This window comes from Dermacentor albipictus, chromosome 5 (genome assembly GCF_038994185.2).
Source record: "Dermacentor albipictus isolate Rhodes 1998 colony chromosome 5, USDA_Dalb.pri_finalv2, whole genome shotgun sequence".
Taxonomy (NCBI): Eukaryota; Metazoa; Arthropoda; class Arachnida; order Ixodida; family Ixodidae; genus Dermacentor; species Dermacentor albipictus.
The window spans coordinates 78,838,664-78,910,752 of record NC_091825.1 but is presented as its reverse complement, the minus strand read 5'-3'; the positions used below and the strand labels follow the sequence as shown (position 1 = coordinate 78,910,752).

The window sequence follows — 72,089 nt, the reverse complement described above, 5'->3', positions numbered from 1 at the left end:
GAGCCCTATTATATCCCATTTACTGCCCTCTAATTCCTCCAATATCACTGCTAAACTCGCCTCACTAGATAACGTTGTAGCGTTAAACGTTGCCAGGTTCATATTCCAATGGCGGCCTGTCCGGAGCCAGGCATTCTTAGCACCCTCTGCTGCATCGCAGGTCTGACCGCCGCCGTGGTCAGTTGCTTCGCAGCTGCTGGGGACTGATGGCCGGAGTTTGATTGTTGTGTTCATATAGGAGGTTGTGGCCAAGTACTACACCAGGGTGGCCAATCCTTCTTTGGTGAGGGAGTGCGTTACCGGTTCTGGTCACCGGGATCAGGTCACACTCCAGGCCTGTTTATGCAATTTTATCAACACGCGGATTTTTTTTTTAATCTGGTGGAAAATTGCCGGCACCGGGATTCGAACCACAGACTTCTTGCACGCGAGGCGGGTGTTCTACCTCTACGCCACCACTGCACCGCCACCGCTGCATTAACCGAATGCTCTCATACATTCGGTTAAACATGGTTGCGTGACATATTGCAAACTCCAAAAGTTGAACTGCGTGGTGCCGTGAAGTTTTTGACTGCTGAAGGTATTTCGAAAAAAGAAATTAGTCGCCGTAGGCTGCCGTGCACGTTGAACATCGCATATCATTGGCCAATGTGAAGCGTTTGATCAAATGGTACAAGGGAGGACGTGAAGGTTGCAAAGACGATCCAAGACGTGACTAAAGCCATCGTGAAATCACCTTTAACAAAATTGTAAAAATTGATCAGGGGATGAGACGAGAACGGAGGATAAGCATCGATGAACTGGCAGAGCGTGTGAATATCAGTCACGATTCGGTTCACGCCATAATTCTTGAACATCTCTGTCACCGGCTTTTTTGTGCGCAATGGATGCCCAAGATTTTGAACCACCGCCAGAAGACAGAGAAGTGGGGCGCTGCCTTGACTGGTCTGATTCGGTATCACAATGAGGATGACGACTTCCTCTCTGCAATTGTGATCGGGGACGAACCATGGTGCCACTACTGCGAGCCTGAAACACGACGGCAAAGCTTACAGTGGAAACATTCGAATTCACCACGTCCAAAGAAAGCAAAGGCCATCATTTCCATCGGAAAGGTGTTAACTTTTTTTTCGATGGTCAGGGACCAACAAGGATAGAATTTGCTAAGTCTTGAGAGGCTATCAATAATTGCTGATACTGTGAAACGCCGGAACGGCTGCGTGTTGCAATCAAGAAGAAACGATGTGGAAAATTGACGAATGGGGTCATCTTGTTCCACGACAATGCCCGTTCCCACATCACTGATGTATTTAATACAAAACTGGCAATGTCTAAATGGACATGGAGATTTCTTTTAAACAAAGTAAGCCGTTTGTCATATATTTCCATTATCTCACTTTTATTTGACTCAAGCTCGTATATTTTGCAGAACTCCTGCTTTTTATATGTGCTCTCTGTTGCGACTATAATTTCAGTGCAATTACTCACAATACACGACGGGTGACAGCTGCTCATGCACAATCTAAAATCTAGAAGAATACATTGTCTATCTCTAGTGATATATTATATCACATTTTCACACAATCTTTATCAACAGGACATCTTCCACTCGATTGGAAAGTTGGAAAAGTGATTCTAGGGTTTAAAAGCTGTAGGAATACATGGCGGAGAACTACCGCCCTATCTCGGTCATTTGCATATGTCGCAAAATGCTTGAACATGTTAGTGCATCAAATATTTATACCCACCTTGAGTTTAATAACTTCTTTTTTAAAAATTCGCGTGGGTTCCGAAAATCTTTTTCATGTGATAAGCAGTTACGGGAATACACCACTGACTTGCGCTTTAACGTGGATAATAACTTTCAAACTGATTCCATCTTTCTTGACTACTCAAAAGCATTTGATCGCGTTGCTCACTGCCGCCTCACCGCTAATCTATCTTTCTTACACTAGACTCACTTGGCTTCGTAACTTTCTATTTTTTGGCAAGTAGTTCACAGTCGTGAATAATTTCGCTTCTTCTTTTTCTGATGTCACATCCGGGGTTCCGCAGGGCAGCTTGCAAGGCCCTTTGCTTTCTTTAATTTATATTAATAACCTACCTTCTAACATTTCCTCTCATGATGACTATCTGATTCTCCAAAAGGACCTTAACCTTAGCCTTGTGTGATAACTGGCTTATCACGTCGAACAAGAATAAGTGCAAAACAATTTGCTTTACTCGTAAACCGTCAACTTCTGACTTCCCGCATTCTATAAACAACGTTTCACTGCCCGATGCGGTCTCATATAAGTACTTATCTTGCATCTTACATCCGACCTTTCATGGAAATTGCAAATCACCAACATATTTGCTAAAGCGTCACAAACAGTGGGTTACTCACGTCGAAATTTGCGTCATTGCTCAATCATACTTGCAGATCGGCATATTTAAGCTTCGTCCGCCCACAGCTTGAATTTGCTGCGCCCATCTGGTCGCATTATCAAGAGTATCTAATTTCAATGCTGGAAGCCGTGCAAAATAGAGCGGCTTTATTCATCTCGTGGAACTATAACTGCCATTCCAGTGTAAGAAAAATTAGCTAGACATTTCACTCCAGACGTTAAGTAATTGTCGTTCGTTTTCTCTTTTATGCCTAATGCACAAATATATTCACAGCGTAACGCCATCCCCACTGCCACTTGAAAACCCATTAGGCACATCCAGGCGCCTTCATAATCACCTCAGCATCAAATGCATATTTGGTAAAACTAAAGCTTTCAATTCTTCGGCTTTGCCACAAGCCATCACACTTTGGAATGGTCTTCCAGAGGCCATTGCTTCAATCACTAACCACGCACCTTTTCCCGAGCGCTTGTACGCCCATTTTACGATCTGAGACTGTATAATGATGCATTCTTTTGTTCCGCTTGCTCTTACATTTGTTTGTTCTTGTTCATGCTCATCACGTATTTTGTAGTATGATCCCCCATCACTCAATGCTCCAACCGGAGCCTGTGATGTACCTTTAAATAATAAGTAATAACAGAGAAGATTTTTGAGATTATAATTATTGAGATTTTTGCCTGACCGTTGCATTTGTACAAAATTGTAAACAAGGTTTTTGAATGACAAAGTTTCACTAAAATATTTCTCCTCAACTTCTTCATTTCATGGTCTTTACATTTTTCATATCAGCGGCACGCACTTCTTTGATGGTTTCGAACTGATATAGTTTTAAAGTTCGTGTGATATTTTGTTTACCTATTACGTAGGCAAAAAACATGAAAGCATTGATATCAGTTATTCCGGGTACAATTTTCGGGGCCATACGAGTATATTCTTTCACGGAAAAATACACATTTTACTTGTCTTCACAATGCGTAGCGTTCAAATTCGTTCGCGGGATCTTTGGCAGTGGCAATGCAGTTATCATTCATTTCAGTTATCGTTCACTATCAGTATCATTCAGTATCACTATCATTTCAGTATCATTTATTCAGTTATCATTCAGGCCGAGATGCAATGCGATGGCCGAGATGGCTGGTTGCTGCATATAGGCCGTCTTCCCGCGCCTTTATGCCCTGGAGGTGGCGTCATCGCGGGTTTCGGAGACGCGCTAAAGCGAGAGGCAGCAGAAGCGCTCGTTCCCTTCGGTTTGCGCTCTTCATCACGCCATCGTTAAGATAGCGAGCGTTTGCGAACATAGCAGTTATATACGTTCAAGTTTTATGTGTGTGCGGGGCAGCATGATTGTTAAATTAATTCGTAAGAGGTTGGCTACTGCAATTTATATGGTCGATAAGACTACTGAGCTTAATAGGGGCTATTGCCTGATACCATGCTATCGCTATAAATGCTCTGTCTTTCGGCCGAAACTGCAACTTTTATGTGTAATAAGTGCGTACAACCTCCCCTCTTGGAAGTGACCATCTGTTGAGTGAGAGGAGACGAAAGGTTGGCCAAGAATGAGCACGCTCCTACTGGCGCTTACCCACTGGCACATTTCATTCCCATCGGTACATACCCTGTATACCAAGAAAAAGGAAAATGAAAGAATCCGCTGAATATTATGCAATATTACAGAAATATGCGTGGCTTAGAAATACCTATGAGCAGAAATTATATGCATAACCTTTATTGCCTTATTATACATCACGGATATGCGCTCACTGGCACTGCTTTGTCGGTCAGCATTAAATTATTGCAACCTGCTCGACGCACGATAAAACCTGGAAATCAATCTTAATGAGGCTTGTCATTAAAGCTTCCGCCAGTCGAATTTACCATTACGGCGCGTACGACTGTTCGCTACTGCACGACGACTGGATTAGCAACGATGCGGAGCACTCTCAAGATTGGGAACAGAGAAAGCGTGCCCGAGCCGAACTCGAAAAGGGGGTAACCATCGAAACAGAAAGGACGCGCACACACGCTGGCAGCACACGGCTACCCCCTGTTTTCAAGTTCATCATGCACCAACTGGCACAATAGCTTGCGCTAATGCACCGAGCGGAGCGTTAAGCTGGCTCCTACTAGTTCTTGTTGGGCCCGTCAACCTGGCTCCTCTGATTGCTCTTGAATAGCAGCAGCCTGAGACAGCCCAGGTGACCGGAATTCGGTAAGGTCTCCAATGCGCTGCGATTTAAAAGTGAGTGCACCTCCAAGCACTTCGAACTAGTGCGGCGCTCGGTACGAACCAGGATAATGTGCTTCGTGCAGTCGATTCTAGCAGCCGAATGCGTACATCGAGCTAAAATGCGCGAAAGCGACCGTTTGAATGTATACCTTTGTCTCACTGCGTACTTGTTCTTAGTGGCCATGACCTCTGTCGTTTAGCGGCTGAAAGCTGCGACACTGTCAGTTAAAGTGGGTGGAAAACAGCGCGGAAAACAACATTGCTATTTTGGGCGGCTATCATCGTCCACCACCGGACGAGCACTTACGGCAGCTGTTGGATGGCGCTGGCATGTATTGGTTTTTATCTCTCGTTTCCCGGCTACGTGCGCCGGAGTGCGGCTGATCATCAGGGGCCAGACAGTGTCGCAAAACCACGCTGCTCCAGCTCGCGCGAGAAACCATGGCTAAGTGCTTCGCTGACCAGGTTCCTAAGCGAAATGTATTCGCTAGACCCTGTTATCTCATGTTCGACATTTCTTTATACATGAAGGAAAGCGCTATCGACCTTTTCAAACAACAAACGTAAGAGAGCCTACAGATATTTTGTGTACTTTTTAGTGGCTGCGCTTCCTTTTTTTTAGGTATATATATATATATATATATATATATATATATATATATATATATATATATATATATATATATATATATATATATATATATATATATTTACTATATGAGGTCTACACAGTGCCTGAACACAAAAGTCGTTAACAATTATTACTCTCCTATTCGATTTCGTTTATAGAGTTCTGATGAAATTGTCTATATATATATATATATATCGCTCGAGAAAAAGAATGTCCGCCCGAAAGGTGAAGCATCGATTGCTATAGCAAATTAGTTCACAGCTGTACGAAGTCAGGATAGAAGCCTTATCGGTAGTATAAGGTTGTAAGCATTCGCTTACTAGCTGAATTAACAAGCACGGTGTCATGCGCGCAGGTAAACATGAGTACATCTCGCTCGATGACTGCGGAGACTCGCTGTCAAAACGCTGGAGGGAGAAAGCGCGGCAGCAGCAGCAGCGAGAGAATTGACCTCCCCGCTGTCCCTCGCTTCAAGAAGAACTAAATGTCGAAAACACAGTGCATACGAAGCTACCGACCCTCGGCGCATGCACTTTGTCCCCATCACAGATCGCTTTCAACGTGGCATCGGCATATTAAACAAATACCTTGAATACACTCAGAATAATACAGGTTGTTTCAGTTAAATTGGGCCAAATAATAATAATTAAAAAAAACAGGGGCTACGCGTGTCGAATTGGCGCAGTATTGTTCTGAGCCATATGAAGCGCGTCGTGATATTTTTTGCAATCCGCCAAGATCGCTAATTAACAAGGATTGATTAATTACCTTTTTAAATAGTAACAATAGTGAAAAATCTTCAATACAAAAAGTGAGGCGCTTGTTCAGAAACACCGCATTATTTCGTCTATGCTAAGATAACTGCCCTATTCAATTTTTTCCAGCCTTTACTTAAAGTGCGCGACAGACAGATAGGCAGACAACTTTATTTAGATCCTGAGGTACGCTATACCGCTCAAGGCGGTGCAGCGGGAAGCTCCCACGTCGGGATGGGTTGGCCTAACCTCACCGCCGCGTCGCGAGCCCTCTGGATGGCCCTGAGTTGATGTAGAAGGTCTGAGCTCCTGAGCATGAAGCTCCATTCCTCTTCGGTCGTGCGTTGAGGACCCTGTAATGAGGGGCACTGCCAGAACATGTGATCTAACATACAAGCGGTGCCACAATCTGGGCCGCTATTTTGTAGCGATGCCTTATGCCTTATTCTGTGCTATTCTTATCATGCACCACACACGGCCGGCTGATCCGGTTTATAATGTGGGCAGACCGTCGCTCTGACCACTGGCCAAGTGCGAAAAGCCTGAAAAGGCATAGAATCGGAAAAGGCGTCGCTACAAAATACCGGCCCTGGGCATGTTGTATCAAGGCATTCGATGAACTGGCCATGGGAATAAAGAGTAGGGTATGACCACGTGACTGCCGATTAGCGCGCCACGCTTTTGGTGCCATTAAATGTAAGTTGAACGAATTGGCAAAGGCTTCTTCGCGCGCAGTGGTCTATTGAACCGGCCGTCAGTGGCTGCGATGGGCGTTGAGTGACAAAATGGGCGTGACAAAATATTTGACAGGAGGCAGCGTGGTTTTTATCTCCGTCCTGCAATACACTATCAGCCTCGGCCCCTCCGTCATGCTTCTTGATTATCCTGAAAAGAAGAAAAAACAACATATCGCATTCACACATGCAGCCGCTTTTATGTTCCATTTTTTTTTATTAAAACGGTACGCCCCTTTTGTCATTCAGTGTCCATCGCAGTCGACCACAGCCTGTTCAATCGATCGCTGGACATGGAGGAGTTTTTGCTAATTCCTTCAACTTACATTTAAGGGCATAAAAAACGTGGCGCGTTAGCCGGCAGTCAAGTGGTATTTTTTTTTTCAAATTCCGCGCACATTAAAGAAAGGCTGAAAAAAATAAGCAGGACAGTTACTTTAGCAAGATAAAATAATTCGACGTTTCTGAACAAGCGCTACAATTTTTGTATTGAAGATGTGTGGTTCTCCGATGATTCTCTGATATTGTGGGTGGTGTCCGGTATACTTGGTCATTGACGTACCCCCAGAGAAAGAAATCGAGGGGAGTTAAATCTGGTGACCATGCCGTCCAATCCGCTGCTGCGGGAATACTTCATGCAGCCATATTAAAGCTTTGCTGCGGCCGTGCACGGGAGCACCATCATGCTGATACTAAATATCCTTGATCCTAGCCAATAAAACTTCGCAAAGAAAATCCTCAAGCGCCCCATCAAGGATGTCGTTGACGCATCTTACGCCTGTAAGCATGTTATCAAAAAACGTAGGGCCAATGATAATGCCGCCATGAATGCCACACCACACATTAACCGACCACTGATATTGGTGATGTGGCTTCAAAACCAAGTGAGGGTTTTCTTCACACCAATAATGAGCGTTGTGGATGTTCACTTAGGCATTACGTGAAACGGTAGCTTCATCGGTACACAGTATTTCGGTGGCAAAGCCTGGGTTCTCTTCCATCTTGATTATAATCCAGTTTGCAAAGCCCTTTCGATTTTGGAAATCGCGGGGCTCCAACATCTGGTACAGCGGCACGCGGTACGGATGATGTTGCCTCTTTTTAAGTACTCTCCACACTGAAGACTTTGACACTCCAGCTTCAGCACCCACACTACAAACACTTGCATGTGGGTATGAAGAAAAATTTGACAGAATATCTGTCTCCACCTCGTCGCCCAGGATTGAACATTTATGTCGTTTCTCCGTAAAAGTCCCAGTTTGTCTCAGCGTCTCATATGCATGCGCACAATCACCATTGAGCTCGAACGCAAACCTGGATGCCAGCGTTGAAATAGCTCAACTGCGCGCCTTCTATGTGCACTTGACGTAACTAGAGCCAAAACCATATCCGCTCTTTCCTAATTGGAGTACGGCATGGCTGCTGCTTAACGTTGGTCACAGCCAAATAGCGTTACTGTGGAGAACACGCAGGGATACGGGCGCCTGAGGAGCACTGTATTGCAGTTCGGTGGGATTGGTTCAAACGATGCACGTAAGGTAAGATCTACATCTGGTAAACTGGAACAGCCTGCGGTGCACAAATGTGAAGCCCGACGCGGCCACCCGATACTGGGACCCCGAAGCGTTGTGCACATGCCGCGTGCGAAATCAAGAAAGAACGTCTGGTAGACAGTAAGTGTGAGAAGGAGAGCAGACGGGGCCAGTGCGAAAAGAGTCATCGTCTGAAGAAGGCATGCGTAATCTTCCTTGAATATAGCGAAGGTTTTCCTTTTTACCATTAGTTGGGTCCCCGTAGGATTTACCCACTGTTATTCGAGCCCTAAGGTTTAAAGTTGTAGCATCATCGTCCAATTCAAAAACTACTACAAGGTCATTTGTGTACAAAGGCAAAATTGTAGCAGCCGTCGTCGCCTTCCATCGTTCCCACACCCTTCACCCTTCTCTTCTTTCAAGCAGAATCAAATTGCTGCTTTCGTCTTTTCTTTTTCTTGGCCTTAGACGCTTTATCGCTTCGGCAACGCTAGACCAGCAGCACGCATTTGTACCATCATGCGATAAGAGCCGCATGCCCAGATACCTACACCAGACATAACACCTTGTCGCGGGCCAGTCTCGCTGCAGCCGACCCTGTTCATCCGTCGCACGCTTGAGAGCAGCGCAATAACAGTGCGCAAGCGCCCCATCACGTGGCATTTTTTTCATATTTCGCGGGCTTTCTTTGGAATGCGGAAAAATGGGCCACGTGAGATACATCGTGTTGGAAACAATTTATTGAGAAGTTTCTCAATGTGCTCTACAACTTTGCGTATCACACTTGGGGTCTGAAGCCCATACTTGAAACGTTGATAAGTATATATAACTAATCCGTTAGTTAATTGGAAAATGAAAAATAGCATGAGTAACTCTAGGCCAGTGTCAACATTATGCATTTTGTCCAACTCGCTTCCGGAGTGCCTTTCATTTTTAAAACTTTGGCTCAAGTTATGTGACACAACCTGTATATACACATCATTTCAAACCTGAGACGACGGATCAGAAAGCCAATGTCACAGCTAGCGCGAGCAGAGTTGGTAAGCGGACATTGGTGCGAACTTATGGTATCGGTATTGCTCATAAGTGCAACGTTGATAGCTAAAATTGCTGTAATCGAGTATAAGCAGAACATCGGTTTCTGAGGCGTACATCTCCTGTACCAATGCATTCTATATATACAATTGAGGTCGCCCCAAATTAAAGTACAATCGAGGAACCCTGCAAGGAATACGTAGTATCTAGAGAAACCCAGATAACCGTCTGGCTAGCAAGTGGTAGAAAGCCGCTACTATATACGGTAGTAGCGCGGTAGTAGCGGGTTTCCCAGTGTACGTTTTCTCAGCACAAATTTTGATCTTCGAGGTCCCTTTGTATTTTTCGTCGTTGCGTTCTGCTACAGCGAGGTGGGCAATCTTTTTTTCTTTCGTAGTGAGATGCCAGCACTGTGAACCTTACCACAATGCGTGTAGTATATTTAACATGCGATGTACGATTTCTCCGTTTCCTGTAGCACGAACGAGAAAAATGGAAGAAATCTTGCGCGCTTCTTATGCAGGCTCGGTATGCAGAGCCATAGCATCGAGGGCTATTGCCTGTTCTCCTCCGAAGACGGCGGGAATTTCGGGCACGGCCGTCTTTCGCGCTGTATCCCGCAGCCATTGCCACGGACTTCGCCGCTTAGCATGTTAGTTTGAGTAGGAGAAAAAAAAAACACACACGTGCAATTATGGCGAAAGCCAGCCGTCCGGTTGGCTTTCTCACATATTCTAGAACGCTCCACAGCGCAGCCCTCCACCTCGACTGCAGAAAGTGGGTGGCAGCGCCGCAGGGTGATAGAAGTGGTCACTACGCTTCATTCACACCCCACGGTCATTCTTGAGAGGCTTAGCATCTTCTTCAGTGGAGGGGCGGTGGTTAGTTCAAATAGGTGGAAGAAAAGCGGAGAAGAGAGCTACAACCGGAGTCATCGCAAGTGTAGGCAACGATGCAGAATAGTAACAGAGGTTTTAAATACGAAAGTTAAGATGGAGATTACATAGGCAAAGGGCTAGATGACAGCCGATGTAGTAAAACCCAGCTAAATCAAGCAGGCAACGAAAGTAACCTTCGTCTGCTCACCTGCGTTTTTGTGCTTTCAATTGTGCTTTTGTTTGCCATTAACAGGCTGGTGCCAACGTACCGTCGGGCTTTGAAATAAATAGTTGCGCCCTCAATCAAGCTGCTGTTACCTTCATGTTATGTGTCATTTCTCGAAGCTATCGTTCGCTTGCAGATTTATCGAAATGTGCTAGTCATTTAGGCTTCGTGCTCGCTCTATCGCACGCTGTTTTGTACATGTGACTCAGCGCTAGCCGATCAGTTGGCGGTTGTACAGCGGCACTCGTATAGTACTCAGTAATACGCAATAACGCTTGTGCACCCAGCTTTGGGCGCTCACAAAAAGAAAATGCAGATCTAACGCAGAAGTTGAAGTCTATGTGAAGCGAAGCTATAGCGAGGCGGCTAACTGAGTTCTTTACAACTAACAGCGATGCGTACGATTTCGTTCACTTTCACCCTCTTCAATGTGTAATCTTATCCAATGTTTGTGTTTATCCGCCGCAAAGGTCACAACAGTATTATGATGCAATTTTTATGTTGTTTTACGTGACCTCTTGCGTCACAGTGGCACGTACCCACCCTCGAGGATTGGGTAAGTATCGTCGCACACCCAGTGGTACGTCTACCAAATGGCGAAATCAAAGAAAATGCAATAAATCAAAGAAACCCTTTGGGTTAGTATATTTCGGAATATGTTTAGGTTTTATGTGGAAATTCCGTTTTATGTTACGCAGCACGTTTACTACGGCCAGTTTACTCGGACTAGTTTGCGGGTAAGCATACAAGGGTGATCGACCCCGTACGCTGGTTTATTTGCAATCGGCGCATTTATTTATTTACTTGTTTATTTATTTATAAATAAATAAATATTTATTTATAAATATAAACTGGGAGGTAAAACAAAGAAGAACTCAAGGGTCAAACTCATTCTGAATACCTCTGTTATGTCGTCTCTCGTAGCCCCCCTCTGCAGCTGAAACCCCACACTGCTACTGCTACAGTTTAGTGAACTTAGCAGCAGCGAATTTTTTTTAGGCTTGCGAACTGGGCGTAGGGACTGCGCGTGTGTCGAAGATATAGCACTGCGTTTTTTTATGCACAAATCTTCGCACCCGTATTTCTTCTCGATAGACTTTTCGTATCACAAACGCTCATGCGCAACGCTGACAGGAACTTTATTGACTCAGCCAGTATCGTACAAAGCAGACACAATGCGAAAGTCGTGCAGACTGATACGTACTTGCACAGTTTCGTTTAAGCATAAGGACTATTGGGAGCATGAAGGTATCTACATTGCCTTCAAGCATTTATAAAAAATTACAAAAAAGTACTCAGCGCACCTTTGGCTGCGCAAACGGACCTTGACGTCCCTAGCTCCTCCCGTTCTTATCAGTGCCGTGCATAACCGTGAGTGCGATCGACGAAATGCCGTGGATAACACGGCAGCTGATATTCGGCTGCAATGAGTGGGTTTATCTAAAGTACGACTAGAGGGGGCAGTGCCCAAGGGAGACGTCGTTTCTTGTCACTTCTTAGAAGCACCATGGTCCTTCAGCGGCACCACCCGGACTACGACGCCTTTCTTGATCTTCAGCACAATTGGATTCATATCGATGGTTGGTGGATCCTGCAACAGAGAACGCGTTTCGTTTATTCGAAGTAAAATAAATTTTAAATTTCAAGATGTGTCCAACATAGGGAAGGTGTGGTTTAATGGCGTCCGGGTTGGGAGCTGTACGCCCCCGGCTACGCCGATGCACTCACTCACGAAAAAAATATTAGTTTGCTTAAAGAAAAGAATTATTACCGACTCGCCCAGCTAGTTACCGTACCAAAAAAAAATGAATACATGGAACGACATTCTATTGATGATAATAACAAAGAGCGCTTTATTATGCGCAAGGAATAGCACGTAGGTGAGAAAAAGAACGCGAGAGAACAGCGACGAACAGTCACGTCGCTTTTAATCATTCCTGATGTTTTGAACAGGCGTCTTTACTAATGACGTCTACCAACTGGTCACGTTGTTACATTGATAATTATTTTAGAAATATTAATACATGGATATAAGGAGATATTTGGTATTGAGGTGGCTGCCCCCTCGTTCTATTCATTGGCCCGTAATCCGCATAGTAGCGATACACCGGTGTCAGCGTAGCAGTTTTTCAGGACAATTTTAACAGACAAGAGTTTTCATTTTTATTTGTTTATTACATACTTCAGATCCAACAGGCGGATTCAAGCAGGATGGACAAAGAAAAAAAAAACATTGACAACATTGCATTCAAGTCACAGAATGCGAAGATTTGATACTTACATTAAGCAAGGCAGTTGTCTACGTCTTATCTACCAGGTGTTTTTTTTTTCTTTACCGTACGGAATTTCTCAAATTTTCCAGTGACAGGTAGCATAATTCTAATCATTCAGCAGCATTACTCAAAGAGGCAGATATTATTTGAGAGAGAAATCGAAATGACTAATTGACAGGTTAAGAAAATTATCTAATATTGTTTTAATTGCTTTATAGCACGCATTGCCATTTACGAATTGTAGCCAATGAGTTCGCGAGCCGATCCACTTCAAAATTATTTTCAGGATGACACTAGTTTCCCGATATTCATTCACAAAGTGTGTGAGGAACTACAAGGGCGTTCCAGTTACTTTTGTGCTTCAATGCATAAACCGGCGGTTTGAAAAAAACGAGGAAGTAAGCGGAACAATAGCATTTTTACCTCAAGTTTCACGGCGCATATCTCGAGACCCGTGCTATTCTTAAAGGTGGTTCTCCGTGGATATGCCTTGCAAACTCACAGGCTACAAATCGTAAATTGCAATATCCGCCATGAAGTAACTAACTACATAAGTTAACTAGTCAATTTCGCATTTCGATTTCTCGTGCCTGTAATCTCTGCCGCTTCCGGTAATCTCGTTGAAGGAGCCCAGTCACGCTATTTTCTACGAACAATTTCTTAAATTATATGCGGTCTTAAAGAAAACACCCCGTACAGGTGATAAAGTCCTCAATGAGCTCAACCTAGCAGCGTTAGTGAAGCGCTAGGGCTACTCCGGACCAAGGGGCTGCGCTAGCCTCAATTTGGTGGATTCGAGAATGTGCTCCAAAGTTGAAGCGTGTTTGTTAGCACGAAGAAGGATACTTGGACTGCTGGCAGTTTCACTCGAGCTGTTGTTTCTGGGACTGAACCATCATTTCCAGCGGAAAAAAAAGAATGCTTGCGGAAGAAATCAGGTAGACAAGAAATAACGGTGTTCCAACGAAGTATTGCAGCAGTGGGCAGGAAAGAAGGCGAGAGGACCACAAAACCTAGCATGCAACCAATTAGCAAAGGGAAAATCAGACATCCACCCGTTCGTAGCAATTGCTACAAAGGAAACCCATACGGGTTCCTGGAAAGAAAAGCCTCGCATGTCTTTCGAGGAATCCGTGCGGGTTTCCTTTGTAGCAATTGCTACGAACGGGTGGATGTCTGATTTTCCCTTTAATAATTACTTCTCTCCACCTTGCGGGGTTCCCCGGAACTATTACGGCTAGCATGCAACCGTTCAAGCCGAATTAACGACCCACTTTCTTCGAGGTAGCAGCTTTTGGCAGGCTCATGCAATAATCCTTTTCCTTTTGTAAGCTGCAATTAATCTGGATATCTATGGTCCATTTGAGGATTTAGGCCCATTCGAGGAAATGGGTAAGGGGAAGAGCGATATGGCTAGTGTTGGCTCACTATGGAGGTTTCATATGAGAAGCTCCATAGTGACTAAAGTGCCTCTTTCACTTGAGCTCACGGTCGCTTCTGGTTCTCGAAGAACGACACCGCCCCGGGCCGGTATTTTTCCTGGAATGCCTTTAGTGCTGCGATTCCCACAGGAGGGATAAACATTTAGAGTCACCTTCCTTGAACGCTCGTTACATTTCATCTGCGGTGGTGATTGCAGGCTGTTAGGGTCATTGCGTTGTCGCCGCTACTTCCATATAGAAACTATGTTTTGCGCAATGGCGTAATCAGTTGTGATCTTGGTTACGAAATCATGTGCATACCGGAATAACCGCTCGAAAACACGGCGAAATAAATGACCAATCAACTAGTCTGTCTTTCAGCTTTAAAATGCTGTTTGTAGGCTTTTTTTCCGGCCCTCTATGGCCTGCAACTCCCGCGCACTTCTCGCTCTGTCTCCCACAACTTCTAGAGCCACCTCGTGGTGCTCCGATGTGTTTTAAAACTTTTCCTTACGAACCACACTGGGTTTCATGACCGTGGGCAGTGCTGCCTGGCTATTGCTTTGCCGAATAGGCGAACCAATCACAGTGAGCACGCGTACCGCCAGATGCAGCACCAACAGATGGCGCTCGCCTCTTCACATTCGCGGCAGGCGGCGGCGCCGGCCGCGCGGCGGTAACAAAACAAAGGTCGCAGTATCGCGCGAAAGGCGAAGCATCGATTGCGATAGCAAATTAGTGGACAGCTCACTGTACGAAGTAAGGATATTGTAATTTTATCGGCCGTATGAACTTTCAAACATAGGCGTACTAGCTAAATTAACAAGCATAGTGGCACGCACACACAAACAAATATGAACACATTTCACTCGATGACCGCGAAAACTCGCTGTCAAAATGCTGTAGTGAGGAAACGCGGCAGCAGCAGCGAGCGGACTGATCTTCTTGCAGCCGTTCGCGTCAACGCGAACTAAGTCGCGAAAATGTAGCACTGCATGGATTCTGTACCTGTCGCAGGCGGCTCTCAAGTTGCAGCAGCCCGGCCGGGAGTGCACGGCCGCCGGGGCCACCCGGAGTAGGACGCGCCCCCTTCTCTACCCTCCCCCCGAAGCCTTGCGCGCGAAGGAAGGCGCGCGCTTCCTCCCCTTTCCCTCTGTTGCGTGCGCGATATTTAGCTGCGATCGCCGTCTCACCCTCACATGCTTTCACTCGCACATGCAGTATACGGCGCGTGGCAACGATTTTGTCACCCTTGGACTTTATGCGGAACCTTACGGCAACACCGACGCCAGAAATGCGCCTGGAATGTCCATATAGTTGCTATCGCAATAAAAGAACCAGAAAGCTCGGCCTGGCGCGTCAGCGCCTGCACGGTAATGAGGAAGTAAACGCTTCTTGGGGATATAATGAATTCGAACGGGGCTGTGTACGTATGCGCATGCTGCTTCCGGAGCCATAATGCATTCAAAGCGTCCGTCAATCAGCAACTCTGCTTAACAAAAGGCTCGGTATAATTTGTGTGCGCCCACGCTTCTGTGCGCGTGCATGCGTGCGTAGGTGTACTCGCGTTTCGACTCTATATGCACTCACGCAAAGCTTCGCTGTGTATAGACTCCAATTCGTTAGATCTGCTGGATTTTTTTTATACTCGCGTTTTTCGGCGTGTGCTCTCATGCAATATTTGAGCGCAGCAGCGCGTCGCTTCCATGCTCTGAAGCAGTAGTGCATGTGAAAACGCTGAGTTTATCTGTGAGCTATCTCACCTTTTCGCTGTTTTCAGTCTTCTCGAACCGGTACTTCCGCAGTATGTGAGCGAATGTGTAGCGCAACTCCATGTAAGCGAAGCGCATTCCGATGCAGTTGCGGGGGCCGTTTCCGAAGCCCTGCCTGGCCATGGAGTTGATCTTCGACTTGTTTTCTGGCAAGAACCTGGTGGTAAATAAGAATATTTGTACAGCATGCTACAGGGAAGGAACCTTCAGCGCTAAAGGCCCGCATTGGGGTAGAAACCTGGTACCTTATCAAAAATAAATGTTATTTTTCAGTGTTGCATATTTTTGTGGTAAGAGCACGTACACATTCACAACTACGCAATGCAGCGAGCCTATCTGGCCACTTAACGCTGAGGCGAACACGTCCGCATCCATGCTTTACGGCAGAGCTGTAAATGGAAAAACAAAACTTATGTAAATATAGTTATGAGCCGTCTATCTGACGGACGAAGAGCAAGTGACTGCAGAAGGAAAGAACGAGCTGTGTTACGGCCCGCCATCTTTGTTGTTGTGGCGCCACTCGTTGCCGCTGAGTAAATCTTGTACATAATACATTTTTGACATTTGCCGGTATATTTTTAGTGGAATTGCGAGGTATATCCGAAGGACACCACGCGGCTTCCCAGTGGGCATCTCGCGGAGTGTGGATTATTCGACATGTCGACTGACAGGCTCATTGGCTCTGTCTCGGCTACCATAGCATTGGTTGTCCCGACTCAACCTCGAGACGCTGGCACCTTCCCGGGTACTGACGCCATGGATATACAAAACTGGTTAACCGAATACGAGCGAGCCAGTAAATATAACCAGAGGCACTCAACCATCATGCTTGCTATTGTCACCTATGCTTAAAGGAAACGGTCCGTGTTTGATTCCAAACACACATGAAGTAACTGACCATTTGGGACACCAGCAAGCAAAAGCTACAGGCGTTCTTCTGGAAGCTAGTCGGGCGCCAGAGAGCCACCAAGAAAGAACTTTCGTGCCGGGCCCAAACATCAACTGAACGAATGTCGTGTACATTCAGGGCGCATTAGGTGTGTCGGCAGGGCGACGACGAAGTGATAGAAGCTGACAAAGTCAAGCACATTCTTAAAAGCATCGCCGATGACACTTTTAACTTACTGGTATATAAGGATTGCTCGACTGTTGAAGACATCGTTAAATAGTGCCGTCTCTTTGAAGAAGCGAAGAACCGTCATGTAACGCAACAATTCATGCAGCTACATAACATCGCCGTAACATAAACGTGTGAGGATTTCCAACCACCTCTTGCATAGCCACAGTTTGTAACAATCGCGTATAAGTCGTCAGAACAAGAGACCACTGGTTATTCGCCTTTCTCTCATTCAGCCGAAATCCTACGTTGCCTATGAACACGTTGATGCCTTCTTCCGCGTGCTCCCCTACTGAGTATGCCCGAGAAGCTATTGCCAATACCGACCATGCACGTCAAGTTGCCCATGCTCAATTTTGCGCGTCCCAGGTCCTCCAGCAATCTCGGTACAATAGCCATCACAGGACTATCCACTTTGCCCCTGCATACTACCCTTGTCCTCCTCCGTGTCTTGCTTTCAGAAAAGCTGCTGTTCCCGTACGCCGGCTCTTATAGAGTGTGCCTTCGAGCGACAGACGTAATATACGAAATGGCTCCATTGTATTCGTCACCATGGGCTCAACTCCGCACCGGTATTGTGCACGTCGTCCACCTGAAACCCTATCCTGCCCCGGACACTGAGTAACTGAGTGTGCAGTGAACGTTTTCCATGGTATCATTTCTGACTGCACCGAGTCGGTGCTTTCAGCACCGTAGGATAATGGTATGAGCCACCTGTCCAGCAGACGAAGTAGTAGCTGCAGTACAGTATTTTGCCTTCTGTATTGGAATAACTGACAACGCTACCTGTGATAACTGTGGTCTCGAGGAGACAGGGATACATCTTGCGCAACTGCCCTCTATACAATTGCAGAGCACGTGCTGGTGGGCGAGTTGGTTATACATGATTACGTGGTTGCGCTCTGTCGTCTTCCTTCGTCCGTCGTTTTATTTGGTGCCTTCGTCGTAATAATGTGCAGAGACAAACGCTCGCGACTGCGCTAACTCCAGTCGACGACATACCATTGTCAGCACAAATCATTGTAGAATACTGACCTCATAAATCACAGCAGCAGAGGGCTGCGAATGCATTGTTGCAGTTCTTACGGACAACAATCCTACACGGGCGACTCCACCACTGATTAGTGTTAAGTGTTATCCTGTGCTGTGATAGCAGTGATTGTGTGCATATGTTCTGTTTCTTTCTCACTTTCTATTTCATTCTTATCTTTGTATGCCCCCTCCACCACCCCCCAGTGTACGGTAGCAAACAGGATTTTTGTTCTGGTTAACACATCTGCCTTTCGTTAATTTCTATCTCTCTCTCTCTCTCTCTCGCTCTTGAGGCAACTTCATTTATTTTGGCGCTGTCAGGTGGCCAGAGGCGATCATTACGCTGCATTTCCCCGGTGCATTACCTTGGGCAGGTCACCCTGTCAATGATAGCCCCCCCCCCCCCCCCCCACGAGAGCAGCAGTGGGGCTGTCAAATGAGGAACCACATAATTCGACACACACACACACACACACACACACACACACACACACACACACACACACACACACACACACACACACACACACACACACACACACACACACACACACACACACACGCACACGCACGCACACGCACACGCACACGCACACACACACACACACACACACACACACACACACACACACACGCTACGCATGCTGTGCAAAAATTGCATACTATGCGCGCGTTCTATGCAAGCGTGCTTCGCTGTGCGAAAAATCGATGTCGCAGGCCATGCGGCACGAATGCTGTGCGAGTGGCGGCGACGCACTCATGCAGCTGCAGCCCTGTTCACAAATTTCTCGGAACGTTGTCACAAAATTACACAATATGTTGTTAACACCATATGCAGGCAGCCAGATGTTGACACGGGCACTGTGCCGTAGTGTGAGTATGTATAGCTACGCTGCTTCTTTCTGAAGTTAGGCTGTGTGATCAGGATTCTAAGAAGATTTCTTTATCTCTTTTCTATGCATGTACGTACATGCATGCGTGTTTGGAATAATGCGTTTGTATGTGTCCCTATGAGAGAGAAAGTGCTTCGTGTGCAGAGGACTGCAGAGCCCCTAACAAATGACTTATGTGGACTGATGTGAGCTGATGTATGCCGGTATAACGTGCATGTCCTGCCGCGGTCCCTAGAGCTTCTGAGCAGATGCTCACATGGGTTCAAAATGATGCAGAGGGCATCTAGGCGACAGCCCGGCAGCTCTCGATGGAACGGTTCCTACGTGCGAAGAAACCATAACCTTAAAAGTAAGTGTGCAAGCATTTTGAAAAGCCAGGGATGGTTAAAATTAGCCCTCTACTGCGGCATCTCTCGTAGACGAGGTATTCCTTTCGGGCATTAAAGTTTAATAATCAACTGATCGAGACAACATACGCCGCGAGGTCAACTCGTGCTTTAATAACATGGTGTGGATTCTGTGCATCCACTCTTCCGAAAAAAGAAATGAGAGGTAACAAATGCAAGTAATCTTCAACATTTGCGGTTATCCTAGTGCCTGTTCCCTGTCTACTGTTGTACTGAATTCGCTTTCTCTGAGATCAGCAAGGGCATAGACTGCCATGGTCAGCCATATCGACCACCACGAGGGTATTGCAAAGGCAAGCTATTACTCGTAAAACAATTGAAATGCACCACTTTGCCGTAGAAATTGTGAAAAACGCACCTTTCCGCATCGAATTCGTCCGGGTGGTCCCAATGGCGAGGGTCTCTGTGAATGTACTCTGTTGCCGCCATGACAGCAGTGCCAGCGGGAATTCGAAACTTTCCATACTCTTTGTCGACGACAGCCTCACGAGTGACGAACCTAGTCACGACAAAAAGCAGTTACAAATGACGATTTTTCAAAGATGATTGCGGTATTGACGCCGGTGCCACAGTAGTGAATTGAAAAGAGCTATTTATCTCGGTCAGTTTCTATCGCCGTTTTGCTGTAAGCATGTGTGCGCGCTTGTCGCTTCACTCTTAGGATCGATGCCAGACTAAAATGTTTGCTCGCTGCAAGGAACCCTTACATAGCAAATTATTGGATACAACCGCGTTGAGGGCTTTTCATGCTGCCTTTATCAACTGTATATGCTAATTATACAACAGAAGCATAAAAACAAGTGGTGGTGTATCTTACAACATTTGTTGCTTCTTGCATAGCTGCTATGCTGAGTCTACGGGGCGTAAATGTTTGACTCAAAACACTCTTGAGTGGTTGTCACGATGTTGTCACAAAATGTTTAAATGTCTTACACAGATGACTGTTTAGTGTAGATTTTTCACTAACTGCCGATGTTTGGCGAATCTTACAGTCTCAGACACTTTTGGAAGACGCGTTAACAAGTGTATCGACATTTCCGTGCGCCCCTTATCGCAGTGTCATAGACGGAATTGCCTTACTGGTTATTTGCATTGACGCCAAAGCCGCAAATTTTCGCTAGGAATCCTTGAATATTTATTTGTAGTTTCGACAAATAGGTGACAGATTGTGACGTTACATCTTCCAGAAAAAAAATAAACGAAGCAAATTCTGTGCGGGCCACAGGATTCGAGCCTGATGCGAGTGTATAAGAACACTGATGATTTTACGCTAGTCGATCAGACCGCCAACGCATATTGCGCACCGACTGCCAGGCCTTCTTATGGCTTGTAACGAAACTAGTGGCATACGTCTCATTACTTCTCCTTTTTGTGGAGACCAGCAATCTGTTTGCAGGTGAGTAAGGGTTACACTTTACGAGGTGGAATGTAATGATTATTTCTACACATAAAACGGGAAATACGCAGAAAAAGCCACGGTGCTGTCAGAACACTGTAATAAAAATAAAAGAACAAAACAATGATGGTGGGCATTGGTATCGTAGCTCGAAAAGCGCAGAGCTCTCAAATGTTGCTTGCATGAGTATCAGAACATTCAAAGAAAGGCGTGTCGATACCATGCTTCTAGACCCTGGCCGGTAGGTTGTCCCTTATCATTTAGATAGGTAAGACAATACCAACGAATGCGTGGGCATAGCAACACGTAGCGCAAAGGTCGCAGCTTTGTCTAGGCTCTTCTCGATGAACCAGTTTCGGCAATGTACTCATTTTACACACGCGACCTGTAGCACGATTCTTCACTACAGCCATGGACTTTCTTTCAATGTACTCTCGAGCTTGACAACTTGAAGAATAACGCTAAGTAGATGAGTGCCGATCTTTTCGTGTCTGTCTGTTCGCTCGCTCGACCAATGAACACGCTTTCAGGACGATATCACTGAAGTGATCGATTGAGAACATGATGCTATGTTCCCTCCTTTTCTCCCCACCGGCCTTTGTAGCTTGTGTGCTCTATTTTACAGTAATTCAATAGCTGGAGTCGTGTTTGCATCTGTGCAGTTATACAGGTACTATCTGACACAATTAAACAGAGCTGCCTAAACGGACACCTTGGCTGCACTCTAGTAGCCTGCAAGTTGTGCTGCTGCTTCGTGTTCGTTTCTGCGCAGTAAAACAAGTTCAGCAGGTATGCAGGGGAGAGGAGAATCTTTATAAGGAACGTGCGAGTGTCGACATGATGCTTCGAATGCTAAAATAAAGCACGCGCTTCCCCTAGCCTAACAAAAAACGCGGAAGGGTGGCACGTATTAAGTGTCACTTGGTCTGCGGTGGAGACAGCAAAAAAAAAAAAGAAAGATACAACCAGTTTCGCAAGGGACATCGCATGGCGATTTTCTTGGACAATTTCTGCGTGAGCGACGTTCTGAAGAGTTCTTGAATGGCCTGGCTACTGCTGATGATGCGTTTCCAGGATAGGACTGTGCTGAGCACCATTTCATTCAACGCGTCTTCAAAATCTACTCCGTTAGACTGTATTGCCTTTCTGGCCGACATGGAGAGCCCATGAGCGCAGCAGTTTGCATCTGCGTCCTAGGATAGTCACTTGACTTCTCAGAGGTCACTTTGTAGTACATCTCTTTACGTTCAACACTCTACTTTTAGGCAGAAACTGTTCTTCTTCAATGAATCAAATGAAAATACAATACCACATGCAAAATTTCAAAGATCTATCGTGATTTATGCCATGAGATTCACATAACATGTTTTTTGAACTCTGGGTCTCAGGTAGTTAGCAAACAGTATAGTGTGGTATACATAAATCATTAAGAGACTACCTTCAGATTGCGCCTATGCATTTAAAACAGAACGCAGCCGCGCGTCTCAGTGAGCAGATGTTTTTTGCATGGATATCATTTAAAACTCACGCGAATGCCGGGGGGTAAAGCCTGATGGTCTCTTGAATGACACTGTTCATATAAGGTAGGTTCTGAACGGTGTTGTAGGTGATGTCTTCCTGTAAAGAAAGCATTTGCATAAGAAAGAAAAAAGTATAAGCTACATAAAAGTACGAGTTATTTAGTTGTAATATGATTCAGTTACATTTTTAGATTTTTTAATAGTGAGCTTTAGCTCGGGGACTTATATCTAAATACATGGGAAAGCAGAAATCTTTTTTCTGAGCAACAACTGCACCAAATTTGATGAGGTCTGTTGCATTTAAAATAAAATGTTATATTCTAGTGCGTGATGGCAAGAAATATTTCATTTTGCCGTCAATTTTTTTAGTAAATATTGTTCAGAATAGCTTATATCTAGAAAACGAAACTCACAACTCTGTAACTCAACAATGACTAATAATATCACAGTTCTGTACACTGCATATAAGACCACATATAAAGCGGGCAAAATTGATGAACTGATGAAATTGAATTGATTGAAATAAATCACTAATACGTGAATAGGAGTTTTCCAAAACCCTTAAAACAAAGTAAGTTATTCCTGTAAGATATGCATTCATACATCAAGTTTGATCGCTTTGGAAGCTTTAACGAATGCTGTTTACAGAATTGCGATATCAGTTCTCGGTTCCAATTTCCATTTTCCAATTAAAATATTTTTTTAAACATTCAGGCCTTATATAGAAATTTCACTTCTACCGTCATTAGAATGCAACTTTATCTCATATATAAAACAAACTTCATTAAATCGGCTCAGCTGTTATCTAAAAAAAACGTATCAGCGTATCCATGTATTTGAATGGGCGGCATCGGGGCTGGGCCTTAGCTAAAGCTTGCTGTTATGCATACGCTGAACATAGTTAACCATTTGTGTTTCTCTACCCTACACCTCCAACAGGAAGTGTTGCAGAAAAAACAAAAATAGTGAATCTTATACCAAACATATTTAAGGAAAAAAAACATGGGGAATAGCTTCTACAACTTGTGCCTCGTTGTCGTTACTGGCCAAACGTGGTAACGTTCCTCGGTAAAATGGTTCGCTGAATTACTGCGCGACTGAACTCATTTATCCATCTAAATATATATTGATGTCATGAAAACAAGATAAAAACCAAGTTAAGGACTCACTTTCCTAGTTCCCGAGTTTCTATTCAACGCATTATGGCGAGCGCGCGAACCAAAATATACATAGTAGTGTTACGCGAAAACTCAAAAATGTCCATGGCACTGCAGTCGGCAAAAGTATCTTCATAAATGTGAGCCGAGTTGACAAAAAAATTCTATCATTTAGCACCATTTGTCGAAAAATGTTTACTTAGTTTTATTGTAATGTTATCGGTTCAGAATTTTTGTTATGCCGAAGAAAGAATGTTCCTTCTTACTCAGTTCGGTAATTATCAAATTCCCAGTTTTTCACGGTCTAATAATGAGCCACACTGTGGAGTGGGAGTGGGACAAACACACACACACACACACACACACACACACACACACACACACACACACACACACACACACACACACACACACACACACACACACACACACGCACGCGCACACACACACACACACACACACACACACACACATTGATTATCTCGTCACCTGTGGGAAGACACACACACACACACGTGTTTGTGTGTGTGTGTGTCTTCCCACAGTTGACAAGATAATCAACGTAGACGAGATTTCGGTCGTCATCATCATCATCATAATCATAATCATCATCATCATATCAGCGCCTGCGAACATTCAAATGGGATATTTGTTGCCCGCTCTGCAAGTTGCGTCATTCCACAGATTTTCCACCTTACTTCTCCAAGCATGACTTCGCGCCCTATGCCAGCGCCACCAGACAAGCGTGAACGCAGCTCAGCACGTACCTCGGGTCCCACGACTGACAACAGCTCTTCCCGCACTTTCTCCTGCACTTCCGGGTGGTGCACAAGCATGTGCGTCACCAGGGCCATAGTGTTACTCGTCGTCTCGAACCTGAACGGGTAAGTAAACGCCGTCAAAGTGCTATACGCGAAGCACATTGGGACATCTTTTTAAAAATTTTTTCGCGTGTGTATCTCGTCACTTGAGGATGGTTATGCCTGATATATACAAACTGCCATTAAGGGCATTTCACGTGGTTTAGACATTTTTCAGGGAACAACAGCAAACGAATATTTCAAGATCGTGCTGTATTGCGTGGTCCTCTATGCGAATAGGGCATTCCTCCAAAATACGAACATCACATGCTATCGTGTATCACGGTGCTTACCCTCCGACAAGAACGACGAAAGCGTTCTGCGTGATGTCATCATCGTCCAATACAGCTTTGTTGAAGACAGACAGGTCGCGTCTTGCATTCACTGCAAAATAAAAGCAAGTCATAATTGGTGCACAAAAAGATAAACATATGTGCGTTATGGGCGCGTAAGGTAAGACCTAATTGCCATGTGGTAGCCCTGAATAAGCCCGTGAATGCATATATAGCAGATACTCCGGCGGCGGTGTGGGATTTTTTGGAGGTGTCACCGCCATTCGTCTTCCGCTTTTAAGCCTTCTTTCTGGACTAGCAACCTTCAGCTGATGGTGAAACTGTCTTGTTTCGACTCGAGACATTCAGTTTCTGGACTCCAAGTATTTAATAATAAAGACATTCTTCCTCTTTGGCGATTGCCTCATTTAACGTTGAAAGGAAAAGCCTGACCATGCAAGAAATTCTGCGAGTTTCCATCGCCCCGTAGAGCTTGTCTCTTGGCGACTAAGTGTGGCATCAATTCCCTTGAACTCGGGCTCATGACGTTCCACCAACATTGAGCATCAGTGAATCTGGGTGGGCGTAGCTGGCGGTGACCTTCTTTCGGATCACCATTGCAGAGACGTGGTGTATAGTTTTCAGTCTGCACGGCTGTGCCTGTTTTTTTTTTTTTTACATAACGCATCGGAGGTTTCAGTAAGGACATTTAAGCCATTTTGAAGAACGAATCAGGAGAGAAAAAAAGAGCTTGGTCTCTTTTTCAGCGAGACATTATTCAAGTACATGCACATGAAAACTGTGAGATAACTGATCACCTTTTGACTTGATTTTGTCTTCATTTGTAACTCAATCCTAATTTATTCATAAACTCATCACTCGGTAACCTGAGGGCAATATTTCATTGAGTATTAGCAGTCACTGAGTGTTCAAGGCAAGCTAACAATATCTTTGAAATATTCGTCCACAATATCTAGCCCACAATACCATCCACAATTCCACGTTTTAACGTTTGCACTGCATCGCTTGAAGGGCCCCTCACCAAGTTCCATAAGAGATTTTGTTTGATACATTGGAAATTATAAAGTGCCATGTACAAAGCTTTCGCCACAAGAATTTTTCAAAATGGTTCGTTATTACAAGGAATAGGAAGGATTGAAATGTCGCGTCATCATGGTGTCATCAGGCGAGCTTCATTTCCAACATGGACACCCTTCTTTTGCCTCGACCACCATAAGCAAGCATTCACGTCCCGAGACCCACCTCCATTTTTTTTTTAATGGGACGCATATCTTCTCCTAGTCAGAGCCAAGGTCCAACGCCAGGCTGTCCAAAGTTAAAGAGACAATCGAACTTGCCAAAGTCGCGATCTGATTATGAGGCACCCCGTAGCGAGGGACTCCGGAGTAATTTGTACCGCCTGGGGTTTTTTAAACATGCACCTGAATCTAAGAACACGGGTGTCTTCGCATTTCGCGCGAAAGAATTCGTCGCCAATGTTTGCGAAGACAGATAGTCATAGGACTGGGACGCCAGCACATCCACTTGGCAAACCTGCTTTTACATTGTGGAAAAAAGCCAGTCAACTCCCCGTTACGAAGCTGTTAAAACTTGTATTAGTTGCCTCCACTAAACCGAGCTCCAAACAATGTCCCCGAAATAACAATCTTTCCATCTTCACTGCAGTGCTGTAGGGAGTAATTGCATAACCTTCACGAAAACACCAGTCCTGTCGTATAACAAATGCGCGTTCTCAATCTAATTGCCAACTTTTCCGTGAGAAGCAGAGCGGCATTCTTCCGGCATTGCACTGGCCTCCGAACAGCGTGCTAACTTTTACAAAGCGCCTGATTGTGCAAGCGCTATCCGCGACGATCACGCGGTCACTGCGTTCCCGTACCAGTCAACTGGACAAAATAGATCTGGACAACAGTTTGCCAAGTTCGCTGGAGAAACTACCTATGCTGTTTTATTACCTATCTCGCAATTACTATTGCGAAAGCAATTATATGGACACTCTAGCCACATTTTTTCCGTCGCTGTCGGCGTCATCGTCGCCGTGAGGCTAGGTATGAGTGAAAGCGCGTGAAGATGAGCCGGCGAACGCGGCTCGATCTAGCGTGCGCGAGGGAGGAACGCGGACCGTGCCCTTTCCTTTCACGCGCGAGGCGAGGGTGGAGGAGCGTTCGTCTCCGTCGGCTGCTAAGGTGCCTCGATGTCCTCCTCGCTCACCGCTCTGTACAGACTGGAGACAACCGCGGCGTCTACTACAGCGTTGGCCGCGCGATACGTGGACGCCGTAGTAGACATCTTTGACGGACGCTGTAGGGAGGCGTTGCCGGAAGGGAGAGAAGAGAGAGAGTCCTCACTCCAGAATTTTCTTAGCGAGTTTCCGCGCTCATCGAGCGAGAGGTTTTCATGTTTACCTGGGCGCGCTTGACACCGGGCTCGTTAACTTAGTTGAACACGTTGGCGGGCTAGCTTGTTTGAATCGATGATAGAATATGTAAGCACGACTGAACAAGGACGTAGAAATAAGCAGACACGCAAACAGAGCGCTGTATCTGTGCGTCTGTTTCTTTCTACGTTCTCGTTGAGTCACGCTTACACATTATATCATTGCTAATTTAGTTAGGAAGCGAATGTTTACAACTTTATACGGCCGATGAAACTATATCGTTACTTCGTACAGCTATTTACTAATTTGCTATCGCAATCGGTGCTTCGCCTTTCGGGCGGAACTGCGAATTTTTATAGTGTTATAATTATGGTCCGATTTAGAGGCTAGAGGAAAGAAAAGAAGCAGTCGTTCAAAGATAAGGTGAGTTCAGCAGGATACGTCTGGCCTTTGATATACCGAATTTTGAGCTCTGAGCATTCTGTAGAAGCATGTCCGTGATACTGCGCGTAGTGGGTGAGCCTTACCACCAGCGGCCTTGTTTTGCAGCAGCTCTTGGTCGTTGTCTTCTCCGGCTGTTAGCTGTGCCGACGTGACGGTGTCCAGGTCGACGTGCGTGTCCTTCGCGTCTATCATTAGCTGCAGCAGGTCTTTCTGGCGAAGCTGTTCGGAGCACAAAAATAGGGGGGGGGGGGGGGGGGGGGAACGTCGAAAAACTTATGAAGTGACGGTAAAGCACAGCTGAGGAAAGCAACGGCGATGCTGATGGAACTGAAAGTGTGCGAAAAGGTAACTTGTAACAAGTGGGAGCAGAATCCACAACCTCCGCATTACGCGTGCGTCGCACTACCAACTGCGCTACGGCAACGGCTAATTCGTCAGCTAACTTGGTTGTTTATGTTTTCTAGATCTAGCCCTAGGAGAGTTAGCCAGCGTCACTCAGAGCCAGGTTGGGCGGATGCGGAACATCCTTTTTATTTTTGCCCGATGACGTCACATAACACGTGATCCTAGGAGAGCAGGCACGCGGTTAATAAACCCTCATATGCTACCTTATGACATCAAGGCAGCCAGATTCGATACGCTCGCAGTGAATAAACAAGAAAGGGGGAACCGAGGGGCTCGATTTTGTTAATCATGACCACACAAAGCCAAGACAATGAAGCCATGCAAGGCAAGCGTTGAGGAAATTAAACGGGGTCGAAAGTGGGATGTAGGAAATAATGAAGAAAAAGGGAATGAAACTGGACGAAAAAGTAAATTGGAGACCAAGCCACAGTCCACCTAAATTTTGTTATTTAAATAAGCAATTCGAATTACCGCGTGTGTAATGTCCCCCTCTCTGAGCAATCCAGTTCAATTATTTGAATGGGCTATCTGCCACAGTATTATTTTTTTAATCATAGTTTCGGAGTGAGGGATGGTGTGGCTACATACAAATTGCATCATGTGTGTCTCGGTGAACATCCATTATTTATAGGCGCACACGCTGCAATTACTTTTCATGCTAAAAGTAAGTATATAGGCCCCGCTCTCAGCTCTAGGGAACGGGCAGCGCTAAGCAATGCTGGTCGCAGAAAACTGTGCCTTATTCAACGGATTCACGTGTACCCTATAGTTAATGAATAATTAGTATAGCTTAATACACTTGCATATTTTACATAGCAGTGATGCATAAAATTCGTTCTTCACTATGACAACTAATTCTACAGTTATACGTTTACGAGAAACTAATGAAGACAAATCTTACTAAGTGAACAAAAAAGTAATACCACGACGAAGTGCTGTTGCTTCAAAAAGTATCAATCAACTTCCTTGATGCCTGATTATGCCTGCGGAAGCACAAATACAAATGAACTAAGCGAAGTGAACCTTATCAGAACATCGGTGTATTTTAGGTAAGCATTGAATTTCTCCTCTATTTCACATATGTACGCAAGATACTTTTCACTGGCACATACTTCAGCTATCTTCAGGAAATTCTAAAGAAAAATTTATGGCATGCGGGAAATCTAGGCTTTCTTATGATGCTGACGTAATCGTAATCGCGTCATGTTTCCGAAGAAACATGATGCAATTGCTCCTGGAGAACCGGAAGTCGACGACACGACGTGTCATCATGACGTAGAGCTAGTGAAGGCGGAGCTTAGCCCCGATCACTTGGCGAACGAATTGAGGAGAAAATGCATGACTATGGAGGAGGATAACTTCCAATCGTCCGTAGCTCTCTTAATATGAGATGCCTCACACAAATTGTCCTGCAAATGATTAGCTTTAGCTGTACCCTACGCGTCTACAAAATTTGTCCAAGCCGTTTCAGGGACCCTTTAATCGTGATGCATGGGCGCGATTCACAGTAGCCGCCGGCAACAGGCATCTGCTTATGCAGCGTTTTGTTTCCATATAGGCGACGCGCGCTACTCTGGCGCCATCTCGTAGCCATCGTCGCCTTAGAGCCCGTCGGGAGCCTAACTACGTTTTTCTTCTCACTCTTTCGCCATACCCTCCTCCTCCGCTTTTCTCCTCGCGCTCTCTTCGCGGTCGCCGTCTTTCATCCACGCTACATTCACTCTTTCATCCGCTTGCTGTGCTCGTTCGCTCGGTTACGAGGACGCCGAGAGACAACGCCGACGCTCTACAGAAACGGACCAATGAGAGCTTCGCTCTAAAGAAACATCACTTTCGCGTGCTGCTCCCGCTGTTCTGAGAAGGCACTCCCAATCGGCACTTCTGTTTCCTTCGGCGTGACGCCGAAGAAAACAGACGTGCTGTTAGGAGGCGCTGGCCGACCTGAAGGTTAGGGGACGCAAGCCACACACTAGCGTCGGAGGACGCAAACGCCATTGTAGGCCCTTCGCGCTCTTCTGTGCTCGGTTTGGGTTGTTTTGTACGCCCAGCGGTCATAGGACCGGCTATAGTTCCCGACAGAATTTTTACTTCCCTCTGGCTCCAAAACTTCATACCGAGGAGTCCTTTTGTCGCTGCATGACGATGCGCTTGCACTTCTCTTGCACGTCGATGAAAGGGTGGACACCGCCGTTCTGATATCGAAGCCAATGAGAATTGATGAACCTGAGAGGCGATTCCCAGGCTGGAAAGGCATCTGCAATCAATAAAAAACGAAAGTGGGGGTGGGAGAATGCACGTGAATAACGAGCACTAGGATGGGCTATGAGAATGAGAACAGACGGGTTTCGCGGCGAGTTTTACTACGCTATAGGTGCCGCAAAGGATGCCGTTTGTGGTAGTCCTTGGCTTGCTGAGAAGCAGCAATGTTATGAAGCACTGTTTTTAATGCGAAGAACTAGCTGCCAGATATTCTTTCTTGTCATCCAGACTCCAGGTAGGCTTAATCGAACACTCCGCGCCTTAAGAACTCCACGTCTTGAGAAATGGTTGGATTCAATTCGCGAATTTCAATATGTGCCTCTAAGTAAGCAGTTAGACGAATATTGGATAAATTTAGTAATTGACGTGTTCTTTGATGAATTGCAATATGTGCCATTAAGTAATAAATTAAAGGGGTGTTGGATAAAATTGCTTAATTATGCTAATAAGTTAATTACGTAGTTCAATTTTTTTAGCAAGTAGTGTCCAACTCTTCGAGAAGTTCAGCTTGAAGCTTAGAATTGTAGCATCGGCCACAGGCGATTTTTAAAGATTCCTCCTTGAATAAATTAAAGCATCGGGTATGAGTGGAACGGCAGCACTTCTCATGAGGAAATACATGATCTCCGCTAGGACCCCGTTAACCTGCAACTGAGACTAGTTTCGAAGGCCAAGTAACATCTGGCCAAGTAACGTCTAGTCGACTTTAGCGGAAAGAGTTCAACGTCCAGCGGACGCGCTTGGCGCCGAACTCACTAAGAATGACGGCGATGAAGGAGAAGGCGCAGCCGAACAGCATTCTGCAGAACAGCAGAAAGCCGTGACGCGGGTGATCCTGCAGGTTGTAATCGATGCCCAAAGCGCTCTTGCAGATCACGTCCAGGGCCAGGGCAGCGTACATCTCGCCCGCTTCGAACTCCTCTCCCGTCTCTGCTTTTTGGCCGATCTTGCAGACCAGCTTCTCGACGGCGGAAATGATGCCCGGAGACATCTGCAGCACCGAACGGTAAATGAGGGGCATCGTCAAAAGCAGCCGGTATTTTTCACAATAACTGACAGTAAAGAGACGAAATACTGTGAGGTCAACCTAATGCACGCCCGGCTTCCTACCTTTCACGGGTGGTATGGGTACGAAGTGGCAATAATGGAGAAATGATGGATGAGGGAGCACTAGTTGCATGCGCATGTGAACATGCGCTGCAAGTCGAAAACCGGTTGCGTAGAGATGTCGATTTGTGGTACTGCAGTAATGTTCTCGTTTCTATCTTTGTCAGTGACGCTTACGGCCATGATCCAAGGATTTTCGTTTCCGAAGTGTTTCTTGAGCTCAGAACGTTCAATGACGTCCAGAAATAATGTCGTACCGAGGGAAAAGGCACTAAAGGTGTTAAACATGGTTTATTGGCATCCACAAGGGCGCAGCTGAATAACATCAACAGCCATGCCATTCTCAATACATAGTACGGCTATATTGCACGAAGAATTTACTTCGCCTTCATTAGCTCATCACTGGCGGAATCCGTCTTCAATGTACTGGACGTTGTTCCGCCTTCTGATTAGTACAGTATCTAAGCGAAAGGCATAAATTCATCACGGTGAGGCTGTGTGCCTTGTTGCAAGTACTAAACGTCTTTATCGCGTAGGTGCACGTTTCTGGGTCGCCTTGTACTCTTTCTTTCTTTCTTTTTTTCTGCGCGGCGGGCATTCCGAAGTCAGCTTCCGTACCAACATGCGGGACAGCAAGTTTTTCAGGGCACCTAAATTGAATGTCCGAGTTTATTCTACCGATGTCAATGAGATCCAGCCCCTGAACCCTAATAATTTACACGAAACCACGCAAGCCGGTGGTTCTCTGCCGCTGGCGCACGCACCATTTTGAGCTTGCTTGTCGTGAACGAAGGGGTGAGCACGCTGCGCACTTCCTTCCAGCGAGTTGAGGTGAGCTGCAGGAGGCCTTTGTTCTGAGGGCTGGGAGGCCTCTTGGCCTGGAACAGGAGCTGAGAGAGAGAAATGAGCGGTTCGCAAAGAAAACATCGCACAAGTAAGAATGTTACGGGTGTGCTAACATACAGCGTTTCACTTGTGAAAGATAATAAGCCTACATGAAGAGGGGGGGGGGGGGAGGGGGTATCTTGATTGGAACAGCTAGGAAAGCCAACCACGATATCAAAGCCAAGATAAAGGGAGCGCGTGTATTGAATTGCTAGCAATCCTGAGGTCGAATGTTTTTCGTTATATTGGCACGTATCTTGCAAACTGTTTTCTTTTTACAGCGCAAGCTGTATATGAATAACCTTCCGTAGTTTTTTGGCGTTTTGGGTTGTCATTTCCTTTTAGGTTGGTTTTTACTGTCGCATTTTTGAATATTTAAATTTATAACGTGAACTACAATAATGGAGAATTTTGAAAGGCGCTTCAATATTGCTGCCGACCACCAAATAAACGCTGACTCAATTGCAGAGAAAAGCAATATTGGTAGTAACTAACTATTAGTTAGTTACTACTGCTATAGTGTGCAACGATCCCCACTACTACCGGTTGAAAGCTTATGTGGCCCAGGTTTAAAGGGTTAGTAACTAAAACGCTGAGGGTCGTCACAAATTCGACGGTTTGACATCATTAGGGCAGTTCGTGGATTTTCTCTGTTTTCTCGCCAACACGGACTAGTGGGTTTTCTACGGTCTGATAGAGTAAGGGGCTGATGTGATGAGGAAACCGCGTTCGTAGCCTATCTGTGAGACAAGTTGTGTCCCAGCTATGTGGCATTGCGTATTTGCCTCTCATCAGTTGACCAATTTAATGCGAACGTGTTTTACTGGGTAAATGTCACTGATTATATGTCGATCTTTCAAAAAATCAGCGAAACCTCACTTAACTGCGTAGCCGAAACTAGTTATGTGCCACAATTCAATGAACGTCTATGATGTGCATCAATGTCACAGAAAAAAATGGCTGTGTTCTTTCGCTCCACTTCAGCAATGCTGGCTCCCCCAAATTTGCATCACTGCGTAGGTGAAAGCAGGCTAGTGCCACAATTGAATTAGCGTCTTTGATGAGAAATTAAGTCACTGCATAGGTGCCACTGGACATATGCTTCTCTTCAGCCAACCTAGCTCATTTCAACTACCATAACTGGGCTTGCGAAACTAGGCGTGTGCAACGCTTCAATGAATTTCCGTGACAAGAATCGGGTTCACTGAACATGGGCCACAAGGTATGTGCACCTCTTTAATAAACCTTGTTGACACCAACTTGTATCGCTAGGTATGAGCCACATTTCAATGTAGTGAAATTGGAAGGAAATCAGTCGAGCAGTCTATTATAGAAAAAAAAAGGCGTTCAGGAAACCGTCGGTATATCGCCATTCCGTGTGCCCTCACGGGTATGCAGGATCATTGATAGTCACATTGGCTATAAGCTGCGGAAAAAAAACGACCTTTTTTTTGTAACTAAACATTGAGAAAAGAAACTTGTTCGAAAAAATGGGCGAGAGTGACGATAATTTTATAGCCAATAGTAGTTTTACGTCCCACGGACGCCGTAGTGGAGGTCTACGGAGAATTTTGCCCAACTGGGGATCTTTAACGTGCGCTACGATGCACACGGGCGTCTTCGCAGTTTGCCTCCATTCAAACTGCAATCTCCGGAGCCGGGGATTAGCCCGCAATTTCGAGCCGAGCATACTAGCGCCTTAGGTACTCGGCTACCCCGAAGGGTGATAGAGTAAGGTTATACAGGCATATGAATGTGATGAGTCCAGGTATGTGCGCAACGAATCCCTAATACTGCCGGTTGAAAGCGTATGTGGCCCAGGTTTGAAGAGTTAGTAACTAAATACCTGAGGGTCATCACAAAGTGACGGTTTGACATCATTAGGGCAGCTCATTGATTTTGTTTGTTTTCTCGCCAACGTGGGCTAATAGGTCGTCTACGGTCTGATAGAGTAAGGGGCTGGTGTGATGATGAAATCGCGTTCGTAGCCTATCGGCGAGACAAGTTGTGTCCCAGGAATGTCGCATTGCTTGTGGGCGTCTCATAAGTTGACCAATTTAACGCGAACGTGTTTTACTGGGTATATGTCACTGATTATATGTCCATCTTTCACGAAATCAATGTAACCTCACTTCTTTAACTGTGTAGCTGCAACTAGGTATGTGCCACAATTCAATGAACGTCTATGGTGCGAGTCAACGTCACTGAAACTCCCTGCGTCTTCTCCGGACCGAATAAAGTTCTTTCACGCATTCACTGACTGAAAAGGTGTCATGTTCTAATACTAGTAGTGACAAACATAGTGAATGCTTTGTCGCATTGATGCGGGCACCGGATAAGGCAAACCATCAAGTCGTCTAAATAGAAAAAGCGTGATTGAGGGCAGTGCTGGGACCGGCGCAAACCCGCGGGCGTTAGGATAACTCCTTGCTCTTCATTCTTCCATTTCAAAGCAGAAAGAAAGCCTACGCAATAAGCTTAATTAGGTGTTTTCGATTATGGTTTATATGTCGACTTTTCATATACACATGGTTTAATATAGTAATATTTGAAAGGTTCGCTAGTTAGTATTATGTGAGGTATAAATAGATTCATAAACTAATATCTAGAGTTGCACCAGGTTACTGTTAACAACTTCTCGTCATCTTTATTCCTTTCGATTGCACCGGCAATTCATAAGATCCTTTATGACATTCACTAATACGCACTGCACATAAGTACCTAGAATGAAAGCAGAAATTACGAATATACTGCCCCACACATGCATATTATTTCTTTCTTTAACGCTATATAGCCCTGATTTATTAACTGTTTGAGATAGGTGGATCTATCTCAGCAGTTGTGCCGCTTGTGTACGTTTACTAAACAACCAAAAGAAAGTAGTGCCAGAATTGCTCATTCAAGCACGGTAAAATTTCCGCGGAGCTAATTACTCACAGCTCGGTCCGTGAAATCTTGGAAATCTTTAACCTGAATGCTCCTCAGCAAATCCAGGTCTGCTACAAGCACCACGGGTCTGTAGCCGTTGAAGTACCTGAAACCAGCGGCACGAGGGCAGTATTTCTACGGCTCTACCCCACAAGGACGAAGTTAGTCAGAGCCCACATAAAGCTCTTGAACGGGCAGAATTGCGGAGGCGCTGCGTATAGAAGAGCAGCCTATTTTGCGCCCCGGAAGGACAGAAAAAAGCGGTGAACCAAATGCTACTAACTAGGCAGCTCGGCAATGCTGTCAACCCTCGAAAGGCAGCAGTAGAATCGGCACTTACAATACCACAAGAAAGGCACACAAAAATTTTCTAACCCCATTCATGACGCACAAATTCATGCAACATGTGCTGAAAGTGCATTTCCCTTATCTGCGTTTTGAGTAATTTAGTGACTCAGACATTTAGCAATGTTGGAATCGTGTTCTTAAGCAATTTTTTCCCTTCGTGTACAGTTCCTCTGCGCGTTTCTAATATTTTATATGTTGTGTGTAAATTCTCGCTATAAAGTTGTAGCTGGCGAGGACGCATTGCTTGTGGAAATAGTAGCAGTATTACTACTTGCCGCTGGGCTGGTTGGTTGGTACATTTACGGTGGTGCAGAAAGCCGTGACACTGAATCAAGAAATATATTATCAGGACACGAATGATCGTCCCTCGCAACTAATGGCATGCGAGTACTTAAGGAGTCATTTCTGAGTGGTCTGGCAGGGCTAAGAAAGTTATAAAAAACAGCGTTAAAGCTTTATTGCGTGTATAGGCCGGTGTAATGTGGATCATTAGGCTTCACTATCGCAACTGCAACCCGCTTGTGCTCGCTGAAAAGCTTGTTTGCGGCCTTACCCGACCTTTGTTTATATATAATTTTTAGTATCATTGTTTATTTTGGCAGCTCTAAATGCACAAACACAAAGAAAAAAATAATTGCGTACGCACGCATACATGATACAGCCACACGTATGTGTATCCATGTACATCTCTGTCGAGGTATACGCGAGTGAAAAGGCTTCACTGGAGCAACGTCAACTCGGATCCTGCCGCATTCAGTGCATTGCAATATTAGCTCAATAGCGGTAAAAGCATCTTGTTTCAAGCATGGATATAGTTTTCTAAAATTGTATGCAACATTGTAATAAAATGCACTCCGGATACATATGAGGTTACGTAAAAAAGATAATTGTAGAATATACGCGCAGAACTAATACGTAGCAGAAGGTAATGAGAGCAGTGTTCATAGAAAGCTCTAAATTTATTATCAAACATTAGGCTCAGACAAAATTTGCTGGAATGCTCTAAAATGGCCGGCTGAATATTCTGCATGTTTATCCGGGGAGAATCATTCACTTTTCAAGTATGAAGCCAGGGTGCTTGAACCACAACGCGAACCAAAATAAGACCGTATAAAACGGGAAATGAAGTCGCCCCAATATCCTGCTTATGCTAAAAGAAACATCAATGATTTGCGTTCACACCTTTACAGGGCCACCGACGTATCACTGAAGCAAACGCCCCGTCTCCTTTTTTTTATGTAGCAGGGTTCCACTAACCACATGACAAGGGATCTCCGCGTTATCCGGAGTTCATATGTTAGACAAACTTTGCTCGGAACTTGAAGCGCATCAGAAAATGTGCAACAATCATTTTTGCAAGAAGTCCTCGCGTTCTTGCCCTCTCTGTCATGACCACAATGGCCGCTCAGGTCAATAAGAATACTACCTCGAGTTAGCGTATCTTCATGGTTCAAGCCCACTAGGCTGGGAACCTACGGCCTAGTGGTACAAATAACACTAATTTCTTATCTCCCTTAATGAAACCTACCATTATCGAAGATATAAATGAGTGAGAGCGATGGCAGTTGCAACGGCCTAACCACAAATTGATGGCAGTGGCTACGTGGCTAAGGCTTTCCGTGGCTAGGTTTTACCCCGAAGTTTTCTATTCCGCAGACATGCAGGTGTGTTCAGACGGGAAACTAGTGCAAAAGTGGTCATAAACTAGAAAGATTCAGGCATACAGTTAAGAAGCCGGATTGGTAATAGAAGGTCTAAGGTATACGGCTAGATATTGTACATGTTGAAGGGAAACGCTGCGGTGATTTGGAACTTGGGTGCTCGCTTTTTTTTTATCTGTTCATTTTGTGCTTTCCCACGTGCCTAGTTTCGACATGGTGGTATAAAAAAAATTATATGCTTACTGACTGAGTACGATAAACAATTGTCAGTACGCGCTTGTCCAGGTGTCGTGTTTGTCTTTTCCGTGATTTGTTCTTGTGGCTCAGCAGCGCGTTTCAAATAAAACAAGGTGGCAATAATTCGTCCCGAATATTATTAGTAGTACTCGTTGTATTCGTACTAGTAGTCAGGGCTCGGCAAATATATTTTGCAGTTGTATCACGATACGATACAAGACACTCCGGCAACAAGTAGTTGAGCTACACATACAAGATACTACCGCAATTATTCCAGCCGATACGATAATTTCTATTTGTGCCTTAAGATACTTCGATACCTTCGCAAATTTCTTATCAAACATGTGTATAATTTAGCAACGAACGCGTACGCACAAGAATGTTTGCTTCGAAATTTTTAAACTCTGACCAACCTTCGTTCAAATGAATGAAGTATCTGTTAGTTTATGAAAACTTGCGTCTTTCTTGCTCAAAGTATAATATTTTCACTCCGAAACAATGTGTGACAGCCATAACTAGACGCGAAGCAACCTCCTTTTTGCATTCTTCAGATACGTAACAAAGCACCACGCAAGATAAGCTTTCATAACGACGCTATAGCGGCGTCAGAATTTGTACGAAAGACACCGCATGCATAGGCGTACGCAGCACAGTACGGTGGCTACGAGCACGTGTCATCGCACCGACGCAACTAAAGTTCGGCTGCGTGCATACGTCCGCGCGCTTGTTTTTGTCGAGACGGTGCGAGCGCCACCACGTGACTCTGCTCCACCAATAGGGACGCGCAGACCTCATTGCCTGCCTCCACTGGAGGGCTCTGGAGGAAAGATAAAAGGATCTCGCTGCCTTTGGTTAGATTTATTTAGGTGGCTTAGCGGCAGAAGTATCAGCTTGAGAAGCGGAGTTCAGCCAACGTTTATAGTTTCGCACGGTTATGTTGCCATAGCTCTATCTTGTACCATAAGGTACAAGATAGAGCTATGGTATGGTATAGATACCATACCATGTATCGGAAATGCAGATACAGATACACGCCTACAAATACAAAGTACCCAAAGAGTATCTATGATAGCATATAAGATGCAGGTATCTTCGATACTGCCCAGCAGTGGTAGCAGTACTGACAACCCCTTTCATCGATGTAGGTTGGTTTCGATATACGTTGGTATCGATATGTTGATTTAAGTACCACCATTTAGCATTCCATCTATCTCTACATTATTTCACAAAGTTGTGACGACTGCTCTTCCCTGCCTTTTTTTTTCACCATGACTCCCTAACAACTATTGCTGATTTCAACCACGGACTGCAGTGGTTCCCATCAATCCCGTAAACCCTATCATTGCATGTCGAACTCGGCAAGATTGAAAGGCGGGCTCTCCCTTATGTGCTGGCTGGATACCTATACATCTTTGCATTCGAGTACACCGCGTTCCGGATTTTGCTGGGTTCTATACTGCAGCGTCTTCGTAACTGCAGTGTTTATTTGGGCACTGAACCCCACGAATGAGTCAATCTTTCTGTCAATCAATCAAATCGCCTGTTCGCAGGTGCCATAAATATGGTTTCTCTTGCAAATGCGCTTTTCTACCCTCCTTTCTACGCCAGCACTCGTGCAAAGCCAGCTTTATCAGAAAAGAAATTACGGACTCTTAGAACCAAATTGTTCCGGTGTTACTTTTGCCTCTTCCATGATACAGGCCATCTTCCTGTTTCTGTCCCAGTTATCCTGGCTTTCATTTCAACACTGACAGCATCCCTCGCAAAAGTGCGGCTTTGAAGATATTTCTTTTTCTTATTTTGTTACAGCAAACTGTTTCATCATAGACATGAGCAAAATTGCAAAGAAAAAAATCCGCCAGAGTAGAAATACACACCCGACAACGTCGCCGTATTTGTCGATCCATTCGCGGTAAGCCTTGGTCGGCGACTGCATGAAGAAATAGCCAGAGATAAGGAGCGGGAAACAAAAGAGTTAACGCCAGCACAATTTTTGAAAGAGCTAGTTTTAGCTAGTATATATATATATATATATATATATATATATATATATATATATATATATATATATATATATATATATATATATATATATATATATATATATATATATATATATATATATATATATATATATATGCATGTGTGTGACACATCGCCGTAGGTGTTATATTTGCATACTTCCAACGTGCTCTTGAATTTTATTAAGGCGAGAGGATTACTTGGCTCATTGTGCGAACCTGCCGTCATCAGACAGCCGTGGCAGAAAAGCAGCAGGGAAGTTACATCATCTTCAACAAGGGGTCCGTAGCGGTCTCGAAACGTCATTTTATGTTTTGTTTCCTTTTGAACCTTAGGTCAGCGCCAACTTATTTGACAATGAAGTACCTGGTGTTGCAACATTCCACACAAAAACGGATGGTCGTGGCCTCGAAAGCAACACAGGTGAGAAATAAATAATTTGCCTGACGAAGAGGTGGACTAATCCTAGGCCACCACATTCAAGGGGCAGGAACAGATTATCGTGCCACATCGATTCACAACTCGAGCTCCAAATAAATGTTGCAAATACGCGATGCAATGCCTGAATGCGAAGTCGTGAGCAGTGCAGTACTTGCAGCACGTACATAAGGCGGGAAGCTAACAACACGTCGAACACTTCAGCACGACTACATTGACAAATTCCGCCCTCGCCACTTTACGTTAAATTTTTCCAACTTCTCCCTTGCAATGAGTGTTGCCCTAGTGCGAACTGAAAACCTGAACATTTTTCAACGTTAACGCTAACACCTGAAGCGGCACAAAAATCTCTAATTCCAAGAGCAGTCTTTTGACTCTTTTTATCAGTACAAGAAAGGACACGTCGTCTGCATATGCATGAACCCGAATCTCACTAGACGGCAATTTAAACCCTTGGAGATATTGCTCTTTCAGAACGCTCATACAAAGTGACTCTAAATACAAGCAGAACAGAAGTGGTGACAAAGGGCATCCTTGTCTTACTGACGTTAAAAGCCTAATCGGATCGTATAGAGATCCATTCACTGTCAGCCTCGTTGAGCAATTAGCACAACATATTCTGACGCCTCTAAGGAGCAGGGATACGGTATTTATATGCTCTAGTACAGTAAACAAGAACGAGTGATTCACTCTCCCGCCACGGTTGCGTTGCAACAACGTTGCAACAGTGGTGAAAATATTCGTGGCTGCGCACGTGGGTGGGCTACGGACCACAGTGGGGCTCTGCCTGGCACGCTATTCACTAGACGGCGCACGGTGGGAGTGGCGCAATTGCCGGCGCTACGGATTCTTCAACGTCCGATTTCGTCTACACCACCAGGCGAGACGGCAAAGCGTGGCCGGAGGTGCCACTTCAGTGCCGACGAAGTACGAGATGATTGCAACACAGCGGAATGGGCGAAGCGAGTACAGCTGCAGCGAAGCCAGTACTGCTGCAGCGAAGCGAGTACTGCTGCAGCGAAGCCAGTACTGCTGCAGCGAAGCGAGCACTGCTGGAACGAAGCGAGTACTGCTGCAGCGAAACCAGTACTGCTGCAGCGAGGCGCGTACTGCGGCAGCGAAGCGAATGCAGCTGCAGCGAAACGAGTACTGCTGCAGCGAAGCTAGTCCTTCTGCAGCGAAGCCAGTACTGCTGCAGCGAAGCCAATACTGCTGCAGCGAAGCGAGTACTGCTGCAGTGAAGCCAGTACTGCTGCAGCGAAGCGAGTGCTGCTGCAGCGAAGCCAGTACTGCTGCAGCGAAGATAGTACTGCTGCAGCGAAGCGAGTACTGCTGCAGCGATGCCAGTACTGCTGAAGCGAAGCCAGTACTGCTGAAGCGAAGCCAGTACTGCTACAGTGAAGAGAGTACTGCTGCAGCGAAGCGAGCACTGCTGCAGCGAAGCTAGTACTGCTGCAGCGAAGCCAGTACTGCTGCAGCGAAGCTAGTACTGCTGAAGCGAAGCCAGCATACTGCTGCAGCGAAGCGAGTACTGCTGCAGCGAAGCCAGTACTGCTGCAGCGAAGCGAGCGCTGCTGCAGCGAAGCCAGTACTGCTGAAACGAAGCGAGCGCTGCTGCAGCGAAGCCAGTACTGCTGAAACGAAGCGAGTACTGCTGCAGCGAAGCCAGTACTGCTGCAGTGAAGCCAGTACTGCTGAAACGAAGCGAGTACTGCTGAAGCGAAGCCAGTACTGCTGCAGCGAAGCGAGTACTGCTGCAGCGAAGCTAGTACTGCTGCAGCGAAGCCAGTACTGCTGCAGCGAAGCTAGTACTGCTGAAGCGAAGCCAGCATACTGCTGCAGCGAAGCGAGTACTGCTGCAGCGAAGCCAGTACTGCTGCAGCGAAGCGAGCGCTGCTGCAGCGAAGCCAGTACTGCTGCAGCGAAGCGAGCGCTGCTGCAGCGAAGCCAGTACTGCTGAAACGAAGCGAGTACTGCTGCAGCGAAGCCAGTACTGCTGCAGTGAAGCCAGTACTGCTGAAACGAAGCGAGTACTGCTGCAGTGAAGCCAGTACTGCTGCAGCGAAGCGAATATAGCTGCAGCGAAGCGCGTACAGCTGCAGCGAAACGACGTTCACATCCCCCGAGGTCCCGACAACGCGAAATTTGGCAGAGTGAGCAGCGTGCGTTGTTCTGGCGCACAAGGCGAAGTGCAGCGGCTGCAGCGAGGCAACGTGAAAAAAAATATGTGTCGTCGAGAAAGCACACTCAACGCAGTGCGCGTTGAAGCACTACTTTAACGATAACTCCACAAATATAGCTCAGCTGAGAGATCGCAGTATATGGCCGGTTGGTCGCCTTGCGTTGTTGCGACCTCGCAAGCAGCAACGTTACTACTCGGAAACATCACGCAGTGGCACCAAACTCGGCGACATTTCGCCGCAATGCTCAACTCAGCGACAAGTAATGCTCTCAAATTTACGCGCGGTAAGAATTGCTGAGGTGCACTCATACTTCTTTTGGTTCTGCTACCCAAAACATCAACATTGTAATAAGAGTGTTGTGAGTTCGGCTCTCACCGGCGGCAAGTACTTTTTCGTCCACTTTGACTTATCATTTTTACACTTTAATTCAAAACTACAAATAATTTACTCCTTATGCTTTCCTTGGCCTCATCATCAGTAGCCTTGGCAGGGTTGCGACCAAGGAAAATCAGGCACATTGTTTCGCATGTCTTCCTTCATAAAATATTAGGAGCATATTGAATTATCCCATTCTTTGATTTTAACACATTATGCCTTATAAAAAACTGCATCGGTACCGTCAATGATTTTAGTAAAGCTGAAGCTTTACGTTTATTGCACATAGGTATATATTCTTTTATTTTCATTTCAAGAAAAAAAAAACACGGAAGCAGGTGGTCAAGTTTTGTGGCGAGGCCATATCCCAGCAAAAGACGAACATTCTAGAATGTCAGAACGTACAGAAGCCAAATAAAACATACATTATTCCCGTGACTTCTATTCATTTTCTTCTTGTTATATGCCGAGTGTGTTTGTACGTTTCAGATGGACTAAAGCAAATGCTTTCTGGTGTAACAACAAATAAACCCGTTTTTCATGTCCAGAAAATTTTACTTTTCTTCAAAGTAAAAAAAAAGGTAACAATAAAGTACTGCCATATATGTTGTTAAGTTTTTCCGATATCATTTTTCGTCGCTTTAGATTAAGCCATCTACAATCCCTCTATCGGCGGTAACGACTTACAGCATACTAACTCTAAGGCACCCTTAAAGAACAGATCGCAGTACCGCCAAAAAGCCGAAACATGTATTGCGATAACAAATTAGTAGAAAGCTATACGAAGTAAGGATAGCAGTTTTATTGGCCGCATAAGCTCGTAAAGAATCGCTTACCGACTGAATTAACCAGACACTCGCTGTGAGAACGCTCGTGCGAGGCACCATCCGCGCACAAATTGACCTTCGGGCTGCTTCTCGCTTCAACGGTACGTAAGCGGCGAGAACACGGCGCACACGAAGCTACGGATCCTCGGCGCGTCCAGACTCGGTACTCACACCGCAGATCGCTTTCGAGATCGGGCCTGCGCGGCCACGGTCAGCCACGTCATACGCAGACGCCGGAGTCGAACGCACCCCGGCGCCTTGCGCGCAATGGAAGACAGCGTGCTTCGTCCCCGCCTTCCTCCCTTGCGCGCGCGAGATCAATCCACCATCCTCGGATCACCCACGCACGCTATCACTCGCACCTACAGTGTAAGGCGCGCGACCACGGTGTTATCGCTCTTGGACTTCGTACGGATTTTCACGGCGACGCCGTCGGCGGTAATGCGTCTGTGTTGTGCATACAATTGCTGTCGCAATATAATGTGGTTTTTAAATACCATCAGTGTAATAAGTTGACTCTACTTCGAAGGCATATTGTCTAGTGATAATTTTCGCAAGAGTACAGTCCTTACCTTCTTATACATCTCCAAAATGTTGCCGAAAAGAATGCTTGGCGGAGGGCCAGGGATGCCGCATTTCTTGAAGAAATTGAAGTGATCTCTTCTTTTCCTGTGAACGTTGAAGATAAATTAATGCCGAGAACATCATATTTATAGTAATTTAGGGGTGTGCGAATATTCGAAATTTTGAACACGAATGTAATGGCCCTCGCTGTTGGATTCGTACTCAATTCGATAATTCGCTATTCGAAACTGTAGAATATTGCTTTCTGTTCGAATGTGAAAAATAACGCCACTCATTCAAGTCTCTAGAAAGAAAGGTTGATGCGATCAAGGACTGTTCCGAATGAGTACGCTACAGGAAAGGCGCCAACAGAAAGGAGGCAGAAGAAAGCAATCGTTTCTCGTTTACAACCTCCTTAGTTCACCTAACAGCTTGTTGCGAGTGACACTACGTGCTTAAAATAATGTAAATAAGTCTAAAATTATAGCAAACATACTCCACAGATACGTTATATTTTTCATTTGTTAAACATAAAGTATTCTGCATTCAATTGGATACATCGCATTGCAAAAGCACTACTGCGCAGCCACATACCGTTTTATATTTGTTCACGGGTGCACTCGTATCCTATATATAAATTGTTCACTCACATGAGCCAGCGTACGACGAATAGAAGCAAGGCAGCAATCACTAACTCCAGCATGTTGCGTTGATTTTCTGTCGCAATCTGCACGTAAATTAGGGAAGGTAAAGAACAGTGTCAATATGCAGTGAACCAAGAATTCACTCTATAAATTAAACAGGTCCGAAACTGTTTTTGCCAGAGTTGTTCTCGTACTACCGTGCCCTTGAAGCAACAAAAATTCTGCAATAAATATACGCAAGCAACGCTGCACTTTAATTTATGATTTTGTCGCAGTGTGAATGAAAATACCACACATCCTTGAGGATCAGTAGGAGGAAACAAAGGCAGGAGGCAGGTATGTTAACCATAAATACGTCTGGTTGGCTACCTTCCGCTGGGTGAGCGAAAACGGAGAATTGAAAGATGACAAAGAGAAAGAAAGAGAAAGGAGGGACGTGGTGTGGACAATATGGGGAGCAGTGTTGGAGGGCTGTAATTGCTGAGGTACTACGTAAAGTATGGCGGAATAAATGGAGATGGTGCAAGGGTCTTCCTAGTTAGCCGCTTGGCGTTTGTTCTAATAAAGTGAGTTGCTTGGCGCATTGCTTGAAACTCGATGATCAAGTTTTACTGTTTCATTTGTTTTCTCTTTCTCTTCCATATTTTTTTTTCATTCCTTTCATTTCGCTTCTACTTAAGCCTAAAACCCTTTCTAAGGGTGCTCGTATAACACCCGTAGGGTGCCCGCCTGGCGATACAATGATTTACGACCTTGTTCAAATGTTTAGTGTGTACGTACCTCGTATGACGCATGGGAGTAGGGATAAAATGAGGGTTCAGTTTGCATACAACGCTCTTCTTTAAGCCAGGATCGTGAAAGTTCTGCCACGCATTACACATGACATTCGCCATATTCAGCTGAAATTCAAGCTGGTGTCTTGCCCATGCAGTTGCTTCAGGACTCCGTAAAACATTGCGGAGAACGGTAGTATAGTAATCTGGAATGCTTGAATAAGTAAATTTATACAAACGCTGTAATTACCCTCCACAAATTAAACATTTATCCTTTGTCGCGAACAAAATACTTCATACTTCAACGAAATATAAACACCGTGTCTCGCATAGTTCACCGAAGAGGTGGGGAAAGAGCAATAGCCTCTTAAAGAGTATAAAAATTGGGAGAATACGAGTATTTATAATTATCTTCAGAACACTTAATCAATCTATACATTTGAACTTCCAATGCACGTCACTGATATGGCAGCTCCGATTTTCTCTAAATATCTATTTCTTATTTCTTATTTATGCTCTTAAAGGGTCCAAGAACAGCAGTACGCCTTAATTTTAGTGCACTTGTGTTCCACAAAGAACACAACACCGAAAGCCAAAACAGAATATCTCAAACAACAATGGTACAAAGCACAACAACAAAAAATGCATTATTCAGTGACAGAAGTCAGACTATGAGCAAATATTAGAACTAAATATATCAAGATCGTCACGCAAGTTATTTTCTTATGTTACAAGACGTGTTGTAGCGCTAGAGGTGCAAGAGGAATTCACGTAGAAAATGCTAGGATTACCCAGGTTAGGGCGAGGCACGCAGAACTTTCCAGCTGACAGCAACCGCGGACAGGAGAAGGGTTTGTGAATTATTTTATACAAAAATAAGTAATCACGGTATTTCTGCCTCATTTCTAGGGGTCTGATAATAAATATGCGCAGTACACGCTCATAGAAATAAGTACACGGCGTCCGAAAACTCCATCGTACAGGATACGAATGAAACATCAATGAACGCATTCAATTTTTGCAACAGTGGTCAAATTAATACAGTTCCAGACAAACGAACTAAACTCCAGCTTCGAGCGGACAAATGAATAATGCGAGAGAATAACGCAGTTCACGTTCGTAAACGTTTTAGCCATCCTTGTTATGAGGCATAACTTCCTGTAGGATACATTAACGATGCTTGAAACATGCTCTTCCAAAGTTAGGCGGGAGTCAACCAATATTTGTAAGTCGCGCGTACAACTCGCTCTTTTCAGAGGAATGTTGTCAAGTGAGTATTCGTATAGTAAAGGGCACATTTTGCGATTAAAGGAAACCAGAAGTGTCTTAGTTGGAATAATGCGCAAAAAGTTGGAAGCACACCACTCAGGAAACAGAATTCACACCTTCCTGTAATAATAAAGACTCTTCCGTTCCCACTCCTCTCAAGGAAGCGGGGAAACCTTCTTTAGCCTTTCATGTAACGTCGCTAAACAAACCGAAAACGACGGTTTAGCAATTCATCATTTAACCCTATAACTGACCCACACACCTCGAGACTTGCCTACACATTGCTCCTAACATTCCCCGTACTTCGTCAAGGTATAGATTTCGTGAATTCTAGGTTTTCTTTCGGCTTAAATGTGAGAACTCGCGTGTAATGTCTTTAAGCGCTTTTAGTCGCATTAACAGCTGCGCGATGAAAGGTGGCATTTTCACGCGAAAGGCGAAGCGCCGACAGCGATAGCGAAATTTAGCGTGGCTGCTGAGCCTCGTGAGAAAAGTGGCCTGTCCATACGCGAAAGCGACGTGGCCCGACGCAGTGCGCAAAGCAACGTGGAAGGAACAGCACCCCCTTGGCACTTACCAGGCGTCTCAAAACGCAGGCGCGATGAGAAGCGTCGCCAGCGGCGTAGCAGGATACGCAACCTCGATGAAGCGCAAGGTCGGGCCGACGGGAAACCGTGGGCGTTAGTCACCGACAAGTGAAGTATTTTATCGATTGAATTGACGTTAGCACGACGTTTACTGCCATCTCCGCTCACAGCAGCGCGCACACCCAGCGGCTCAGCGAGAGTGCTGTGCTTTTATGATGGCGCGAGTACAACGACTCATGCGAGCAACGGAAGGCAGGACGCCGTCCTGGCTCCGCCAACCGACGTGATTATACGTGTAGCGTCGACGGTGCGTCGACTTCGCTAGGGTGTTGTTGCTGCCAGACGCGCCAAGCGCCTCGAGATGACGGCGCATGAGCCGTCAAACGCGACTGCACGACAACGGTGGTGGCGGTGGTGGTGAAAAGCATTTATTGGGCTATATATACAGAGAGGTGCTCGGGGAAAGACCTCTTGTTGGTCGCGCCCCTTGCAATACTGGGCGGAGTCTCTCATTCCGGGACCCCGTTGGTCTTGACCGCTACGCAGGTCCGCCGAACTAGGGCTTGTTGGGCCGATAGTTCCTGGCAGCCAAGTAGGGCCGCCTCCCAGTCCTCTCGGGAAGGGGAAGGGGTGATGGGGGAGAGAGAAGGATTTTGCGTGCATGCCCAAACCATGTGGAAGGTGTCGGCCACTTCCCCACAGAAAGAGCAGCGGCCGTCAAAAGAAGGGTCAAAGTGCTCGAGAACCGCCGGGCACAGCAGGGTGTTTGTAAAGAGCCTAAGGAGGGTTCGTTCGCCAGCTTTACCCAGTCCCTTCATAGGAACCGGATAACGGCGGTGTTCGGCACGGTAGTGCTCAGTAATGTCTTTAAAAGAAAGAAGAGGGCTGTGATCTGGGTCAAGGTACTCCCAAGTGATGCCTGGTGCCCGGTAAGTGAGTGCGCGGGCTGCCTCATGGGCGGCTTCGTTACCTGGCATGCCTTGGTGGCCGGGGACCCATATTATTGAGCGATGAGTTGGATCGCAGTCGCCAATACAGCGGCGAAGAATTTTGTCGGCGAGAGGGGTGATCTATCCCAATTGAAAGTTATGACAGGCTCCACGGGAATCTGTGAGGATGAATTTAGAGTCGGGATGGGAGGCTGCGAGGGCGATCGCCACCTCCTCCGCATGCGTTGAGCTGGGTGCTTTGAACGAGAGGCCGTCCACTTGTCTTTCCTCGTGTATGATTGCAGCCGTGTACCATCCCCCTCTGGAGTGGTTGGGGCCCCAATATCGACGTAGAAGACGTGTTTCTTAGAGCCATAGTGGCGGTGCAGGGCATCCGCCCGCGCCTGGCGCGGGCCATTATGGTCCTCCTTGTTCATCTTAGTTGGAAGGGGTCGAACGTAGAGGGCGCGTCTCCACAGTGCGTGCACTCGAACCCTTTCCATCGTATGGTGGTCATGTTTAATATGTAACCGGTCTAAGAGGCGGCGACCGGACACGGTCTGGGCGAGACGCGTGTATTGGTTAACGAGATGCGCCTCGCGAAGTTCCCGATAGGTGTTTACCACACCCAACGCGAGAAGACGCGCGTTGGAAGTGGAGATCGGGAGGTCGAGGGCTCTCTTGAACATTTTGCGGAGTACTGCCTCCAAGCAATCTTCGTCATGTTTCCCTAAGGGTAGGTATGGGGTCGGGTACAGTACTCTACTAGTTACGAAGGCATGTGCGAGCCGCACCGCATCCTTGCTTCGAAACCCTCCTCGCTTGTTGGAAACGCTGCGAACCATCCGGCCCACCTGGTCGCCGATCTTGCGGAGTTTGGCAAGAGTTATGCCTGCCTTGCGGTGTTGATTAATGAAGAGACCAAGTATTCGAATCTCCTCCACTTCTCGGATGGGGCCACTGGCGAGAGAAAGCTGAACCATGATTTTGCATTTCGGGGAAGTTCGAATATGCACAAATTGAGACTTGGACGGGGAGCATTGGAGGCCGCAGTACGTGGCATAGTGGTCTACTATGCTCGCCGCTGCTTGCAGGCATTCCTCCATCTCTCCTATGTTTCCCGTAGTGGCCCAGGTGGTGATGTCGTCAGCGTACAGCGCATGCTGAACACCGTCCACACCCGCCAGCTGTGCCGGGAGGTGTGCCATGGCAATGTTAAAAAGAAGCGGGGACAACACAGCGCCTTGTGGTGTGCCCCGTGTTCCCATCACAAATGGGCCGTACTCAGTCTCTTGTAGGCGTATATAGGCCAAGCGGTACGTTAAGAAATGTTTGTCTCGCTAAGGTGCTTTAGTATGACGGCGTGCTTAACATTATCAAAGGCACCCTTGAGATCGAGCGCCAGGACTATCTTGTCGTTGTGTGAGTGTTCTGTGGGTTCGAGGATCTCGTGATGAAGCTGCAAAAGGATGTCTTGTGCCGACTTATGAGGTCGGAAGCCGAACATGGTGTCGGCGAAGGTGTCCTTGCTCTCGAGATATTCCGAGAGGCGGTCACAGACCATCGTTTCCACGAGTTTCCGTACACATGAAGTGAGGGAGATGGGCCCGAGGTTGTCTATGTTTACCGATTTCCCCGCCTTCGGGATAAAGGTTATCAAAGATGTCTTCCAATCGGCTGGCAACGAAGTGTCCCCCGTCCAAATGGCGTTGATGTATTCTAGCAAGGTTTCGTACGCCCGATCTGGAAGGTTTGCCAATAGTTTGACTGTTACCTTCGGTGGTGGCAGCGGCAGCGCGACGGCGTTTTTGGATCACGAACGTCCGTATAATTGCTTTGCAATAAAAGTATTTCAAAGCAGCACTAAGTCGGTCGGTCATTAGGAACGCGAACTTTGCAACGTTGCGGCCAGGTGCGACGTTTCCGTTTCGATAAGCCGGATTGGTAGAGCTCAGCGCTTCAAAACAATTGACCAACTGCGAAAATGTTCTGCGCATGAGCAAGAAAGACGTTTTACAACCAAAGATGCTTGTGATAGCACATTTCCCCGTACGGATACATAGTCGACGTGCGTCTTTGTGCTACTGCTTTTAGAACACAACATGGATGCCTTAACAAATTGTGCAAGAAAAAAACGTAAGCAATAGTCAGCCGAAGATAACGCTGTCGTCAGGAACAACCAGCTTTTGTTTTCTAAATTAGCCTAGAATTGATACTGACATAGCAAAAGCACTTGATCTTTGCGCGGACGCCAACTTAGCTGGCCGAGAAGGCGTGAAACATCCCCGATGAGAATAGCGAGGAGGATATGGTTTGTTTTCCAAGCCGATTTTACATTTCAGTCGCTCCACAGTAAAGGGCCCGCGTTATTTTAAAGCGATAGCTTTACGGGCCCCGTTACGCAGAAAATCCGGCGTTGACCGTGCGTTGACCGCGGCCGAAAATTTTCCACCAATCACATCAAGACGCGCGCCGCTCGGTTTTTGTAGCGCCACCAGATGGTGCTCGCCCCCGCGCGTCCGGGGCAGCGGTGGCGCAGTCTGCGTGGGGGACAGAAAAAAAAAAGAACCAGAAAGCTCGCCTTCATGCATGGCATTCGCCGCAAGCGTTTCCCAGTAGAGATGTGGTTGCACAAACTGTAGTTGCCGGGACGCGTGAGAAGCAGTCGGAGACCCTTAAATACTATCGCGTTCGGATCTTAAAGGCGAAGCTTAAGTGTCTCCCAAATTTTTGGCAAGTCATCAATTGGAAGCCGCTTAATATATATTATGTGTTCGCAACTGCCTAACCTTGACCCCTTGGAAGTGAAGTGTCGCTCAGCATCATTGTTCAGGACACGAGCTTATATGTTGCTTTGCGCGGGTCTTCTACGAACAGAAAGGAAGCGAGAAACACATTGCGAAACGCAGAGTTGTGCAGAGTGATCATAAAAATAATATTTTTTTTGCAGCAACAGCTGGCTACTGATAAAGGCACAATTATACCAGCGGAAAGACACCGAGTCAATTGAAGGCTATAACCAGCGAGGCGGTATGGGGGTACTCAGAAGAGAAAGGTTATTAAATTTGCGTAAAACAAGTTCCTATGCAAGTGAAGCTCTAAAGGGACACTAAAAAGGAACAGTATATCAGGTTAGGGTAATCAAGTTTTCTTTTAAGACTATTCTATTGTTAATTTAGAGCTAATAGGTTCATTATTAGGAGTCAAAAATAAACTCCAAGTATCATTTTTTTAAATGTAGAGGTGCCGAAACTCCAGCGCCTTTATATCAGGAGGACGTCACCGATTTTAAAGCATTTTCTTGTTTCGGCCATTGTGGCTGAAAAAAAGAATGAATAAACTCTCCTGGATTTGTCTAAGCATGCGTAAGCATACCCCACACCACCAAATTTTAGTTGGCCCCCCTCCAGATTTCAAGTTGGCCCACCGCAAACTTAAGTTGGCCGACCCTCAAAATTCAAGTGGGCCCACCCCAAAATTTAAATTGGCCCACCCACAATACATTTTGGCTCACCCCCAGATTTCAAGGTTGCCCACCCTCAATTTTAAGCTGGCCCACTCCTAAATTTCAATTCGCCCATCTCCCAATTTCAGGTTGGCCCACCCCCAAATTTCAAGTTTGCCCACCCCAACTTTTATGTTGGCCCAACTCCGAATTTAAGTTGGCCATCCCCAAGTTAATGTTGGCCTACCCCCAAATTTAATTTCGCCCATCCGCAAATTTCAAGATGGCCCTCACCCAAATTTCAGTTGGTCCACCTCCAAATTTGAAGTTGACCGAACCCCAACTTTCAAGTTGAACCACCCGCAAATTTCAGTTGGCCCGCCCCTACCATAAACTTCCCCATGTATATTGTAAACAGCCCTATGTATATCCATGGTTATTCCCTTTCTATCTATATATATTTTTGTTTAAATTGCTCCTTATAGCCTATAAAGCTACCAATCATCTACATTTACACTATTATAATGATTAAATGTCAACTTTGCAAATTACGCATTTTTGTACAAATACAAGGCATTACACTTTTCGCGTGCCGTGGCTAGGATACTGGCCAAAAAATTCTTACGCATTAAAATGGCTTTGAAACTTGCTTCCTTGAATGTTTGGCTACTTCAGAACACAATGTGGTCCCTATTTGACACGAAAGAATTAACTAGGCTCAGCATATACCACGAAAGTTGACGAAGTCCCAGCGAGCTAGTGCAGCAACTACGCTGTGGGGTGGACACCCGTCTTTCGATATTTCGTATTCTTGGCTCGTCAAGCCTATCCTTACGGCGAGATTGAATTTCACGGTATTGTAGACGCTATTGGTGTTTTTGTATTGTAGGCGTCCACGTCTGCATGACCACTCGGCCATTGTCAAGTAAACATTATGCAGACCCATAAGTATTATTTATTTATTTATTTATTTATTTATTTATTTATTTATTTACAATACTGCCAGTCTCTGCTGAGACCATAGCAGGAGGGCACTATATATATGCACATAAACAAAGAACACTGATAATGTTAAGTATAAATACATGTATAACGCCAGTTTTGCACCTTAAAACATAAACAATTATTTATGCACATAAACAATTAATTATGTATCATGCGTATTGAACAGGCTTAGTTGTTGATCATCATCATTATCATCATCATCATCATCATCAGCCTGTTTTATGCCCACTGCACGACGGAGGCCTCTCTCCAATTACCTCTGTCCAGCGCCAAACGATCTCAACTAGAGCCCGCAAATTTCCTAATTTCATCGCTCCACCTAGTCTTCTGTCGTCCTCTATTGCGTTTCCCTTCTCTTGGTACCTGTTGTGTTACCCTAATGGTCCAACGGCTATATAACCTGCGCATTACATGACCTGCCCAGCTCCATTTCTTTCTCTTGATGTCAATTAGAATATCGTCCATACTCGTTTGCTCTCTGCTCCAAACCGCTCTTTTTCTGTCCCTTAACGTTATGCCTAGCAATCTTCGTTCCATCGCTCTTTGCGCGGTCCTTAACTTGTTCTCAAGCTTTTTTGTCGGTCTCCAAGTCACTGCCCCATCTGTCAGCACTGGTAAAATGCACAGATTGTACACCTTCCTTTTCAATGGTAATGGTAAGCTTCCAATCAGGAGCTGGCAATGTCTGCCGTATACGATCAAACCCATTTTTATTCTTCTGTGAATTTCCTTCTCATGATCAGGGTTTCCTGTGATTAATCGACGCAGGTAAACGTACTCCTTCACATACTATAGAGCCCGACTGGCAATCCTGAACTCTTGTTTCTTTGCCCGGCTATTTATCATTATCTTTGTTTTCTGCATATTATTCTTCAATCCCACTCCTGTTAAGGTCCTCAATCATTTGTTTTAACTCGTCTGCATTGTTGCTGAGTACAACAATGTCATCGGCAAACCGAAGGTTGCTGAGATATTCGCCGTCGATCTTTTCTCCTACGCCTTCCCAGTTTAATATCTTGAATACTTCTTCCAAGCACGCAGTGAATAGCATTGGAGAGATTGTGTCTCCCTGTCTAACCCCTTTCTTTATAGGTATCTTCCTTTTTTTCTTGTGTAGAATTAAGGTAGCTGTAGAACCTCTGTAGATATTTTCCAAGGTATTTACGTAAGCGTTCTGCACTCCTTGATTACGTAATGCCGCTGTGACTGTTGGTATCTCTACTGAATCAAATGCCTTTTCGTAATCAATGAAAGCCATATAGAGAGGCTTATTGTACTCTGCGGATTTCTCGATAACCTGGTTAACGACATGGATGTGAGTAACCTTTCCTGAAGCCAGCCTGCTCCCTTGGTTGGCTAATGTCCAGTGTTGTCCTTATGCTATTGGATATTATTTTGGTAAATATTTTATATAGTAATGGGAGTAAGCTAATGGGCCTAAATCTTTTATTTCTTTAACGTCGCCCTTTTTGCGGATTAGTATGTTTGCATTCTTCCAGATTTCTGGGGCCCTTGCAGTCGATAAACACTTCGCATAGAGAGCTGTCAGTTTTCCTAGCATTATGTCTCCTCCACCTTTGATTAAATCCACTTTTATTCCATCCTCTCCTGCCGCTTTTACCCGTTTCATGCCTTGGAAGGCCCTTCTGACCTCATCGCTAGTTATAGGTGGAGTTTCTGTATCCTTTTCATTAGTGTGTTTAATTGAGGTATCCTGACTCCTCTGGCTACTGTACAGGTCAATATAAAATTATTCCGCTGCTTTTACTATATCTTCGAGATTGCTGATGATATTACGCTGCTTATCTTTTAGTGCTTACTACTTAGTTTGTCCTATGCCAAGTTTCCTTCTCACTGATTTCAGGCTGCGTCTATATTTGACGGCTTCTTCATTCTTTCTCTCGTTATAGTTTCGAATAAAACTTATTTTCGCCTTGTGATCAGTTTTGAGAGTTCCGCGAATTCTATCTTATCTCGAGTTGGACACTTTCATTTTTTCTCGTTTCTTTATTAGATCATTTGTTAATTGGGAGAGCTTGCCTACTGGTTGCCTTGGTGCCTTGCCTCCCACTTCAATTGCTGCCTCTGAAGCCAACCTAGTTACGGTTTCATTCATTAGCTCTATGTCATCATCATCTTTCTGTTCTAAAGCTGCAAATTTGTTTGCAACTGCCAGCCTGAATTCGTCTACCTTTACCCTTATTGCCTTAAGATTGACCTCTTTTTTCTTGACCAATTTTGCTCGTTCTCTATTCAAATGGAGGTAGATCCTAGCCCTCACTAACCTATGATCACTGGACTTTACCCTACCTATCACTTCTACATCCAGCACTATGCTGGTATCAGCAGAAAGTATGAAGTCAATTTCATTTATTGTTTCACCATTAGGGTTTTTCCAGTTCCACTTCCTGTTGCTACGCTTCTTGAAAAAGGTGTTCCTTATTCGAAGCTTATTCCTTTCTGCGAATTCTACCAGCACCTCTCCTCTAGCTTTCCTAGAATCGACGCCGTAGTTGCCAATTGCTTGTTCCCCAGCCTGCTTTTTCCCCACTTTTGCATTGAAGTCGCCCATTACTAAGTATACTGAGTTAGCACTTTTCTCATCACTAATTCAACATCTTCATAAAACTGATCTGCTTTGTCATCATCGTGGCTGGATGTTGGAGCGTAGGCTTGTACTACCTTTAATCTATCCCTCTTATTAAGCTTGATTACGACTACAGCTACCCTCTCATTATTTGCTTAGTCATTATCGACTAGTAAAAACAGGCTGATATCTCTGCAACGTAACGGTGGAGCCATCTCTCAACGTGCGGCGTGTTTCGCCATGTTTACGTAGAGCTTGTATGGTATGGATGGGCTGGGCTCCTCTTGAAATGAACGAAGCGCAGAACGAGATTAGTTTTTTATCTGCATCCGTGGACGGAAGTTTACTGAATACCTCTAGAAAAAGCGCTTGTGTGGTTGCCGTAGCTATCTACGCGCACACTCTCTTCTTAAAGTTCTTTGCAGAATAGCCTCAAGAAATAGGTACGTGCATGTGTATATACTGAGTCGCTTGTGCTACCTAACTACTTGGGCTATCCCTGAATAAGTGCCGGTGACCGGCTCTGTTCTATATAAAATGAGATGAAACGACAAATAATGCTTAAATATCAGCACTGCGACCAATATGCCCCTTGAAGCGCAAAACTAATTTAAGAAAGGGAACCTCTCGTTACCTCCCTCCCAGAGTTATCGTGCGTCTGCTTTGTCGGTCTCTTGCCGACTACAGTGAGCTGATCCTGAAGTCAAATCTAAGTGTGGGCTTTTTCTTGCCAAAATCACGATTTCATTATGAGGTACATCATAGTGAGGGACTCCGGAATAATTTCGACCACCAAGGGATCTTTAACCGAATGCACGGGACACGGGCGTTTTTGCATTTCGCCCCAATCGAAATGCGGCCGCCGCGGCCGGGATTTGATCCCGCGACCTTGTGCTTAGCACCGCAACACCATAGCCGATAAGCCACTGCGACGGGTTGGACTGATCCTGGAGACAGTGCATTAGTAAACTGGGCTGATCCCGGATATCGCATAATGAAAGATGGGATGATTTTTATGCGAAAACGTGGAATGGCCCACTGAGAGAAAAATCCGGCGTCCGAAGTCTAGCACTGAAACGGCACCTAAGTTCCCATTGGCCGCGTCGCTACGTCACTAAGGCGCCTCGATGCGGCGCGCAAGAGAACACCTGCTGCGGCGATAGCGCGCCAGGTGTTGCCTGAGGGGAGAGGGCATTCTTGTAGACGCCACGTCATGCTCGCTCTCGCTTTCGGAAGCCGGGGTGCAGTCAACACCCTCTAGGAGGTGTTGCTGCAGTCCGTTTCTCTCTCTCGCACCCCACTGCGCTCAGATACTGCACGCGCGTGCCGGCCTTGGCCGCTGCTGCTTCCTCGGTCTCTCGTCGCACAGCACGTCGGTGGCATGCGGCGCGGGCACCGCAGGCTGCAGCTGCTGCTTGCTGGCTCGGGCAAGACGTAACGCCATGGTACAATACTAGCGACGCAAAAGTCGAAGGACCTCTCAGCGTCGCTCAATTGGACATTAATGCTTACGCATACAGAACTCGTAAGAAATGCTTAGGTATCCTCAGATTTTTTTTATGTAAAGGAAGTAGTAGGGATGTGGTGAGGGAGTTGTAAAGATGTGAAAGGAGGAATCTGGGGAGGGAGAGTTGGAGGAAGGGCCAGGAAAGGTTGCGTGCTGATGGCAGAGTGTCAACAGATTCCCATCGCATCACAAGAAACCTAACGCTGTCTTTGGCAATCATTGTGTGAATCATTGTAGATGGTTTTTTAGCGTATTTCTTTTCGTTATGTGTACTGAAAGTTTTGCAGCCCGGACGAGTGAAATATGCATGAACGAAAGGCTGCATCCACTTCGTTTTTCAAAAATTCTTGAGACGTACGTCACAGTATAGCGTGAATAGCCATAAGGCACAGTTAGAAGCGCACTAAACTTGTGCCATTAATTCGACCTATAAGAAATGGGCAGCGACCGAAACATTACGCACTTCGTTTTCGAACCAGGTAGCGTAAGGTTTCAAAAAGAGAAATGCATATGGTTAGGGATGTTCGATCAACTAAACTTCGTTATCGAATCGTTTGCGAGTATACGGTAAAACAACCTCTAACAATAGATTCAAATCTCGATTTTCTTTTATTTCTTAAGAAACGGAAATATGAAGATTGCGTGATGTCCATTCCGTAAATAAATATGTTTATTACATTATCCGACACATTTAAGTACTATCTTTCGAACTTGGACGTCCGGACAAGTTAGGGACTTGCAATTGAGAAACAACAGCTTTCGGTTACCTGCTGCACAGCGACCTCTGCACTAAAAAAAATTAATTCTGTGTTTATACCTACCAGACCCACGATCTCAATATAAGGCTCGCCATAGCGGAGGACTTCTTGTCAATTCTGACCATAAAGGGCTCTTTGACATGCGCCTAAATTTGAGTGCGAGTGCTTTTTTTTTTATTTCGCCCCATCAGAATGTGACCACTGCTGCAGGGATCGAATGCACGACCTCGAGCTCAACAATACAACGCCATACAGCCACTGGGAAGCCACGGCGAGTAACAGTGGCCGTGACGAAGGAAGAAGCACGTGACCAGTTCGTTGAAGGAGAGAAGTGCGATACTGCAACACTGCTCACTGTTTTGAAGGGGTGCAAACTTGGTGAGTCTGGCCAAATATTAAGTCTAGACAACCAATTCGTATCGACTGTCTAAAAAGCGAGCCATCTTTATTGACTGACTGGAAGTTATTCTACGGAAGTTGTTTGTCACGTCTGCTCGTTCAGAAACTGGTGTCTGCGCAGCAAACTCAGCTTTCCTGCTGCATTGCCATTGCGTAGAAATCCACATTTCCATCGTTTTCTTTCCCTCGAGGTTCAACTAAGCGTTGTTATCCCTTGTACACGAAAAAGAAAACACGAATACTTGACAATTTCACGTGTATAAAGAGCTGTACAGGTAAACAGTCAAAAAGAATTTAGGTATTTTATTTGTAAACAAAGTGCCTAAAACAGAGCTTCTTTCTCATTGTGTCTTTTTCAGAGACTCTCTCACATTTACAATACGTAGACACTACGATGTCTCTGGGGTTGCAGTGCGGCCATCCACAAATAGCTTTAGATTTACGCAAAAGCCTTGGGGCGCATTATATCGCCGCCGTGCTGTGGGCTGTTGCAACAAAAAAAATATAACTCGGGCGTGTACATCCGCCGCCAGCATAAAACATTGCTAATGACAAATTCGTTCACTTGGTACCCACGCTTAAAGGCGTCCAACACGTGATATATAAATGTCACAGAGGTCATAAAGAAAATTTGAGCGCGGATGTGGATGGGAGCGGCATCCTGTCAAGGCGCGTACTAAAGCACGTGTCGTGATACTTCCACAAAAGTTATCAAGTGGATGTTGTGAACCCAGAACGCAGCAAGATTTCCGGCAGCTGCGTGTCATTACCGCTGGGTTAAGGAAACATCAAGCATTACCTACTGGACGGCAACGGCCGGGAGAGGGTACAGGCCGCAGTAATGTTAGCGTGAAGCCGAACTACATCAGAAGTTCACAAGCAGCAACTCCAACCCGCCTTCACCCATCCTTTCTGAATAACATCCCCGCCCCCCGAGTGTCTTAGCATCACTGCTTGCTCACCTGCAAATACGCGAGTATGGTAGTGAGCACGTGCTGGTGCGCGAGTTTGTTATACATGATTACAAAGAAGGCGCCAAATAAAACAACGGATGAAGGAAGGAGACGCTGGTATGGAGTATGGTGGTAGATGCAATGGCATACTTCCAAAGATCAAGGCGATGAGGATGGTGTAAAGTAAACACAGTGACGAAGGAAAGCTACCTCGAAAGTTACGAGTGTTGTCAGCGAGAAAAATGTAAAATAAGGTAGCACGTAATAGCATAAATGATTAAAAGGGGTGAACCGAGCAGTCATAATTGCAGTGGCGCGTCATGACCAGATCGCGTGTATATATATACTAATCCACGATGGCGTCGTTGTAGTACACGATGTGAAGCCAAGAAATGAAAAATCTGACGAATATGAGCGATGGCTTGTGTGGGACGTATTTCCTAATTCATTGCTGTGGTATCTTTGATTTGATTGGATTCCCACACTATGCCACATGGCCGCGTTGGCGAATAAAAAAAATATTGTTACGTCCTTAATGGAACGGCTGTTTTTACTTGCGCGGCTGCTTTGTCTGTTACCTGCAATTAGTGTCGTGTTGCGAACATTGATTCTGATATGCTCGTTTCCCGGCAATAGCAGTGTGTACGAGTGTATTAGGGCACAATATCATCTTCAACCTGTAAAAACAGCAGTCGGTGTTGTATACATCATCGCTCCAGCACATTCCTCATCAGATGTCAATAAAAAATAAAGAACCAGATGTTGAAGTAATCGGAGCCACTACATTTTCGAGAAAGATGTTGCTCAGGGGCGAACATCGGCGAACAACAACACTTTTTACAGCTTGTTCAGAAGGAAATCACGTTCCTCTGGAGTTTAGTACATTTTCCTCTGTAATTTAGTACATGAAATTGATTCCCGTGGAATTCCGCGTTCCCGTGAACCTCATCACGATGGTGTCGTTGAGATGCACACGCTTCGGGGTCACCTTCGGTAATCAAAGCAGGAGGAATGTTTTATCAGCTTATAAGACAGGACGACAACGGTGGACGTGCGATTGGGTCTTTGCTTACGTGGCAGTGTTTGCGTTTCAGGGCTACCTGGAACAACGACAAGCACTGTGGTGAGGAAGCTCCTCACTGAGTTTGCTGACAAACACCTCCCCCCGGCGGCCTGTTTACCATCGGGTTTCACACCCTCAGCACTTTCAATCTCAGCTTTGTGGTGTTTAAAGCAACCTCAAGCGTGTCTAATGGTTCGAGGGATAAGAAAGAAGACTGACCTGCCTACCTTGGCCTTGAAGCAAGCAGCTCTGGATTGTTTGCACACTTTCTACTTTGACCACATTCTGCTTTGATATACGGATGGCTCTTTCACTCAGACCAGCTCCACCGACGCAGTGGTTATACCATCACGATCAATAACCGTCCGATACAATATTTCTCACGCGACAACATTGACCTGTTCGGAGCTTGTTGCCCTCCGAGGCGTCGTTGATTATATTGACAACCAACCGGCTAATAGGTGGGCAATATTCTGCGACTCGAATGCGGCCTCACAATGTCTTCTTTCAGTACTTCGTCGCGGGTCCTGTGAACAACTCGTGTCGTAGATAAGAGAAATGCACCATCATATGATTGCGAAAGGACACGACGTCCTGTTTCAGTGGCTGCCGCGCCGTTGCGGTATCTCCGGCAACGACCTCGCTGACGAAGCGGCTAGGAAAGCACTCTAAGGAGCAACCCTTGCTTCGGTACCTTTATCGCGGACTAATGCAGCCCAACACTTAAGAGGAAGCTTTAGCTCGGGCCCAACTCCGACGCGGCCTATTCAAATACATGTAAAAACGCAAAAACGTTTTTCTGAGATAACCCCTGGACCGATTTTGATGAAATCTATTGCATTTGAGAGAGTAAGATAAATTCTAGTGACTGTTGGAAGCAGAATTTTGATTTAGGGCTTGAATTTTGTTAGAAAGATTTTCAAAAATTCAGAAGTTTGAAAAAAAATAGAAGCATGAAGTTTACAAAGAACAGATATCGCGGTTCTGTAAACGGCATCCATTAGATCATTCAAAGCGGACAAATTCTGCATGTCATTTTACATCTTACGTGAATTTGTTACATTGTTTACGAGGGTTCTGCAAAAGTTGTAAATACATATTCACACATTTTTTAAGATTCATGTGTAACATATCAATTTTGTCCGCTTTAGATGTGCTATCAGATACAATTCACAGAATTGCGATATCATTTTTTTATTGAGTTACAGAGTTGTAAACTTGATAGTTTCGTTTTCTGAAAATTTGCGATTTTCGTCAATTTTTTATAAAAAATTGACGACCTAACTCAAAAATTCGAAACAAACAGTCACTAGATTTTAAGTTTTTCTTTTAAATGCAGCAAACCCAGTCAAATTTGGTGCAGTGGTTGCCGAGAAAAACGAATTCTCCTTTTACATGTATTTAGATAGGAGCACCCGAGCTAAAGCTTCCTCTTAAGAGGAAGCTTTAGCTCGGATGCTTCTATCTAAATACTTGTAAAAGGAGAATTCCTCTTTCTCGGCAACCACTGCGCGAAATTTGACAAGGTTTGTTGCATTCAAAAGGAAAACTTAAAATCTAGAGAACGTTGGTTTCGGTTTTTTTTATTTAGGTTGTCAATCTTTTATTAAATATTGGCAAAAATCGGAAGTTTTCAAAAAACAAAGCTCTCAAGTTTACAACTCTGTAACTCAGCAACAAAAATTGATAATACAATCTCGTGAATTGCATATAATAGTACATTTAAAGTGGACGAAATTGATATGCTACACATGAATCTCAAAAAATTTAATAATATAGAAATACAGCTTTTGCAGAACCCTTGTAAACAACGTAACGAATTCACGTAAGATATAAAATCACATCGAATTCGTCCGCTTTCAATGATCTAATGGATTCCGTTTACAGAACCGCGATGTCTGTTTTTTTTTTTATGCAGAGCTATGAATCTGTAAGCTTCGTGCTTCTATTTCTTTGAAACTTTCAAATATTTGAAAATCTTTTTAACAAAATGCAGGACCTAAATCGCAATTCCGCTACCAACAGTCACTAGAATTTAACTTTCTCTCTCAAATGCAACAAATCTCATTAATATTGGTCCAGGGGTTGTCTCAGAGAAATGTTTTAGCGTTTTACATGTATTTGAATAGGCCGCGTCGGAGTTGGAACCGAGCTAAAGCTTTCTCTTGAGCAAGCTAGCACACCGTATGACATTGGAGAAGTGGCACACACGGGAATTCAAACAACATTGATTGCATTCCCTTGACCCTTCTATGCAACTGCGACTGTTACCTGGGCTGCCGCGAAATGAGGAAACAATGCTGTGCCGCTTACGCTTGGGCGTCGCATTCACCAATGCATATACGTGTTTGATTGGAATGGCTGATAGCGCCGAGTGCAATGCCTGCGGTGTCGAGGAAACCATAGAACACCTACTGTGCAACTGCCCATCTTTTGAAAATGAAATACATGACATCTGCACATCTCTAAATCAGTTAGATAGAAGACCGTTCACCTTGAAGAAGATCTTGGAACCATGGCCTCGCATATCGCAGCTACGAAAGGCCACAAAACCGCTGCTGCAATATTTGAAAGCTACCGGATTGAGTCACCGTCTATGATTCGGACTGAGTGACCGATCGATATCCCGAGTGGGCTTTCTCTTCTTCTTTTACTTTTTCTCTCCTTTCTTTTCCTTTCCCCAGTGTAGGGTAGCCAACCGGGTTCAGTCCTGGTTAACCCTCCTGCCTTTCATCTATAATTTGCTCTCTCTTTACTGAGTTTGATGCCTTTGTTTCTTCTGCATGCACAGAACGCACAAAACACGCACATATTTACGTACTGTCCCATGGGAATGCGGTTACCAGTTTCGGTTATAGAACGTGCCGCAGTTTGACCACCGCGTGCGGAGCCAGGTGTTACGTTGACGTCCAGTTTATATAACGAGAGTATGGACGTATTCATTTCTTGAATCGTTGCTTTACTGCGGCGGCATCAACTGGGTGTCGAAACGTGAATCAGCGTTCAACATGCGCCCGTGTGGAGGCGCGCACGGTTGCGATAAATTCAGCTTACGTTAACGCGATAGCGTCAAGGGCCCCGTGTCGCAGAAAATCCGGCGTCGGTGTCCCGCGTCCAGCGTTGACCGTCGTTTCGGCAAAGGTCATTTCGTACTACGCATACCCAACCACGCAGGCCCTCCATGTAGCGCGAGAAAGTTACTGAAATAAGTGAATTTCTCAAAGTAGAATTTGTCAGAAAAATTGTGCAGTACGACTTGCACGCAACCAACAGACACGGTAGAGTGGTACTGTAATTTGAATATACGAGAAAACATAATTTTGTTGCACGCTTCGGCACGCGCAAATCTCAAAGGCCGTAAAGCGTTACGCCCGGTTCCTTTCAACACCTCCAGATGGCGCTCGCCTCCGCCATATCGCGCGGAGGCGAACGGGAATTCCACGGGGATCGACGGCATGTACTGGATTCCAGAGAAAACAAATTGGCTCGGAGAGTTTTCAGGTATTTGTTCTGGCAAAACATTGATTCACAGAGGAGAAAAAGAACTAGCAAGAGCTTTCCAGCAATTATGCTACCTGTATGGTGAGCAAAATGGCAACAAAGACCGTAAATCGGAAGATGAGAGAGGCTGAGATTATCTCATGGGTGGAGAAGCGAGATCAGGATGCCTTAGAAGATGCACTTATAAAGCGAGATATAAGAAGGAAGAAGAAGCATGTGCTTGCTGCGGTAAAGCTAGGGAACTATGGAGCATGTTTTATTAGAATGTGAAGACGTCTGCCCAGCGGTCGATTTCAGTGCTTCTAGCCTCCTTGAAGCTCGTGGGTTCAAGGAGAGCAAGGGGAAAGTAAACATGTCCGCAGTAGAGATTAGTAAGAGGCAATTGGAAGATTGGTTGAAGTAGGGAAGCGACAAACAATGGAGTCGTGCAACAACAATGGTTTTTTTTTGCCTTTTCCTTTTTTTTGTCTATTTTAACATAGGTAGAACGTTATGCAATATAACAGCAAGATCTCGGTTGTGCAACCCGCCGCACCGTTCCAAAGGTGCACTCACAGCATCCATCCATCGCGGCCCACACAACAGGCCGCGTTTCTATCAGAAAGCTCGCCTTCGTGCATAGCGTTCGCCGCTAGCGTTTCCTGGTAAAGATTACGTTTGCATAAACTGCAGTTGCCGGGAAACGTGAGAAGCAGTAAGGGATCTTTGAAAGCTATCGCGTTCCGCTGTTAATGGCGAAGCTTAAGCGTCCTGCGAGCTTTTGGCGTGCACATCATAAAGATAATTGCGCTTACCGCTACTCTGTTCTTACTCAAATTCGGTGAGATTGTATTTTTGGTGATGGTTCAATGTAACACTTGGCACAATTAGTTGCTTGTCTTTTTTTTTCGCCAAGTTTCCTTCGTGTATGCTTCTAGCCTTAATTGCATTCAAAACATGACAGTTATGACATCACCTAGCGGCTTCCGTCGTTTGATGTACCACTAAGCATGACATTCGAGATGAGTTACCACTACTCGCTGGGCGGTGCGATGTTAACGCCACGAAAGTGGCATGCGAAGGCAAATTGACATTTGCTTGTTTTGAAAAAACCAGACAAGTCTCAGTATTAAGTGTGTGAACAATCCTGACCCCAAAATGCAATCTTGATGCGAATTTTGAGCAAGAACAGAGCAGCAGCGAGCGCCATTCTTTAAATTTTTTATGATGTGCAGTGGAAAACACAAAGATCTCCAGTTTCAATAGAATAAGCTATTTAATGGATTCAGTGAGACATGCACCGCACAACTGGGTCCTTAACAGTTGGCTATTGAACATCAGTTGCGCAGCCTATGCAATAGCGTGTTCGGCTCAACCTGTACAATTTTCATAGCAGGATCAGCTTGGGGTCTAGCAGTCGGATTGCGTGGAGGGAGAATCATTGCGCACTTAACCACGCATGTGAACAAGGACGCCGTTATCGGTTCATGGACTGCACATATCTTTGTCAGGTTAAAGAGCCGCCAGAGCGAAAGATAATTATACCTGCATTAGCAATTACTTTTATACAATAACAAAAAATTACCCACGATTACGTTACTTCCTAATGCGAAATTTGAGCGCAGCAAATGCGAGCCTTTGTTTGCGTTTGGCCTCGGCCTCGGCCGCGCGAACGGTAGAGTCTTCTCTGCGACGGCGATGAGCTTCTGCTTCAGCCTCGCTTACTGCTGGTTGCTCTCGACGGCGGCGATGAGCCTCCGCTTCGGCGGTGCAAACGGCAGGGTCTTCTCGGCGGCGGCGATGAGCTTCTGCTTCAGCCTCGCTTACTGCTGGTTGCTCTCGACGGCGGCGATGAGCCTCCGCTTCGGCGGCGCGAACTGCAGGGTCTTCTCGGCGGCGGCGATGAGCTTCTGCTTCAGCCTCGTTTACTGCTGGTTGCTCTCGACGGCGGCGATGAGCCTCCGCTTCGGCGGCGCGAACTGCAGGGTCTTCTCGGCGGCGGCGATGAGCTTCTGCTTCAGCCTCGCTTACTGCTGGTTGCTCTCGACGGCGGCGATGAGCCTCCGCTTCGGCGGCGCGAACGGCAGGGTCTTCTCGGCGGCGGCGATGAGCTTCTGCTTCAGCCTCGCTTACTGCTGGTTGCTCTCGACGGCGGCGATGAGCCTCCGCTTCGGCGGCGCGAACGGCAGGGTCTTCTCGGCGGCCGCGCGTAGCCTCTGCTTCGACGACGCGTACTCCTGGATCATCTCGACGGCGGCGACGGTAAGCTTCTGCTTCGGCGGCACGCACCTCTGGATTCTGACGGCGACGGCGCTGGGCCTCTGCTCTGGCAGCTCGTTTAGCAGCAGCAGCAGCAGCAGCAGCAGACGGAGGACTTCCATCGGTCGTCTCGCTCATGGCTCAGAAAGAACTGGCAGATAATTTCGCAGTGGCGAACGGCAGCGGCAATTTCGGCTCGGGCGGTGCACATATACAGATCCGCCGCCACCGATCTGGCTCTCTGATTGCCACCGCACAGGGCGAACGGCAGCGGCAATTTCGGCTCGGGCGGTGCACATATACAGATCCGCCGCCACCGATCTGGCTCTCTGATTGCCACCGCACAGGGGTTGCATTGGAGGAGGAGCGAAGAAAGGAATTAAGTTCGAGCCGGCGCTTTGACAACCGGAGACTCGCAGGAAGAGGGGGGAGGGGGGCGGCGTGTACACCCAGCGGCAAACGATGGGGGCAGAAACGCGCGCAGCAAGCGGACAACACGATAAAGGGAGGAGGGAAGAGATAGCAGCGACTGACTGATGCCGCTGACGCCGATAGTGAGTCAACCCCAGCTGCGGAGTTGGTTTCAGGGACAACGCCGCCGATGCCGACACAAATATCCCCTTCAGCGGCGGTGTGTACATTTGTACACATTAAATTTGGCGCCACGTCGCGCGCCCACCTTTCCTTCAAATTGGATAACCCACCACGTGAGCATTGAGACATGCTTCCTTAGTGGACAGCTAGCGCCATCTAGGTTTTTTACGGCAAAGCACAAGTCAAAACAAACATTCAAGATGGACGCCTCTACCTTTTACGGATCGGCACGCGAGTGCACTCCGATAATTCTTGTTTTTTCTCGTGTAAAGTTTGTTTACAAAAATGATATTCATATCAGCTTAACACATATGGTTATGGCTTGTCGCAAACAACGATTTTTTTCGGTTTTTGTTAAGGATGGCTTGGTGCCGTGCAGTCAAATATGTGTGTGTACAATTGTACACAAGGCGCCTCAAGGCTGTCTCATCAGATCACTTTACCTGGACATTTTATTTTGTTTCTAACGGTTAATGCTGAACTTATACGTATCTTTTATGCATTATAGGTCTTAGAGATCATTCAGAATGCCGGCAAAAGGCATCGACGACGTCGGCCCAGGCTCTTTTGGCCAGAGTTGCTGACGGGAACATCTCAGATGAGGACTTCTCAGACGATGAATTCGAAGAATCTGCCGAAATTGTGGTAACTTTGGCCACTACTCAAAAGAAATTTTATATTTTGCTGTTATTTAGTTCTATAACTTTTTCGTCTATAACTTTTGTCGTCATTGTTCGCTGGCACGACAATGGTCCAGTCAACATGGTCTCTACAGTTGTAGGACTAGGCAACATCACTAAGGTGAAGAGATGGAGTGAAGCTGCCAAGGCACATGTCGACATCGATTGTCCGCAGGTTATCGCGGACTACAATCAATTCATTGGTGGCGTCGACAAGCTGGACTTTTTGATGTCGCTCTATCCCCTCAAAGCAAAGACGAAGAAATGGCCAGTAAGAGTTATCTCCCACTTCATTTGCTTCGCAGTGTGCAACAGCTGGCTTGAGTACATTCGCGACGCGAATGCAGAAGGACTGCCGAAAAAGGAAGTGAAAGATGTTATGGCATTTCAATCAGACATTGCACGCAGTTTGATTTCAAGCAACAGGACTGCGCCAAACAGGAGGGGTAGACCAAGGCCCAGCTCTCCAAGTCCTGTCCGAAAATCACATGTCGGTATGCCGCTGCCAACAAATTCCACAAGGTTTGATGGCAATAACCACTGGCCTATTCACATCAGTGCCAACTTCCCGCAAAGGTGCCGAAACACAGGCTGTGCTTCAAAGTTTCGAGTTTGCTGTCGCAAATGCGGTGTTTTCCTCTGCCTAAGTGCCACAAAGGATTGCTACTATGAATTTCACGTCAAAAAGTAGGATCCGTCGAAGCAGGCAAGCTGAGATGCATTGTAAATACACTCTTAAGTACTTTTGCCAAGTTACCAGCACCTGACAACAGTTACTCCTTGTGTAAGTGGCCGTCAAGATAATTTACGTCCTGGAGGCGCCATGTGTACAAATGTACACATCAGAAAAATTTTTTGTTGGCTCAATAAACACGTTTTCATTCATACCACTGAGTTTGGGTCGCTATTTAGAGGCAATATTTGAAGTAACCACAATTTTCCTTCGTGTTTCTCTTAATTCGCGCCTGAAGGGGATATGATACCCTCGCTTCCGCAGCGCTAAGAACCAGGTCTAGCCGTGGGGAGGTGGTCACGTATTCGTCGACGTGCCGTGGCCTACGTGAAATAACCGGCGCGTCGGCAACTGAAGAGCACCCTATCCGCCACACAAGAACAGGGGGGGGGGGGGGGGGGGGTACCCTTTCCTCCTCTTTCTGCATGGCGGCGACGGTGTTCTATGCAGTCACGTTATCTTGACTCTCTAGCGGCGTCAGCGGCATCCAGCGGTATCAGTCGGTCGCTGCTAGCGCTGGGGGGATGAAAGGGGGGCGGAGCTGGTTACGAGGCCGACGACAACGCCGACGACGACGCGAAACCCAGGAACGGACGCCAAAGAGCTGCGCTCTAAAAAAAACACTCTTACAGTGCAAAGCGGCTTAGTTACTCACAAAAGGCGCAAGACAAGTGGCGGTGCCGCCTCGAGGTACCTGGGCCAGCTCATCGCGACGTCACAGATTTCGGTAACGTCAGCTCGGGCCTAGCTAAATTTTTGTTGGCGAAAGCTGGACTACGCTGTACACTAAAGGAGCCTGAACTCGGCGACGGGTTTCTAGAACTTTTGCTGCGCCAGAAGAGTCCAAGTACAAAAATATACACTTTGCGATCCGTGACGTCACTCTGACGCACCGGCACTGGGATTCCGGCGCGAAAATTTTAAAAAATGCAACTTTGGTTTTTATTTTCTCTTCTATAGCAATCAATTTGCCGCATAAAGGTTAACGAAACTGGTGTTTTGAAGGAACAGAGTATCATTATAAACGGAAGTGGTGTTTCTCTCCAATGTCTCTTCAAGATAATACGTACATTTCCACCCGACTGTCCGTACTGCGTCTCAATACCTGACCCCCCCCCCCCCCCCCTGCACAGAGTAAAAGGCTCCATGAAGGGATGGTGCTGTAGAAAGAGTGCAAACGTGAAGTGACACTATACTTCCTTATAACGTCCCACTATCTGAAAAGGACACTAATGCAAAATATGAAGCTGAGTGATACCAATAGATTATTCATCTAGAAGTGCATGTATGATTGTTTTCTACGCGCCGGTATATCACTCGTTTCCGTAGAAAACTGTCACCGAAGATCTCGTATTGCTGCTCCTCCATTTCAATCGCCCGCAACGAAACGGGCCAGTTTGCGTATTCCCCACCTGACCTACATTCAGCAAAATTTTAAACTGCACGAAGACGACAGGACATGAACAGAAACATAGACGCACACACAAAGCGCAGCCTTCCAACTGGAAGTCTGTGCTTTGTGTGTGCGTCTATGTTTCTGTTCATGCCCTGTCTTCAACGCGCAGTTTAAAATTTTGCTGAATCAATGAACCGACTGGCCCAACAACATGCCATAGTGATCTACCTCTCTCCCGTTCTTTGTCACACAACCAGTGCTGACGTCACATGAAAGGTACCATAGTCCAAAACAGGTGGCGCTACTACGATTCTATATTTTCCTCATTTCCACGCCCAGAAGGTCTCTGTTCTCGCTATGAATGGAGAATTCATTGCAATGGTAGCCTAGATTTTCAGTGTAGCCCAACCTAATATTTTCGTTTCGTGTGTGCCTTTAACAGGAAGCTCAACCTCAAGACCTTCTATTTAAATACATGTGAACGGAGAAACCATTTTCTCGGTATTTAGAGCTGTAAATTTGTTTAGGTATGACGTCATTAGATTAATGACGTCATTACTTACTTTATAAAATATATAGAAAATAGCAAAATTTTAAAGAAAAAAACCTCACAATCAACTTTTCCACTCTGTGACTCGAGCATATAAAATAATATCGTAATTCTGCAAATTTCACCTACTAAGACGTCTAAAACGGACTTAAGTGATGTGTGAAAGTTCATTATATGCTTTGAAATATAACACTAACTTTTGGTTAGAACTTTTGCAGAAGTCCGGTAAACACTACAATTTAGCCCATGCTGTAAACACTTCAACAAATATATTGTATTTGTCCGTTTTAGATGCTTCAACAGATTCACCAGAAATTTAACGAGAAATTCAAAGCCCTAAGTCAAGATTATGCCTCGTGCAGTTCCTTGAATTCTGAGTTCCCTCTTAAATTCAACAACTTTCATTCAAACTGATTCGGCGGTAGTGTAATGAGAACGTTCCTGCGTTTTTACGTGCATTTGAACGGGGAAATCGGACTTGGCCCCGAGCTTTTCTTTAGAAAGGCCAGCCACCTCTATACCAGTTTGCCCAAACCAGAAGCTCCTGTGGCGAAAAACGTGCCTTGATGTAATCGACTACTCAGACTGATCGGAAGCATTTCTGGTATACTGTGGGACGAATTCAGCAAGTATAGCCGTGGGCAGATGGGAAGTCGAGATGTGGTCTCTCCCCGTGACTGCTGCAAATACTCAACCGGACGAGCCCAATCAGTCGAGAAGTCGAAAAATAACACGGACGACTGGACAAGTTGATACGAGCAGGACGCACGCGCTGCAGGCGTACATATCCTGTTGGTATCACTCGCCGCGTCATGTCTTCATTCCGCCATGTTGAAGTCAAAGCTGAGCATCCTCGTGCAGGCATAAAATGACTGCTTCCCCGTCTATTCACCGCCAGCCGTCCACCGTGAGCACCGAAAATTCTCCTGGAATGCAGGACCTGGGGGTCACGCTTGCAAGCGCATGATCGAGATCGCGCGACGGCGATGTTGACCTACCGTTCGCAAGTGCCTCTCCGAAGGAAGGGGGCCGATTGAATGGCGGTCCGCGTCCGCCGTAGCCAACGGAGTCCTTGATGAGAACCACGCCGCGTTATAGCGAATGCATCTGCTGAAACGAAGACGGGTGAGCGAAACGCCGTCAAGTACAGATGGCAGCGCTTTCACCACCTGCTCCCTCTCCTGGCCGCGTCAACTGCGAAAGCGCGACGACACTTAGACGATGGGTTATCCTTGCCACGCGCATGCTCGGTCACCGGATAAGCGTGTCCCGTCATAGGAAACGGGGCTGCTGATGGTGCGAAAAAAATGTGTATCCGGAAATTAAACGAGCCTGCAGTAAACACCGCATGGCACGACCGGGCAAGTGAGTACCGGATGCGAACAATCTAGATTGTGAGGCTAGAACCGTAACTGCAATGATTGTCTGTAATGCAGGCGGATATCTGCTTGCGCTGTTCAAAGGAAGGACACGGTGATTTGTTAACTGAAGCTCACCGCAGATGTTGCACGAGTTATCCACACCAAGGTATTTGGCGAGCGTTAAAACAGTGTGTTCCTTCCTTTTGTTCGGGCGTTAAGAAAGCCAGTCCGTATAGAGTATTGCATGCCGTCGTAGAGTGAGAATAACTCATACCTACTAGAGACCGGATTTTTAGGCACTTGATACCAACTTGTGTCAATGAGTATGTGCCAGTACGTACAGGCAGCTCTTCAATGAACGTATTTGACGCCAATTTGGGTGCCCAGATAATTGCCACTGCTACGATGCCGCTATGTACAAGGACAAAAAACATTATTTTAGTGCTCGGAGCGAACCAAACCATCGCCGAGCGCGAACTTTACGACGACACCGCTAGATGGCGCAGCGTGTACAGCAGGAAGCGCGGCAGAAGAGCCCGGCGGCATTTCGACCAGCCGAATGTGCAGTTAGAAAAACCTTTAAAATTTCTGACATGACAAGCAGCCCACACTTTAGCGAGCTGCGCCACAAGAGCACTGAGTATGTGTCACTTTTCAGTGAAGCTCTCACCAACTCGGTTAACCGAGTCTGTGGCACTGGGTGTGCCGCCAGCGACGAGGGAACAACTCTCAGAGTGCGAAAGCACCGGCGTACCTCGCCTCTCGTCTCGGAGGCCACGCCAGAACTTCTGGCAGCGCCACTAGATAGCGCAGCGCGTCCACGCACACACAAAAAAATCGCGAGAAAGGAGGCCGACTCCTGCACGATGCGTTTCTCAGTGTTCGCACACACCATCACGCCATGCATTTCAGAGGCCACATGCAGGCTTCGCTGTGGTGCCGCCAAATGGCGAAGGAGTGTTCATAGGAGAGCCCGAGCGAGGAAACCAGCTGTATTATACGCCTCATACATAAGGCGTTTCGATGGTGGCAATACACTGCGTCGCTATATCGCCTGAATGCTTAAGGGATTACCATCGACAATGATCATGAGACGAGTTCTACCGAATTTTTAAAATAAAACGAGCGGAAGAGGGTGGTGCGAATGACAGAGTTTATAGCTGTACATTGAACCACTACTGGCTCATTGTTTCTCTGTAGCCCCATGTTCCGCCGCTGCAAGAAACTCATGACTGACAGAGCAAGGTTGGCCTATCAATCTACCGCTGCGGAATATAAACGTGCTCCCATCGGTGCTAAACAAAATTATTTTCATTCAACCCTTCCTTCTTTACTTACTTCAAATCCACGCAAATATTGGAATGTTATCAGCATGCGCGAATCTGATGAAATTCGTTTGAAGAATGATCGAAGATTCTTTGTCTTAACTTAACAGTGCTGCATCTTACTCAATCACACATTTCCATAACCTTTTTCACATATTGCACCAATCCCCGTTCCTATT

At 45.8% G+C, this 72,089-nt stretch overlaps 1 protein-coding gene across 2 annotated transcripts; it reads right to left on the bottom strand.

Moving 5' to 3' along the window:
- Positions 1-11,538: 11,538 nt before the first annotated feature.
- Positions 11,539-70,406, bottom strand: LOC135921187 (cytochrome P450 3A6-like). 2 transcript variants are annotated; one of them, XM_065455498.1, is made up of 15 exons: positions 70,223-70,406; positions 44,264-44,340; positions 43,622-43,718; positions 39,082-39,134; positions 34,968-35,064; positions 31,910-32,035; positions 30,795-31,029; positions 29,894-30,033; positions 27,458-27,593; positions 24,554-24,644; positions 24,168-24,276; positions 22,252-22,340; positions 19,686-19,826; positions 15,870-16,035; positions 11,539-12,003 (listed from the first exon to the last, which is right to left on the bottom strand). In XM_065455498.1, the coding sequence occupies exons 2-15, from the start codon at positions 44,314-44,316 to the stop codon at positions 11,902-11,904; spliced, it is 1,635 nt and encodes a 544-aa protein (XP_065311570.1). In that variant the 5' UTR covers positions 44,317-44,340; positions 70,223-70,406; the 3' UTR covers positions 11,539-11,901. The 2 variants fall into 2 exon arrangements, with proteins under 2 accessions (XP_065311570.1, XP_065311569.1); XM_065455497.1 differs by lacking the exon at positions 70,223-70,406 and adding an exon at positions 46,877-47,180.
- Positions 70,407-72,089: the final 1,683 nt, after the last annotated feature.

Coding starts and splice junctions, on each gene's coding strand:
- LOC135921187 (XM_065455498.1), bottom strand. CDS start 44,316: ATGCTGGAGTTAGTGATTGCTGCCTTGCTTCTATTCGTCGTACGCTGG. Junction 39,135..43,621: donor TTTTGGAGATGTATAAGAAG/GTAAGGACTGTA, acceptor TTCTTCATGCAG/TCGCCGACCAAGGCTTACCG. Junction 19,827..22,251: donor CTTTACCCCCCGGCATTCGC/GTGAGTTTTAAA, acceptor TGTCGTGACTAG/GTTCGTCACTCGTGAGGCTG.